Raw genomic sequence first — 67,156 nt, forward strand, 5'->3', positions numbered from 1 at the left:
TTTACGCACTACATGGGCTTGACAGAGCTAGGTCTTGGTCCAGTGGCAAGGATGACTGGAGACCAGCTCTGCTGCACGGACCGAGCGCGCACACATATCGCAGTGTGGGCTGGCACGTGCTGCCGCTGGGCCCTCGCCTCTTTTGGGCCCCAGACTCTCGCCTTTCCTGGGCCCCGGTCACTTCCTTCTCCAAACTCTTGCTCCTTCGCCCCTCCTGCCGTGCCTGCTGGCACTGCAATCAGCGACCTGACTTCGGAGCCGCCGCCCTCCTGCAGTGGTGTGCCGCCGCCGCTGCTCCCTTGATGGCCGGGCCGCCGCACGCTGCTCTCTCTAATGCAGCCTTTCAATCCCAATAAATTCGCTTCAGGTCACCAACGTGGCCTTTCAATGGCGGTGCGTTTACCCGGCATTCCCCGCGGGAGAGAATGTGCCGAGCCCAGACAACAGCGGCCCAGTGCGCAGGCGCGGGACGTGGCTGTGTTTGGAGCATGCGCGGTGCGTGTAATGGCGGAGTGGACACAGTGAACATCTGCTGCGCGAAAGAGCCCGTTTTCAGCGGGGCGGAGCGCAGTAATGGACCAGCGGGTAGCCGGGGAGGCTTCATAAACAACTGGTGTCCGCCGGAAGCCTGGAATAATAACCGGAATCTCGGCGTCTGCAGCCTCGAGGCTTTCTTCCAGTCACAGACCCAGGTTAGCGGTGGCCATCTTTGTACAGGAAGGTAAGTTCAGCCCTCCGCCATTTTGATTGTTAGCAGCAAAGCGCATGCGCAGCCATCTTTGTGCAGGAGCACCGTGAGGTGTGTCAGTGTTTGTTTCCAACCAGTCCGCCTGGATAAAACAACAGCTTAGTTATTTTATTGTCACTCTCGACACCTTGGATTTCTGACCATCTCTCCTAAAAGCACTGCTCAGTGCTAAGCTTACGATTTACGTCCCAAACAACTGTAACAGGAAAGCCCCAGAGCTGTTTTCTCCCAGTGTTAGAATCTCCATGTACAGTCCCAGGGTTAGAATCCCCATGTACAGTCCCAGGGTTAGAATCCCCATGTACAGTCCCAGGGTTATTATCTCATAAGAACATACTAACATAAGAAATAGGAGCAGGAGTGGGTCATTTGGCCCCTTGAGCCTGCTCTGCCATTCAATAAGATCATGTCTGATCTGATCATGGACTCAGCTCGCTCCACATAACCGTCTATTCCCTGATCGCTCAAATATCTGTCTATCTCTGCCTTAAATATAGTCAATGACCCATCTCTACAGCTCTCTGATGCAGAAAATTGCATAGATTGACAATGCTCCGAGTGAAGAAATTTCTCCTCATCTCAGTTTACCTGGGGTGCCCCTTATTCTGAGATTATGTCCCATAGAAACATAGAAAATAGGTGCAGGAGTAGGCCATTCAGCCCTTCTAGCCTGCACCGCCATTCAATTAGTTCATGGCTGAACATGCAACTTCAGCACTAACTTCCTGCTTTCTCGCCATACCCCTTGATCCCCCTAGTAGTAAGGACTTCATCTAGCTCCCTTTTGAATATATTTAGTGAATTGGCCTCAACTACTTTCTGTGGTAGAGAATTCCACAGGTTCACCACTCTCTGGGTGAAGAAGTTTCTCCTCATCTGGGTCCTAAATGGCTTACCCCTTATCCTTAGACTGTGACCCCTGGTTCTGGACTTCCCCAACATTGGGAACATTCTTCCTGAATCTAACCTGTCTAAACCCGTCAAAATTTTAAACGTTTCTATGAGGTCCCCTCTCATTCTTCTGAACTCCAGTGAATACAAGCCCAGTTGATCCAGTCTTTCTTGATAGGTCAGTCCCACCATCCTGGGAATCAGTCTGGTGAACCTTCGCTGCACTCCCTCAATAGCAAGAATGTCCTTCCTCAAGTTAGGAGACCAAAACTGTACACAATACTCCAGGTGTGGCCTCACCAAGACCCTGTACAACTGTAGCAACACCTCCCTGCCCCTGTACTCAAATCCCCTCGCTATGAAGGCCAATATGCCATTTGTTTTCTTAACCGCCTGCTGTACCTGCATGCCAACCTTCAATGACTGATGTACCATGTTTTAGTTTCCCCTATGCGTGGAAACATCCTTTCTGCTTCCACCTTGTCGAGCCCCCTCGTTATCTTATATGTTTCGATAAGGTCACCTGTCATTCTTCTGAACTCCAATTTGTGTAGGTCCAACTTACTCAATCTATCCTCATAAGACAACCCCCTCATCTCTGGAATCAACCTCTGAACAGCCTCCAATGCAAGTATATCCTTCCTGAAATACTGAGACCAAAATTACACGCAGTGCTCCAGGTGTGGCCTCACCAGTACCCTGTACAGTTGTAGCTTACATTTTTGCTTTTATACTTCCTGGTTCCTTGCTGTACCTGCATACTAATTTTTTGTGTTTCATGCACAAGGACCCCCAGATCCCTCTATACTGCGGCACTTTGCAATTTTTCTCAATTTAAATTATAATTTGTTTTATCCATTATTTTGACCAAAGTGGATAACCTCACCTTTTCTCACATTATACTACATCTGCCAAATTTTTGTCCACTCATTTAGCCTGTCTGTATTGCTTTCCAGATTTTTTGTGTGCTCACAATTTGCTTTGCCATCCATCTTTGTATCATCAGCAAACTTGGCTACGTTAAACTTGGTCCTTTAATCCAAGTCATTAATATAGATTGTAAATAGTTGAGCACCCAGCACCGATCCCAGTGGTATCCCACTAGTCACCATTTGCCATCCAGAAAATGACCCATTTATCCCGACTCTCTGCTTTCTGTTAGTTAACCAATCCTCTCTCCATGCTAATATACAGCCCCCAAACCAGTGAGCTTCTTTCTTGTGCAGTAGCCTCTTATGTGGCAACTTATCAAATGCCTTCTGGAAATCCAAATACACCACATCCAATAGTTCCCCCTGATCCACCCTGCTCATTACATCCTCACAGATCTCCAGCAAATTTGTCAAACATGATTTCCCTTTCATAAAGCCATGCTGACTCTGCTTGATTGAATCATGCTTTTCCAAATGTCCTGCTACTGCTTCCTTAATAATGGACTCCAGCATTTTCCCAACAGTTGTTAAGCTAACTGGTCTAGAATTTCCTGCTTTTTGTCTGCCTCCTTTTTTAAATAGAGGTGTTACATTTGCAGATTTCTAATCTGCTGGGACTGCCCCAGAATCCAGGGAACCAATGCATCCACTATCGCTGCAGCCACTTCTCTTAAGACCCTCGGGTCCAGGGGACTTGCCTGCCTTTAGTCCCATTATTTTACCGAGTACTACTTCATGAGGGATAGTGATTGTATTAACTTCCTCCCTCCCTATAGCCCTTGATTATCCACTTCGGTATTATACTCAAGTGACTGAGTGTTTTACTGTAATTAAACAAATCTCGGACTGTTTCTGTCAGAATGTAACTCCTGCACGGTCCCAGCAAACACTCCCACTCCCTCGTCCCTCCGATGTTTCTGCAGGATTGCTTTGTGAAGACAAGCTCATGGAGAGAAACACCCTGCATGGAATGAACCCAAATTGAACATCTCCAAGGGACAAGGCTCCCAGCTTTAATCATTCTCTGTCCTTCCCCGCCCCCCCTCCCCCAGGTTCTGTTCCTTTGCTCAGATTATGATAAATTGGGAAAAGTGTACTTTAATTTTTGCAGGCTGAATAAGTGCAGAGAGCTGCGCATAGAAACATAGAAAATAGGTGCAGGAGTAGGCCATTCGGCCCTTCGAGCCTTCACCATCATTCAATAAGATCATGGCTGATCATTTCTTCAGTACCCCTTTCCTGCTTTTTCTCCATACCCCTAGATCCCTTTAGCCGTAAGGGCCACATCTAACTCCCTCTTGAATATATCCAATGAACTGGCATCAACAACTCTCTGCGGCAGGGAACTCCACAGGTTAACAACTCTCTGAGTAAAGACATTTCTTCCCATCTCAGTCCTAAATGGCCTGCCCCTTATCCTAAGACTGTGTTCCCTGGTTCTGGACTTTCCCAACATCGGGAACATTCTACCCGCATCTAACCTGTCCAGTCCCGTCAGAATCTTATACATTTCTATGAAATCCCCTCTCATCCTTCTAAATTCCAGTGTGTAGAGGCTCAGTTGATCCAGTCTCTCCTCATATGACAGTCCAGCCATCCCTGGAATCAGTCTGGTGAACCTTTGTTGCATTCCCTCATTAGCAAGAACGTCCTTCCTCAGATTAGGAGACCAAAACTGAACACAATATTCCAGGTGAGGCCTCAGCAAGGCCCTATACAACTGCAGTTAGATCTCCCTGCTCCTATACTCAAATCCCCTAGCTATGAAGGCCAACATACCATTTGCCTTCTTCACCGCCTGCTGTACCTGTATGCCAACTTTCAATGACTGATGAACCATGACACCCAGGTCTCATTGCACCTCCCCTTTTCCTAATCTGTCACCATTCAGGTAATATTCTGCCTTCGTGTTTTTGCCACCAAAGTGGATAACCTCACATTTATCCACATTATACTGCATCTGCCATGAATTTGCCCACTCACCTAACCTGTCCAAGTCACCCTGCAGTCTCTTAGCGTCCCCCTCACAGCTCACACCGCCACCCAGTTTAGTGTCTTCTGCAAACTTGGAGATATTACACTCAATTCCTTCAACTAAATCATAAATGTATATTGTAAAGAGCTGGGGTCCCAGCACTGAGCCCTGCGGCACTCCACTACTCACTGCCTGCCATTCCAAAAAACACCCGTTTATCCCGACTCTCTGCTTCCTGTCTGCCAACCAGTTCTCTATCCACGTCAGTACATTACCCCCAATACCATGTGCTTTGATTTTGCACACCAATCTCTTGTGTGGGATCTTGTCAAAAGCCTTTTTGAAAGTCCAAATACACCACATCCACTGGTTCTCCCTTGTCCACTCTGCTAGTTACATCCTCAAAAAATTCCAGAAGATTTGTCAAGCATGATTTCCCTTTCATAAATCTGTCACTGGTTTCCAAATGCGCTGCTATTTCAGCCTTAAGGATTGATTCCAACATTTTCCCCATGACTGATGTCAGACTAACCGGTCTATAATTACCCGTTTTCTCTCTCCCTCCTTTTTTAAAAAGTGGTGTTACATTAGCTACCCTCCAGTCCATGGGAACTGATCCAGAGTCAATAGACTGTTGGAAAATGATAACCAATACATCCACTATTTCTAGGGCCACTTCCTTAAGTACTCTGGGATGCAGACTATCAGGCCCCGGGGATTTATCGGCCTTCAATCCCGTAAATTTCCCGAACACAATTTCCCGTCTAATAAGGATATCCTTCAGTTCCTCCTTCTCACTAGACCCTCGGTCCCCTAGTACATCCGGAAGGTTATTTGTGTCTTCCTTCGTGAAGACAGAACCTAAGTATTTGTTCAATTGGTCTGCCATTTCTTTGTTACCCATTATAAATTCACCTGAATCTGACTTCAAGGGACCTACTTTTGTCTTCACTAATGTTTTTCTCTTCACATATCTATAGAAGCTTTGGCAGTCAGTTTTTATGTTCCCGGCAAGCTTCCTCTCGTACTCTATTTTCCCCCTCTTAATTAAAGCCTTAGTCCTCCTCTGCTGAATTCTAAATTTCTCCCAGTCCTCAGGTTTGCTGCTTTTTCTGGCCAATTTATATGCTTCTTCCTTGGATTTAACACTATCCTTAATTTCCTTTATTACCCACGGTTGAGCCACCTTCCCCATTTTATTTTTACTCCAGACAGGGATGTACAATTGTTGAAGATCATCCATGTAATCTTTAAATGTTTGCCATTGCCTATCCATTGCCAATGCTTTAAGTATCATTTGCTAATCTATTCCAGCCAATTCACGCCTCATACCATTGAAGTTACCTTTCCTTAAGTTCAGGACCCTAGTTTCTGAATTAACTGTGTCACTCTCCATCTTAATAAAGAATTCATAGAAACATAGAAAATAGATGCAGGAGTAGGCCATTCGGTCCTTCTAGCCTGCACCATCATTCAATGAGTTCATGGCTGAACATGCAACTTCAGTACCCCCTTCCTGCTTTCTCGCCATACCCCTTGATCCCCCGAGTAGTAAGGACCTCATCGAACTCCCTTTTGAATATATTTAGTGAATTGGCCTCAACTACTTTCTGTGGTAGAGAATTCCACAGGTTCACCACTCTCTGGGTGAAGAAGTTTCTCCTCATCTCGGTCCTAAATGGCTTACCCCTTATCCTTAGACTGTGACCCCTGGTTCTGGACTTCCCCAACATTGGGAACATTCTTCCTGCATCTAACCTGTCCAAACCCGTCAAAATTTTAAACGTTTATTTTTGAGGTCCCCTCTCATTCTTCTGAACTCCAGTGAATACAAGCCCAGTTGATCCAGTCTTTCTTGATAGGTCAGTCCCACCATCCCGGGAATCAGTCTGGTGAATCTTCGCTGCACTCCCTCAATAGCAAGAATGTCCTTCCTCAAGTTAGGAGACCAAAACTGTACACAATACTCCAGGTGTGGCCTCACCAAGGCCCTGTACAACTGTAGCAACACCTCCCTGCCCCTGTACTCAAATCCCCTCGCTATGAAGGCCAACATACCATTTGCTTTCTTAACCGCCTGCTGTACCTGCATGCCATCATTCAATGACTGATGTACCATGACACCCAGGTCTCGTTGCACCTCCCTTTTCCTAATCTGTCACCATTCAGATAATAGTCTGTCTCTCTGTTTTTACCACCAAAGTGGATAACCTCACATTTATCCACATTATACTTCATCTGCCATGCATTTGCCCACTCACCTAACCTGTCCAAGTCACTCTGCAGCCTCATAGCATCCTCCTCGCAGCTCACACTGCCACCCAACTTAGTGTCATCCGCAAATTTGGAGATACTACATTTAATCCCCTCGTCTAAATCATTAATGTACAGTGTAAACAGCTGGGGCCCCAGCACAGAACCTTGCGGTACCCCACTAGTCACTGCCTGCCATTCTGAAAAGTACTCATTTACTCCTACTCTTTGCTTCCTGTCTGACAACCAGTTCTCAATCCACGTCAGCACACTACCCCCAATCCCATGTGCTTTAACTTTGCACATTAATCTCTTGTGTGGGACCTTGTCGAAAGCCTTCTGAAAGTCCAAATATACCACATCAACTGGTTCTCCCTTGTCCACTTTACTGGAAACATCCTCAAAAAATTCCAGAAGATTTGTCAAGCATGATTTCCCTTTCACAAATCCATGCTGTCTTGGACCTATCATGTCACCTCTTTCCAAATGCGCTGCTATGACATCCTTAATAATTGATTCCATCATTTTACCCACTACCAATGTCAGGCTGACCGGTCTATAATTCCCTGTTTTCTCTCTTCCCTCCTTTTTTAAAAAGTGGGGTTACATTGGCTACCCTCTATTCGATAGGAACTGATCCAGAGTCAATGGAATGTTGGAAAATGACTGTCAATGCATCCGCTATTTCCAAGGCCACCTCCTTTAGTACTCTGGGATGCAATCCATCAGGCCCTGGGGATTTATCGGCCTTCAATCCCATCAATTTCCCCTACACAATTTCCCGACTAATAAAGATTTCCCTCAGTTCCTCCTCCTTACTAGACCCTCTGACCCCTTTTATATCCGGAAGGTTGTTTGTGTCATCCTTAGTGAATACCGAACCAAAGTACTTGTTCAATTGGTCTGCCATTTCTTTGTTCCCCGTTATGACTTCCCCTGATTCTGACTGCAGGGGACCTACGTTTGTCTTTACTAACATTTTTCTCTTTACATACCTATGGAAACTTTTGCAATCCGCCTTAATGTTCCCTGCAAGCTTCTTCTCGTACTCCATTTTCCCTGCCCTAATCAAACTCTTTGTCCTCCTCTGCTGAGTTCTAAATTTCTCCCAGTCCCCGGGTTCGCTGCTATTTCTGACCAATTTGTATGCCACTTCCTTGGCTTTAATACTATCCCTGATTTCCCTTGATAGCCACGGTTGAGCCACCTTCCCTTTTTTATTTTTACGCCAGACAGGAATGTACAATTGTTGTAGTTCATCCATGCGGTCTCTAAATGTCTGCCATTGCCCATCCACAGTCAACCCCTTAAGTATCATTCGCCAATCTATCCTAGCCAATTCGCGCCTCATACCTTCAAAGTTAGCCTTCTTTAAGTTCTGGACCATGGTCTCTGAATTAACTGTTTCATTCTCCATCCTAATGCAGAATTCCACCATATTATGGTCACTCTTCCCCAAGGGGCCTCGCAAAATGAGATTGCTAATTAATCCTCTCTCATTACACAACACCCAGTCTAAGATGGCCTCCCCCCTAGTTGGCTCCTCGACATATTGGTCTAGAAAACCATCCCTTATGCACTCCAGGAAATCCTCCTCCACCGTATTGTTTCCAGTTTGGCTAGCCCAATCTATGTGCATATTAAAGTCACCCATTATAACTGCTGCACCTTTATTGCATGCACCCCTAATTTCCTGTTTGATACCCTCCCCAACATCACTACTACTGTTTGGAGGTCTGTACACAACTCCTACTAACGTTTTTTGCCCTTTGGTGTTCTGCAGCTCTACCCATATAGATTCCACATCATCCAAGCTAATGTCTTTCCTAACTATTGCATTAATCTTCTCTTTAACCAGCAATGCTACCCCACCTCCTTTTCCTTTTATTCGATCCTTCCTGAATGTTGAATACCCCTGGATGTTGAGTTCCCAGGCCTGATCATCCTGGAGCCACGTCTCCGTAATCCCAATCACATCATATTTGTTAACATCTATTTGCACAGTTAATTCATCCACCTTATTGCGGATACTCCTTGCATTAAGACACAAAGCCTTCAGGCTTGTTTTTTTAACACCCTTTGTCCTTTTTGAATTTTGCTGTACAGTGGCCCTTTTTGTTCTTTGCCTTGGGTTTCTCTGCCCTCCACTTTTCCTCATCTCCTTTCTGTGTTTTGCTTTTGCCTCCTTTTTGTTTCCCTCTGTCTCCCTGCATTGGTTCCCATCCCCCTGCCATATTAGTTTAACTCCTCCCCAACAGCACTCGCAAACACTCCCCCTAGGACATTGGTTCCGGTCCTGCCCAGGTGCAGACCGTACGGTTTGTACTGGTCCCACCTCCCCCAGAACCGATTCCAATGCCCCAGGAATTTGAATCCCTCCCTGCTGCACCACTGCTCAAGCCACGTATTCATCTGTGCTATCCTGCGATTCCTAATCTGACTAGCACGTGGCACTGGTAGCAATCCCGAGATTACTACTTTTGAGGTCCTACTTTTTAATTTAGCTCCTAGCTCCTTAAAAAGGTTTCGTAGGACCTCATCCCTTTTTTTACCTATGTCGTTGGTACCAATGTGCACCACGACAACTGGCTGTTCTCCCTCCCTTTTTAGAATGTCCTGCACCCGCTCCGAGACATCCTTGACCCTTGCACCAGGGAGGCAACATACCATCCTGGAGTCTCGGTTGTGGCCGCAGAAATGCCTATCTATTCCCCTCACAATTGAATCCCCTATCACTATCGCTCTCCCACTCTTTTTCCCGCCCTCCTGTGCAGCAGAGCCAGCCACGGTGCCATGAACTTGGCTGCTGCTGCCCTCCCCTGATGAGTCATCCCCCCCCAACAGCACTCAAAGTGGTGTATCTGTTTTGCAGGGGGATGACCACAGGGGAGCCCTGCACTACCTTCCTTGCACTACTCTTCCTGCTGGTCTTCCATTCCCTATCTGGCTGTGGACCCTTCTCCTGCGGTAAGACCAACTCACTACACGTGATACTCACGTCATTCTCAGCATCGTGGATGCTCCAGAGTGAATCCACCTTCAGCTCCAATTCCGCAGCGCGGACCATCAGGAGCTGAAGGCGGATACACTTCCCGCACAGGTAGTCGTCAGGGACACTGGAAGTGTCCCTGAGTTCCCACATGGTACAGGAGAAGCATAACACCCGACCGAGCTCCCCTGCCATGACTTAACCCTTAGATACACTTAAATTGGCAACAACAATGTTAAATGTTACTGACTGATATAAAAAAGAAAATGAAAAAGAAAAGCTACTCACCAATCACTTACCCCCTCGGCTGTGACGTCACCTTTCTGTTTCTTTCCACTTCATTTTTGCCTTCTCTCTGTTGCTGCACAAGTACGCCTTTTTTCGGCCTTTGCCGACCCCGGACTCACGCCTCAGCGACCACGAACTCCCGCTGCCTCTCGCGGCCTTTTTTCGGCCTTTGCCGACCCCGGACTCACGCCTCAGCGACCACGAACTCCCGCTGCCTCTCGCGGCCTTTTCTAGGCCTCTGCCGATCCCCGGACTCACGCCTCAGTGACCACGAACTCCCGCTGCTTCTCGTGACCTTTATAGGCCTCTGCTGATCCTCAGACTCACGCCTCAGCGACCACCTTGCCTTGGGTTTCTCTGCCCTCCACTTTTCCTCATCTCCTTTCTGTCTTTTGCTTTTGTCTCCTTTTTGTTTCCCTCTGTCTCCCTGCATTGGTTCCCATCCCCCTGTCATATTAGTTTAACTCCTCCCCAACAGCACTAGCAAACACTCCCCCGAGGACATTGGTTCCGGTCCTGCCCAGGTGCAGACCATCCGGTTTGTACTGGTCCCACCTCCCCCAGAACCGGTTCCAATGCTCCAGGAATTTGAATCCCTCCCTGCTGCACCATTTTTACACAACGAGTGGTTAGGATCTGGAATGCACTGCCTGAAGGGATGGTGGAGGCAGACTCAATCACTGCTTTCAAAAGGGAGTTGGATATGTATCTGAAGGAGAGAACATTTTAGGGCTACGGGGAAAAGGCAGGTGAGTGGGACTAGCTGAGGTACTCTTGCAGAGAGCCGGCAAGATTTCAACAGGCCGAATGGCCTCCTTCTGTGCTGTAACCATTCTCTGATTTTAACGACACCCAGCTCTACCTCACCACCACTTCTCTCGACCCCTCCACAGTCTCTACATTGTCAGACTGCTTGTACGACATCCAGTACCAGGTGAGCAGAAATTTTCTCCAATTAAATATTGGGAAGACTGAAGCCATTGTCTTTTGTCCCTGTCACAACCTCTGTTCCCTAGTCACTCACTCCATCTTTCTCTCTAGCATCTGTCCGAGGCTGAACCAGACTGTTCGCAAACGTGGTGTCATATTTGATCCTGAAATGAGCATCCGAGCACGTATTCCCACCTTAACCAAACCCGCCTATTTCCACCACGAGAACATTACTCGTCTCCGCCCCTGTCTCAGCTCATCTGCTGCAGAACCCCTCAAGCCTGCCTTTGTTACCTCTAGACTTGACTATTCTAACACACTCCTGGCTGCCCTCCCACGTTCTACCCTATGTAAACCCGAGGTCATCCAAAACTCGACAGCCCATGTCCTAACTCGCAGCAAGTCCCACTCACCCACCATCTGTGTGACCTACACTGGCTCCCTGTTATGCAACGGAACAATTTGAAAATTCTCAGACTTATTTACCAATCCCTCCCTGGCCTCTCCCTCCCTATCTCGATCATCTTATTCAGCCTCACATGCCGCACCTCCCCAAATATCTCATCTCCTCAAATTCTGCCCTCTTGAGGATCCCTAATTATAAACACTTCACCATCGGTGGTCCTGCCTTCTGTTGCCTCGGCCCCAAACTCTGAGACTCCCTCACTCTGCAGGTAGGAGGTTTAGAGGGTACATTTCTTCACCCAGAGGGTGATGGGGTCTGGAGCTCACTACCTGAAAGTTTTTGCCTCGAACACCCTTCAATAACATTTAAACAGGACCTGGATGTGACTGGAAGTGTGGTGACCCACAGGGCTCCGGACCCAGAGCTGGACAGTGGCATTAGGCTGAATAGCTCTGTGTCGGCCGGCGCGGACACGGGCTGAATGGCCTCCTTCTGTGCTGTAAATTTCTGTCATTCTAAATCTCTCCGCCTCGGTGTCAAATTATTCTCCATAACATCCTGAGAAGCGCCTGGGGATATTTTACTGTCAATCCAGGCTGGTGTTGTGAGGCGAAGACACGCCTGTTGCCCAGGTTACTGTTGTGAGGCGAAGACACGCCTGTTGCCCAGGGTTACTATTGTGAGGCGATGACGCGCCTGTTGCCCAGGTTACTGTTGTGAGGCGATGACGCGTCTATTGCCCAGGTTACTGTTGTGAGGCGATGACGCGTCTATTGCCCAGGTTACTGTTGTGAGGCGATGACGCGCCTGTTACCCAGGTTACTGTTGTGAGGCGATGACGCGCCTGTTACCCAGGTTACTGTTGTGAGGCGATGACGCGTCTGTTACCCAGGTTACTGTTGCGAGGCGATGACGCGACTGTTGCCAGGGTTACTGGGACCCTGAAGCCCCGCCCACTCACTGTTCCTGGCCATGGTGGCCGTGCATGCGCGGTGACCCCGCACTGTGCAAGATGGCGGCCAGTGACCCCGCTGACCCGGGCCTGTCACCGCGCGGCAAACCCGGGGCCTGTGGGCTCTGATTCTGAGCCCTACACCGGGTGTGTATGAATTCTCCCCCGGCCCACCCGCGGGTCCACATCATCTTACCGCCTCCCCGAAGCGTCCGGTCGACTGACGTCCACCTTCTCCGCCTGCGCATGCTCAGTGAGGGAGGTTCGGGATCAGCCCCGCCCACAGGGGGGTCACTAGCCCCGCCCCTCTCACACTCCGATTGGTTGGAGGACCAACTGCCTCTCGGTCCTCCAGTCCCTCCCCCGTTTTTCCTATTGGTCCGGAGCTGCCGTCAATCTCCGGGTCAGCGTGAGCTGAGCATGCACAGAGCGAGCACTGGAGACGCTCGGACGCTGAGACGAGCTCAGGCTGGAGCCGGACTCTGCACCGGGTGAGAATCAGCGGGGCGCCGGGGAGTCATCGATCAGCAAGTGGGCGGGGAGGCTTCAGAAACAACTGGAGTAGGCCGCAAGCCCCGAGTAATAGCCCGAAACTCCCGCCTTTGCAGCGACGGGTTTTTCTCCTGGTAACCAAGGAAATAAAGGAAAGTATCAAATCAAAGACCAATGTGTATAAGGTGGCCAAGGTTAGTGGGAAACTAGAGGATTGGGAAACTTTTAAGTAACAGCAAAGAATGACTAAAAAAGCAATAAAGAAAGGAAAGATAGATTCCGAAAGTAAACTTGCGCAAAACATAAAAACAGGTAGTAAAAGCTTTTACCGATATATAAAACGGAAAAGAGTGACTAAAGTAAATGTTGGTCCCTTAGAAGATGAGAAGGGGGATTTAATAATGGGAAATGTGGAAATGGCTGAGACTTTAAACAATTATTTTGCTTCGGTCTTCACAGTGGAAGACACAAAAACCATGGCAAAAATTGCTGGTCACGGGAATGTGGGAAGGGAGGACCTTGAGACAATCACTATCACTAGGGGGGTAGTGCTGGACAGGCTAATGGGACTCAAGGTAGACAAGTCCCCTGGTCCTGGTGAAATGCATCCCAGCGTATTAAAAGAGATGGCGGAAGTTATAGCAGATGCATTTGTTATAATCTACCAAAATTCTCTGGGCTCTGGGGAGGATTGGAGAGCAGCTAATGTAACGCCTCTGTTTAAAAAAGGGGTCGGACAAAAGGCAGGTAACTATAGGCCGGTTAGTTTAACATCTGTAGTGGGGAAAATGCTTGAAACTATCATTAAGGAAGAAATAGCGGGACATCTAGATAGGAATAGTGCAATCAAGCAGACGCAACATGGATTCATGAAGGGGAAATCATGTTTAACTAACTTACTGGAATTCTTTGAGGATATAACGAGCATGGTGGATAGAGGTGTACCGATGGATGTGGTGTATTTGGATTTCCAAAAGGCATTCGATAAGGTGCCACACAAAAGGTTACTGCAGAAGATAAAGGTACGCGGAGTCAGAGGAAATGTATTAGCATGGATAGAGAATTGGCTGGCGAACAGAAAGCAGAGAGTCGGGATAAATGGGTCCTTTTCGGGTTGGAAATCGGTGGTTAGTGGTGTGCCACAGGGATCGGTGCTGGGACCACAACTGTTTACAATATACATAGATGACCTAGAAGAGGGGACAGAGTGTAGTGCAACAAAATTTGCAGATGACACTAAGATTAGTGGGAAAGCGGGTTGTGTAGAGGACTCAGAGAGGCGTCAAGGAGATTTGGATAGGTTAAGCGAATGGGCTAAGGTTTGGCAGATGGAATACAATGTCGGAAAGTGTGAGGTCATCCACCTTGGGAAAAAAAACAGTAAAAGGGAATATTATTTGAATGGGGAGAAATTACAACATGCTGTGGTGCAGAGGGACCTGGGGGTCCTTGTGCATGAACTCTTTTAGAGTCTACCTACAAAACAGAAAACATTAAACCGTGCCACCCGACCTGGGTGACACACCAGACATTTACAAGGCCCTTTTTTTTCCTTTTTTTTTGGGCACTAAAATCACAATTTTCCCCAGTGCCCCCTATAAAAGTGAAGGGGGACACTAAAAGCACCGGCAATTAAAACAAATTAAACTTTAAAACGTAAAATCAAATTAAAATTTGGTTGCCGGGCGTGATGATGCACTCCAGTCCCTCCGGTGCCCACCTCTCGCGGAAGGCCGCGAGCGTACCGGTGGACACCGCGTGCTCCATCTCCAAGGACACCCTGGACCGGATGTAAGAGCAGAAGAGAGGCAGGCAGTCAGGTTGAACGACCCCCTCGACCGCCCGCTGCCTGGACCGGCTGATGGCACCCTTGGCCGTGCCCAGGAGCAGTCCTACGAGGAGGCCTTCGGACCTACCCGCTCCCCTCCGCACAGGGTGCCCAAAGATCAGGAGAGTGGGACTGAAGTGCAGCCAGAATTTCAGGAGCAGCCCCTTCAAATAATAAAAAAGGGGCTGCAACCTCGTGCATTCCATAAAAACATGGAACACGAACTCCTCCAGACCGCAGAAATTGCAGGCGGCCTGGGAGTCCGTGAACCGGCTTAAAAATTTGTTGCACGGCACTGCTCCGTGCACCACCCTCCAGGCCAAGTCCCCGATGAATAGTGGGAGGACCCCTGCGTAGAGTGCCCTCCATCGGGGACCCCCGCCTCCTCCGGACGGCAAGATGGTGCGCCATGGCGTGTCCGGACGGCCGGTGAGGATGGCAAAGTTGAGAGTGTGCAGGAGCAGCCCGTACAGGAAACCCCTCCGCGCGGAACTGAAAGGCACGGAGGGGATTTCCCCGAGGCGGCTCAAGTTGTGAGGCGCCGGCCCCCGAGGGAGGTTCCCGGGTTTGGCGCCGACGAGGAATAACGTCCGGACGGGGGTCAGTTCGGACGGGATCTCCCCACGTGCTTGAGCCTCCTCGATGCACCTAACGGAGTCAGGGCCCAGAGCTGTTTTTAGCGACTCGATGGCATCGGCCGCGTGGCGGACGTTGGCAGAATTTAGGCGCCGCGCCAGCGTGTCTGGCGCCATCCAGCCCGCTCCTCCGCCATCGAGCAGGTCCCTGACCCTGGTTACCTCACCAGCCACAGCCCTCTCTTCCGACCGCCACATAAAACCTCGGTCGTGGAGGTACGGATTCCCGAGCAGCGGCTCCTGCAGGACGGCCGCCACTCCAGCCGGCAGAGAGCTGCGCTTGGTGGAGACTTTGTTCCAGACCCTGATGAGTTCCTTATAAAAGACAGGCAGCTCCTGGAGGGTGGTCCTGACACCCCCCAAGTTCACAAACAGGAGCTGCGTGTCATAATTGAGGTCGCGCTGCTGGCGGAAGAAATACGTCGCCAGAGCACACCACCTAGGAGGGGGCTCGACGTAAAGGTATCTCTGCAGGGTCTGAAGACGGAAAGTCGCGAGCTGGGCGCTGACGCACACCAACAACTGACTGCCCTCCTCAAGCGGGAGACTCAAGACCGCAGCAGAGACCCAGTGCTTCCTGTTGTTCCAGAAGAAGTCCACCAGCTTCTTCTGTATCTTGGCGACAAACGCAGGGGGAGGGGTCAAAGTGACCAGCCGATACCACAACATTGTGGCCACCAGCTGGTTTATGACTAGCGCTCGACCCCTGTAGGACAGCACTCGGAGCAGTCCTGTCCAGCGCCCTAGGCGAGCGGCGACCTTGGCCTCCAGCTCCTGCCAGTTCGCTGGCCAGGCTCCCTCGTCGGGGCTAAGGTAGACTCCCAGATAGAGGAGATGGGTCGTGCTCCAGGCAAAAGGCCTGAGCTCCTCCGGCAGGGAGTCCACCCGCCACTGACCCACCAGGAGTCCGGAACATTTCTCCCAGTTGATCCTGGCGGAGGACGCGGCCGAGTAAATCTCCTGGCACTCACGCATCCTCCGCAGGTCAGCGGGATCCTCTACCGCGAGGAGCACGTCATCGGCGTAAGCCGAGAGGACGACCTCCACGCCCGGCCCTTGCAGAGCCAGTCCCGTCAACCTCGTCCGCAAGAGGCGCAGGAAAGGCTCCACGCAAACGGCGTATAACTGGCCGGACATGGGGCATCCCTGGCGCACCCCTCTCCTAAAGCGAAGGGGCGCCGTCAAGGACCCGTTAACCTTAATCAGACACTCCGCGGCGGCGTACAAAAGTCGGATCCGGGCGACGAAATGCGTCCCGAACCCGAAAGCGCGCAGAGTTCCGAGCAGATAGTCGTGATCCACCCTGTCGAACGCCTTCTCTTGGTCGAGGGATAGGAAGGCGACCGACAGACCAGCCTCCTGGGAACAATGGATGAGGTCCCGGACCAGATGGATGTTATCGTGGATTGTCCGGCCCGGGACCGTGTAGGACTGATCGGGGTGGATCATGTGGTCCAGCACGGCACCAAGGCGAGCAGACATCGCCCTGGCGAAGATTTTGTAGTCCGTGCTGAGGAGGGAGACCGGGCGCCAGTTCTTAAGTAGGCGGAGATCGCCCTTCTTAGGCAGCAGGACGATGACTGCCCTGCGCCAAGAGAGGGTCATCTCCCCGGTCGCCAGACATTCCCCCAGGACCCGCGCGTAGTCGCTCCCCAGGACGTCCCAGAACACCCTGTGGAACTCCACGGTCAGCCCGTCCAGCCCCGGGGATTTTCCCCTCGAGAGCCGGTCGAGAGCACCGGTTAGCTGCGCCAGGCTTAGCGGAGCTTCCAAATTTTCGGCGCCCTCCGGGCTGACCTTCGGCAGGTCATCCCACAAAACTCTACGCGCTTCCTCGCTGGACGGATCCGGAGAGAACAGAGCCCCGTAATATTCACGGGCCCTGTTGTTGACGCCCTCCGGATCCGAGACAAGAGAGCCGTCGTCAGCCAGCAGCGTCAAGAGCTGCTTACGGACACTCTGCCTTTTTTCCAGCGAGTAGAAGAAGGGGGAGCCGCGGTCCAGATCCCACAGGAACCGGATCCGCGACCTCACGAACGCGCCTCGGGACCCGACGAGCTGCAGGTCCTTCAGCGCGGCCTTCTTCGCTTCGTACACCGTCCGCAGGGCCGGGTCCTGGACGACTTGACCGAGACGGGCTTCCAGGTCGAGCATCTCTTTTTCTAGGCGCCCGACTCTGGCCGCCCGCCTCTTGGTCGACCCCCTCGCGTACTCTTGACAGAAGACGCGGACGTGAGCCTTGCCCACGTCCCACCATAGCCTCAAGGAGGGGAAGCCCCCCTGCTTCCTTCTCCAGTCGGACCAGAATCGACGGAACGAGTCCTGGAACCACACGTCCTCCAGCAGCCGGTTGTTAAAGTGCCAGTACGCGGACCCCGTCCTCGCGCAGAGCGAAGCGAGCTCCGCCCACACCAGGTGGTGGTCCGAACACGGCACCGGCCGCATGGAGGCCGCCGGGACGCAGGAAACGTACGCCCGAGACACGTAAAGGCGGTCGACTCTGGACCATCCTACTCCAGGCCTCACCCAAGTAAAGGCGCTGGAGTCGGGGTGGAGATTTCGCCAGACGTCCACCAAGTCGAAGGACCCGACCAGGTCCCTCAACTTCTCCATCGCCGTCATGCGCTGCGAGACACCGGAGCGGTCCCTCGCCTCGAGGGTGCAGTTAAAATCCCCCCCGAGGACAATGCAGTCGCCGACGTCGACGGAGCCAAGAAGAGCGGACACTTCTTCAAAGAAGCGCGTTTGCTGCGGGCCGGGCTGAGGGGCGTACACGTTCACGAGATGGAGCGGCACGTCCCCCAGGCGAACCGTTACGTGCAGCAAGCGACCTGGCACGGGCTCCTCGACCCCCAAGATCTCCGGCTGAAAATGCGGGCCCAGCAAGATGGCCACCCCACTAGAAATGGCGGTGAGGTGGCTCATGCGGACCTCTCCTTGCCATTCCAGGAGCCACGTGGCTTCATCTCCCGGAACGGTGTGGCTTTCTTGCAGGAAGCACACCGCATATTTCCCCTCCCGCAGGAGCGAAAAATTGTCAAATCTACGGCGTGCCCCTCTGCCGCCGTTGATGTTGAGGCTGGCTATGGTTATCTTCATGGCAAAAGCATAGTGCAACCTCTACCTTAACCTATTGTGTGGGAGGGAGCGGAGTCTTTTGTTGAACTCCGCTCCCTCCGCAGCCCAGCGAGGAGTTCCTCGAGCTCGCGCAGCTCAAGGTGTTGCTCCTTTGTCAAGGGCCCGCCCGTGGCCAAGGTTTTAGCGGCGGCGCGGATGGACCCCTTGATCAGCTCTGGCTCAGACCATTTTTCCAGGGCCAGTCGGGCTTGGTCGCAGCGACCCCGGCTCTGGGCCAAAAAGTCCCGGAGTTCCTTAGCAGGAATGAGGAGGGCCTCAGCGGCGGCCGCGAGCAGATCAACCGCCTCGCTGGCGGTGGTCTCTAGGTCTTCACCCGCGTCCCCCACCGAGTCCCCGTCCTCCTCCGGGAGGTGGCCGCCAGCAGCCGGCCCATCGACCGCACAAGGTACGGCAAATGACCCGGCCGCTCCAACCGGCCCTGGCACTGCCCCGATCCCACCCCCAGGATCGTCGGCAGAGGAGTCCCCACTGGGCTCTTTTAAAAATGGTGCTGGGTCGGGAAACGACAGCGGAAGGGGTTCCCCCTCCGCCCCAGGAACCGGGGAACAAGGAGAGACCCGGCCATAGGAAATCCCCAGGCTCCCCAAGTGCTCCAGCTCCAAAGTAAGGGGCGAGGGTGGGTGTTCCTCCCCCTCCCCGCTGCCACCCCCCGGCCCAGCATGTGCAGTTTCATAAAAAATCTTAATTTCGGTTTCTGCCGGGTCGAGCGACTCCCGGGAGAAGTTGGGTATTGGCTGGGCGGGCTCAGGTTCGGCCTTTTCGGCCCCGCCCGCCTCAGTCCCCGGGACGCCCGGCCCGGCGGCAATGCATTCCTCCGCGGTCCCCACGCCCCCCACGACAGGCAGATCTTCCACGCCATTCCCGGGAGGCAGAGGCTGGGCAGCCTCGACTGCCCCATCCTCCCCGGGGACAGATTCCTCTCGCCTACGGCGCTGCTTGGGGGCGCTGGTGGGGGACGCGGGACACGCGGCGGGCACCGACTCCTCCGCGGAGGGATGTTGTTCCCCCTCCGCCTCAACGGAGCGGCGCCTCCTTTTGTTGCTGGGGGTGCGCTGAGGCAGGGAGACCTCCATGTCTGCCGAGGCCTCCCGCTCCGCACCCCCCTTTTCCTTTTCTTGCCCGCGCCCGGGCCCCTCTGCGGTATTGGTCAAGGGCTCGGGCACGGGCTCAGGGCACCCCGCGCTCGCCGGTGACAGAGTTGGGCTGAGCGCGGTGGTCAAACTTTCTGGCGCACTGAGGGGACCTGCCTCTAGATGTTTCGCCTTGTTCCGCGCCTTCTTTCCGGTCGGACGCTCTCCCTCCTCCCCCCCGCCGGAGGCCCTGAAAACAAAGGCCCCGACGATGCCCGCGCACCTACGGCTCCCGGCACGCGGACGCAACTAGGGGGAGGGGTGGCGGCGGCGCCAGCCTTGGCCACCCTCGGTGGTTTGGCGGCCCTGGAGGCGGGGCAGTTCTTGCGAACATGCCCCACCTCCCTGCAGGCATGGCACCGCACGCCGTCCGACGTCCAGAAGACGCGGTAGGCAGTCCCCTCGTGCACCACATTAAAGTACCCTTCCGTCGTCTCCTCCCGCGCCAGCCGGACAAAGAGCTGGCGCCGGAAGGAGAACACGTGGCGCAGGCTGTTCTCCCTGAGGCCGAGCGGTATGGGCTTTAGCCCTGATCTTACCTCCCCCAGTTGGTGTAGGTGAGGGAGGAGGAGCTCAGCGGGAACAAAGGGCGGGACGTTCGACACGATGACCCTCTGCGCGGTGGCCTCGAGAGGATCCACCGGCAGGAACGTCCCGCCCACCGTGAGCCCCTTTTCGAGGGCCAGGGACACCGCCCGCTCCGACCCCAGGAAGAACACGGCCTTCCCAGACATCTTGGAGGCTGCGACAATGGCCGAGGGGCCGACTACCCCAGCCATCGCCCGCACGCACTCCTCGATGCTCATTGTGGGGTGAGTGTAGCTCTTGACCCCGTGTTTCCTGGTTATAAGTCTGAATGGTGGCAGGGCAGCGGCTGACGCAGGAGGTGCTGTGGAAGCGGTTGCCACCTGCGCATATGTCCTTGCTGGCCCTGCCACCGGCGTGGATGGGGTCGCCATCACGGGGTCCCTTTAAGTCACAGGCCTTAATGGTCTTGATTGGCCTCGTATATAGACTGAGCAGAGGAGCTCTTAACGAGGCACACCTCTCCCCTAGTTGGCAATTGGGGAGGGGTCTTGCTCCCTCTGCTCAGTTGTTTTATTTATTTTTTTTTAATTTTGAGGAAAGGGCTCTCAGAGAGAGAGGGGAGAGACAGAGAGAGAGAGATAGAGAAAAGGGGGTGTGGGAAAGAGGGAGGCTGCGAGGGCAGGTCTCCCCTCACAGCAATGGGTGGGTGCACTCCCCAGATGGCAAAAAACAAAACAAAGCACAGTCTTTGGGGTGGTCTTCGGGTGGGGGGAGAAGATGTCTTCACCTGGGGCAGCTAGAGCCAACCAGGCACACACTCCCAACGATGTTTAAAGGGTACTTAAAGAATCTTCAGCCTGGTAGCTCCAGCTATCCCAGGCTAGTCAATGGGGGGGGGGTGCTTCAATTGTGTGTGGGGCCTAGTTGTAAGCAAGGCCCCCACACACACTTCCACACACACACACCCCCTGCGATGTTCCGGCCCTCGAGTGGTCTTCTTTCCTCCCCCCACCAATACAACAAAGTCTTTTAGGGGGAATGCACCAAAACACACCCACCTTTGGTTGTTGAAATTTCTCCCTCCCTCCACACTGGATGGTGTTCTTTTTCCTCTCTCTCCAACTCTCTGTAGCAGTAATAAGATGGTTGAATTTGCAGCTCTCCTCCTCTCTCTCTAGATGGATTAGAATTGTAGAAAGCCCCTTCCCTCCTTCTCTTCCTGGGCTGTTCTCAGGGCTCTCCAGGCAGGAGCTAAGGTTGGTAGCTGCTCCTCTCTCAGCAGCACAGCTCCAACTGTGCAGGACACGCCTCCACTGCTCCACGATTGGTCCTTGTGCATGAATCCCAAAAGGTTAGTTTGCAGGTGCAGCAGGTAATCAGGAAGGCAAATGGAATGTTGGCCTTCATTGCGAGAGGGATAGAGTACAAAAGCAGGGAGGTCCTGCTGCAACTGTACAGGGTATTGGTGAGGCCGCACCTGGAGTACTGCGTGCAGTTTTGGTCACCTTACTTAAGGAAGGATATACTAGCTTTGGAAGGGGTACAGAGACGATTCACTAGGCTGATTCCGGAGATGAGGGGGTTACCTTATGATGATAGATTGAGTAGACTGGGTCTTTACTCCTTGGAGTTCAGAAGGATGAGGGGTGATCTTATAGAAACATTTAAAATCATGAAAGGGATAGACAAGATAGAGGCAGAGAGGTTGTTTCCATTGGTGGGGGAGACTAGAACTAGGGGGCACAGCCTCAAAATACGGAGGAGCCAATTTAAAACCGAGTTGAGAAAGAATTTCTTCTCCCAGGGGGTTGTGAATCTGTGGAATTCTCTGCCCAAGGAAGCAGTTGAGGCTAGCTCATTGAATGTATTCAAGTCACAGATAGATAGATTTTTAAGCAATAAGGGAATTAAGGGTTATGGGGAGAGGGCGGGTAAGTGGAGCTGAGTCCACGACCAGATCAGCCATGATCTTATTGGGTGGCGGAGCAGGCTCAAGGGGCTGGATGGCCTACTCCTGTTCCTAATTCTTATGTTCTAACAGGCCCGGATTCACCGCCATCTTTGTACAGGAAGGCGGGACGGTTCAGAGTGCTTCATGGCGTGACAGCGCATGCGCTGCCATATTGGCACGGGAACAGAGTGGGCAGGGTTTCAGTGTCTGTTCCCAACCGGGTCCCAGTGTCCGGGAGTGAAAGGTATTGAAACATAGAAAATAGGTGCAGGAGTAGGCCATTCGGCCCTTCGAGCCTGCACCACCATTCAAAACGATCATGGCTGATCATTCCCTCAGTAACCCTTTCCTGCTTTCTCTCCATACCCCTTGATCCCTTTAGCCGTAAGGGCCATATCTAACTCCCTCTTAAATATATCCAATGAACTGGCATCAACAACTCTCTGCGGCAGGGAATTCCACAGGTTCACAACTCTGAGTGAAGAAGTTTCTCCTCATCTCAGTCCTAAATGGCTTACCCCTTGTCCCCTAATTCTGGACATCCCCAATATCGTGAACAATCTACCCGCATCTAACCTGTCCCGTCCCGTCAGAATTTTAAATGTTTCTATGAGATCCCCTCTCATCCTTCTAAACTCCAATGTATAAAGGACCAATTGATCCAGTCTCTCCTCATATGTTAGTCCTGCCATCTCTGGACTCAGTCTGGTGAACCTTCGCTGCACTCCCTCAATAGCAAGAACGTCCTTCCTCAGATTAGGAGACCAAAACTGAACACAATATTCCAGGTGAGGTCTCACCAAGGCCCTGTACAACTGCAGTAAGACCTCCCTGCTCCTATACTCCAATCACCGAGCTATGAAGGCCAACATACCATTTGCCTTCTTTACCACCTGCTGTACCTGCATGCCAACTTTCAATGACTGATGAACCATGACTCCCAGGTTTTGTTGTATCTCCCCTTTTCCTAATCTGCCACCATTCAGATAATATTCTGTCTTCGCGTTTTTGCCCCCAAAGTGGATAACCTCACATTTATCCACATTATACTGTGTCTGCCATGCATTTGCCCACTCACCTAACCTGTCTAATTGACCCTGCAACCTCGGAGCATTCTCCTCACAGCTCACACTACCACCCAGCTTAGTGTCATCTGCAAACTTGGAGATATTACACTCAATTCCTTCATCCAAATCATTGATGTATATTGTAAGCAGCTGTGGTCCCAGCACTGAGTCCTGCGGCACTCCACTTGTTACTGCCTCATTTATTTTATTCTCACTCTTCCCACATCGTGTTTCTCACCATCTCTCCTGAAGGTGATGGTAAGTGCCCAGCTTACGGTTTATATCCCACACAATTCTAACAGAAGAGCTCCAGAGCTGGGCCTCCTTCTACAGTCCCAGGGTTAGAATCCCCATGTACAGTCCCAGGGTTAGAATCCCCATGTACAGTCCCTAGGTTAGAATCCCCATATATAGTCCCAGGGTTAGAATCCCCATGTACAGTCCCAGGGTTAGAATCCCCATGTACAGTCCCAGGGTTAGAATCCCCATGTACAGTCCCAGGTTTGGAACCCGGTGCACGGAAGTGGAATTTCAGCCTCGGTGTTACAAGTTTCATCGGTTACAGGCTGGAGAGAAGAATAATTCACTGATGGGACCTTTTAAATTTGTGTAGTCGGGTATTCAACTTCCTCGTAACACTAATCCTGCATATAAAGGAGGGGAGAGCTGTGTTTAAAGTGGAAAAATCGGTTAGAAATTTCCAATTGATAGTTTTTGACCAATATTGACTCCCACATGGTGGGGGAATTCTGTAACAAAGAAGGACCTGGGCGAGACTTGAAAAATTTCAACAAAGGATTCGGGGGACTCTTACATTTGGGTTCTTTATCTTGTTCACTCGAGGATTTTGATAACAGACTTCCTCCTGTGAATATAGAGCTGTATTATTGGGCCATGATCTGTTTACTTGTTCATCTTCTGTTAAATACATTTGCTGAGTGAATTTAAATTTAAAATCAGGTTTGCAGGCATGATGCTCTATTCACACATTGACAGTAAGGGATGCTGTGGGGTACTCGCTGAGCCCCTAACTGAAAGTAATTAATACACTGTGTTTTGGGTTAAATGATCCTGGGCATGTAAAGGAATATTGTCTAGAAACTAGAATTGTCGGTACTGATTTTCTATTCTGTACTTACAGTAAACTCCTTTTACAGGGTATTCGAAGGGGAGGATTTACAGACGGGAATCTCAAACCAAACAACATCAAGATCTGACAGAGTCACTTGATTCATCAGAACCTGAATATCATCGGCCTTTGACTGTGGAAGGAGAAATGTCTATCTGTTCCGTCTGTGGGAAAGGATTTCAAACATCAGTGTGACTGGAAAAGCACCGAGACACACACACCCGAGTGAGAGTGTTCCAGTGCACTGACTGTGGAAAGAGCTTTAACCAGTTACACAGCCTGAAAAAACATCGCACCATTCACAGCGGGGAGAAACCGTACACGTGTTGTGTGTGAACGAGCCTTCAATTGATTGTCCAACCTGGAGAGACACAAGGATACCGGCAGCACGGAGAAACCGTGGAAATGTGAGGACTGTGGGAAGGGATTCAGATTCCCATCCCGGCTGGAAACTCATCGGCGCAGTCACACTGGGGAGAAGCCGTTCATCTGCTCCATGTGTGGGAAGGGTTTCCGTGATTCATCCAACCTGCTGACACACAAACGAACTCACACTGGGGAGAGGCCGTTCACCTGCTCTGTGTGCGGGAAAGGATTCACTCAGAGATCCAACCTCCTGAAACACCAGCGAGTTCACACCGGGGAGAGGCCTTTCACCTGCTCCAAATGTGGAAAGGGATTCACTCAGTCATCTGGCCTCCTGACTCACCAGCGAGTTCACACTGGGGAGAGGCCGTTCACCTGCTCCGTGTGTGGAAAGGGGTTCACTCAGTCATCAGTCCTCCTGAATCACCAGCGAGTTCACACTGCAGAGAGGCCGTTCACCTGCTCAGTGTGTGGGAAGAGATTCACTCAGTCATCCGGCCTCCTGAAACACCAACGAGTTCACACTGGGGAGAGGCCGTTCATCTGCTCCGTGTGCAGGAAGGGTTTCAGTGATTCATCCTGCCTGCTGACACACAAACAAACTCACACTGGGGAGAGGCCGTTCATCTGCTCCGTGTGTGGGAAAGGATTCACTCAGAGATCCAACCTCCTGAAACACCAGCGAGTTCACACCGGGGAGAGGCCATTCACCTGCTCCGTGTGTGGAAAGGGATTCACTCAGTCATCTGACCTCCTGAATCACCAGCGAGTTCACACTGGGGAGAGGCCGTTCACCTGCTCCGTGTGTGGAAAGGGATTCACTCAGTCATCTGGCCTCCTGAAACACCAACGAGTTCACACTGCAGAGAGGCCGTTCACCTGCTCCGTGTGTGGGAAGAGATTCACTCGGAGATCCACCCTGCTGAAACATCAACGAGTTCACAATTGACGGCAGGGGCTGGATTCTGCTGTTAATCACAACTGGGACTGAACCATGTTCATTCTGGCAGTTGGAGTTTATTTCTGCTGAGATTAATAACCCTGTAACTGGGCTATAGTTTGATATTCTGTAAGTGTCAAATAAATCAGCTTTCTTTTAAACACCGTGTGCCTAGTCCTTGATATCTCAATGATAAGACAAGCTGATTGAGGACTTGTTATGAACTGGGTGGAATCTATCTGAGAATGGAGTTCCCACAACTTTTTAAAAGATGGATCTACACGATGTCCAAGTCTGACATTCGATTTCACCCGATGGGAAATATTCTGATAATCTGTTACTGTCACGGGACAAAGCAGCATTGTTACTTTAACATCAGTTTAATCAAACTCAATGGGCAATCCGATCTCCAAAGGGAAATGACTCCTTAAAGCTGATGATGTCGGCAGTTCTGTAGCTCATTTCTCACTGTGTTTGTTCTTTATTTGTTCATTCTCGGGATGTGGGCGAACTAGCCTGCATTTATTGACCATCCTTAATTGCCCCTTTAGAAGGTGATGGTGAGCCGCTGCCTTCTTGAACCGAGCACAGGAGTGATGGGCGAATGAGGTTATAGCAATAGGCCCTGACTTTCACACACTATCGGTGAGACCCAATCTTTATTTTGTTGCACGAGATACTGCCTGTGTGATCATCACACTAGATCCACATTGTGTTCAGCATTACACTAGAGTCTGCCTCTGTTATTATTGGATCAAACACTGTCTTGTTACTCTCACAGTGGGCCATGCATTTGCTGTTATTACTCTGGACCCTGTCTCCACTCTTACTGTATGAGACCCTGTCTCTGGAATTGTTACACTGGACCTGGCCTCTGCTATTATGTTTATATTTCTGTTTCCATTACACTGGACCCTGTCTCTGTTTATATTATACTGGACCCCGTCTCTGTTTATATGACACGAGACCTTGTCTCTCTTTATATTACACTAGAATCTGTCTCTGTTTATATTACACGGGACCCTGTCTCTGTCTATATTACACGGGACCCTGTCTCTGTTTATATTACACTGGACCCTGTCTCTGTTTATATTACACTGGACCCTGTCTCTGTTTATATTACACTGGACCCTGTCTCTGTTTATATTACACTGGACCCTGTCTCTGTTTATATTACACGGGATCCTGTCTCTGCTTATATTACACGAGACCCTGTCTCTGTTTATATTACACGACACCCTGTCTCTGTTTATATTACACGAGACCCTGTCCCTGTTTATATTACACTGGACCCTGTCTCTGTTTATATTACACAAGACCCTGTCTCTGTTTATATTACACTAGACCCTGTCTCTGTTTATATTACACTAGACCCTGTCCCTGTTTATATTACACGACACCCTGTCTCTGTTTATATTACACGACACCCTGTCTCTGTTTATATTACACAAGACCATGTCTCTGTTTATATTGCACGAGACTCTTGAGAATGTGAATAGAGGGATTCTGAATGTGTCAAGTGGTGAAGAGACTCATGGGAAGATAGCTGAAAGAAATGTCAAGCTGCAATAGTGCAATAGTTGCAGTGTCGACACAAAAACGGGTTACTCCGAGTTATGGTCAAACACGAGTTACGCGAAAAGCAAAGTCAGACATGAGTCAGACGAAAGACTGCTACAACAAGCCATAAAATAGGGAAGAATCCATAGCGAAAATATAAACAAGCTAACAATAGTGCTCGCCCTGATTAAGGGACTTGTCTGCCTGCCATTGGACGTATTCGGGGGGAGGTAGAAAGGGATTGGATGGACCAAGTGCTAATCAAATGTGTTATGTTCTGAAAATGTATAACTGTTGAGTTTTTGCATTGTATAGGGGCTTGTCCAGAGGAAGTTGAACAAGCTCTGATTGAGAGTGTTCCTTTGTCTTGACAAGTCCCGGCCAGAGAATCTTCAATAAAAGTCTTTTACAGAAAAGGCAACAAGGGTGTTCGAGTCAGTGTATTCGCTGAAACAGATTTAGGGAAAAAGAATCCGTGTTAACACTGTCTGCCAACCAGTTCTCAATCCACGTCAGCACACTACCCCCAATCCCATGTGCTTTAACTTTGCACATTAATCTCTTGTGTGGGACCTTGTCGAAAGCCTTTTGAAAGTCCAAATACACCACATCAACTGGTTCTCCCTTTTCCACTCTACTGGAAACATCCTCTCAAAATTCCAGAAGATTTGTCAAGCATGATTTCTCTTTCACAAATCCATGCTGACTTGGACCTATCATGTCACCTCTTTCCAAATGCGCTGCTATGACATCCTTAATAATTGATTACATTATTTTACCCACTACCGATGTCAGGCTATAATTCCATGTTTTCTCTCTCCCTCCTTTTTTAAACAGTGGGGTTACATTGGCTACCTTCCACTCCATAGGAACTGATCCAGAGTCTATGGAATGTTGGAAAATGACTGTCAATGCATCCGCTATTTCCAAGGCCATCTCCTTAAGTACTCTGGGATGCAGTCCATCAGGCCCTGGGGATTTATCGGCCTTCAATCCCATCAATATCCCCAACACAATTTCCCGACTAATAAGGATTTCCCTCAGTTCCTCCTTCTTACCAGACCCTCTGACCCCTTTTATATCCGGAAGGTTGTTTGTGTCCTCCTTCGTGAATACCGAACCAAAGTACTTGTTCAATTGGTCTGCCATTTCTTTGTTCCCCATTATGACTTCCCCTGATTCTGACTGCAGGGGACCTACGTTTGTCTTTACTAACCTTTTTCTCTTTACATATCTATAGAAGCTTTTGCAGTCCGTTTTAATGTTCCCTGCAAGCTTCCTCTCGTACTCTATTTTCCCTGCCCTAATCAAACCCTTTGTCCTCTGCTGAGTTCTAAATTTCTCCCAGTCCCTGGGTTCACTGCTATTTCTGGCCAATTTGTATGCCACTTCCTTGGCTTTAATACTATCCCTGATTTCCCTTGATAGCCACGGTTGAGCCACCTTCCCTTTTTTATTTTTACACCAGACAGGGATGTACAATTGTTATAGTTCATCCATGCGGTCTCTAAATGTCTGCCATTGCCCATCCACTGTCAACCCCTTGAGTATCTTTCGCCAATCTATCCTAGCCAATTCACGCCTCATACCTTCAAAGTTACCGTTCTTTAAGTTCTGGACCATGGTCTCTGAATTAACTGTTTCATTCTCCATCCTAATTTAGAATTCCGCCATATTATGGTCACTCTTCCCCAAGGGGCCTCGCACAACGAGATTGCTAATTAATCCTCTCTCATTACACAACACCCAGTCTAAGTTGGCCTCCCCCCTAGTTGGTTCCTCGACATATTGGTCGAGAAAACCATTCCTTGTGCACTCCAGGAAATCCTCCTCCACCATATTGCTTCCAGTTTGGTTAGCCCAATCTATATGCATATTAAAGTCACCCAAGATAACTGCTGCACCTTTATTGCATGCACCCCTAATTTCTTGTTTGATGCCCTCCCCAATGTCACCCACCACCGTGGAAAGCCTACATGCGATCTTTGCAACCCATGGCTTGCCGGACATCCTGGTTAGTGATAATGGCCCATGTTTCACAATCTACGAATTCCGAGAGTTTATGTTGGGCAAAGGCATCAATCACGTCAGGACTGCGCCGTTCAAGCCGGCCTCCAATGGCCAGGCGGAACGTGCGGTCCAAATCATTAAGCAAGGTATGCTCAAGATTCAAGGACCCTCCCTACAATGCCGCCTATCGCGTCTCCTGCTGGCCTATAGATCCCGACCGCACTCGTTCACGGGGGTTCCGCCCGCAGAGGCTACTAAAGAAATGGACACTCAAAACTCTGTTGTCCCTCATTCACCCAGTCCTGACCGACATAGTTGAGGGCAAGCACAAGTCACAAAACGAGTACCATGACCATAATGCGAGGGGGAGATTTATAGAAATAAATGATCTTGTATTCATCCTCAATCATGCCATGGGGTCCAAATGGCTTGACGGCACTGTAATTGACAAAGAGGGGAATAGGGTCATCGTGGTAAAACTCAACAATGGTCAGATATACCTTCAGTATCTGGACCAAGTAAAAAAAAGGTTCAGCATCGACACGGAGGAACCTGAAGAAGAGCATGAGATGGAGCTCACAACACCACCAGTGAACGAGCAACAAGAACAATCAGAAGAATGCACAGTCCCTGCGGTCAGCCCGGACAGGCCAGAATCACCACAAGTAACAGACACTCACATCAGTGTCCAACAACCAGAGCCCCAACTGCGACGCTCCACGAGGGAGTGTAGACCACCTGAAAGACTAAACCTATGATCCCCAATAAGACTTTGGGGGTGGGGGGAGAGGAGTGATGTCATGTGTGTAACCACAATGTAACACAACTGTATTACTGAAAACACTCAACCTAGATACACACCTTGACCATAAGGGGTGAACTTGTGGGAGATACTCCTTACCTGATCACACAGGTATAAAAAGGGAGGTCCCATGCAGGGTCACCTTCTTTGGAGTCCTGTGAATAAAGAGTTACGGTCACAGAGTGACCTTGTCCCCAGAAAGTGCCTCGTGTGGTTTCATACTGTAGAGTAAGGACTTCACAATAAGAATTAGGAGCAGGAGTATGCCATTCGGCCCCTCAAGCCTGAACTGCCATTCAATGAGATCATGGCTGATCTTCGACCTCAACTCTACTTTCCTGCATTATTCCCATATCCCTTGATTCCCTTTATATACAAAAATTTAACGTTCCACAGCTCTCTCGGATAGAGAATTCCAAAGATTCACCACCCTCTGAGTGAAGAGGTTTCTCCTTATCTCAGTCCTAAATGGCCAACCCCTTATTTTGAAACTGTGACCCATGGTTCTAGACTCCTCAGCCAGAGGCAACATCCTCCCTGCATCTACCCTGTCAAGCCCTGTAAGAATTTTGTATGTTTCAATGATATCACCTCTCATTCTTCTAAACTCTAGAGAATATAGGCCTAGTCTACTCAATCTCTCCTCATAGGACAATCCCCCCATCCTAGGAATTCAGTCTGGTGAACCTTCGTTGCCATCCTCAACGTCAAGTACATCCTTCCTTAGCTAAGCAGCCAAAACTGTACACAATACTCAGCTGCAGTCTCACCAAGGCCCTATATAATTGCAGTAAGACATCTTTACTCTTATCCTCAAATCCTCTTGTAATAAAGGCCAACAAATCATTTGCTTTCTTAATTGCTTGCTGTACCTGCAAATTAACGTTGTGATTCGTGTACAAGGACACCAAGGTCCCTCTGAACATTAACATTTCCCAATCTCTCATCATTTCAAGTAGCTGTTTCCAGTCCACTTTGGCTAAATCACAGCTCAACTGAGTAATATTGGCTTTTCCCCAATTGAGAACTTTTATTCCTGGTCTATCTTTGTCCTTTTCCATAACTACCCTAAATCTAACTGAATTAAAGCACCAATATGCTGTCCCACTGATAGCCCTTCTACCTGCCCAGCTTCAGTCACTAATACGAAGTCCAGGACTTCCCCCTCTCTTGTTGGGCTTGCTACATACTGGCTAAAAAGTTCTGCTGGTTGCTGACCCCTCTGTGAAGAGAAATGGGTCCTTCCTATCCACTCTATCTAGGCCCCTCATAATTTTATACACCTCATTAATGTCTTCCCTCAGCCTCCTGTTCCAAAGAAAACAAACTATTAAGAGGGTTGATGGGCTGGAGGAGGTTACAGAGATAGGGAGGGGTGAGGCCCTGGAGAGATTTGAACAAAAGGATTGAGTATTTTAAAGGCTGATGCCACCAGCCGTCTCACCCAGCACAGAATGTGACTCACTACCAACAGGAAGAATGTTACTACAAATGCATAATGAGGAGAAATCAATCTCTGTCCCTTTAGCGAACAGCGACATGGAAAGAGGGAAATGAATGACCTTTAAACACCTGGTCCACTTGGCACTGAAGTCTCTGAAACTCATAATAGGAACTCCATGGAAATAAAATACTGACAAATGTTAAACTGTTTTGTTGACAAAAGAAATCTCAATTTAACCTTAAAAAAATAAATAGTTTAACAGGGGTTCACAGACTCACCTGATTGGCCTACTCAGAATCCACCCCTCAAGCACCGCGATTGGTTGCAGAACACACTGCGCCCTGGGCCCTCCGGCCTCTGAGCTCTCTTCCTGTTGGTTCCCAGGACAATCAATCACCACTCACCAACATTACGCTGCCAGACGAAGTTGAGAGGCTCGGAGGAAGAAATAAAATAAGGCCGTGAATCTGAATTAAGAAATAAAATTAGAGAAGCATGATTAAATGAATGAGGAGGGGCAATATAAACTAAAGGGTACAATCCTAAAGGGGGTGCATGAACAGTGAGACCTGCGGGTATAGGGGCACAAATCACTGAAGGTGGCAGGACACGTTGAGAAAGCAGTTTAAAAAGCTTACAGGATTCTGGGCATCACAGAGTACAAAAGCAATGAGGTTATGATGAACCTTTGTAAAACCCTGGTTCGGCCTCAAATGGAGCATTGTGTCCAATTCTGGGCACCGCACATTTGGATGTGAAGCCTTCGAGAAGGTGCAGAAAAGATTTACAAAGATGATTCACGAGATGTGGGACTTCAGTTACGTGGATTGACTGGAGAAGCTGGTGTTGTTGTCCTTTTACGCAGCAAGTGGTTAGGATCTGGAATGCACGGCCTGAAAGGGAGTTGGAGGCAGACTCAATCACAGCTTTCAAAAGGGAATTGGATAAGTATCTGAAACAAAAACATTTGTAGGGCTGGGGGAAAGGGCGGGGCAGTGGGACTCGCTGGGAGCCGGCAAGGGCTCGAGGGGCCGAATGGCCTTCCGTGCTGTAACCATTCTCTGATTGTGTGAGCAGAACCACTCTGTTCCCTGACTCAATCTAAAGCCTTCCTGACTGTGAGCACCTGTTAAACCTGCCCTGCACCTTCACTGCTCCAAGGAGAACCACCCCAGATGCTGCAGCCATCATCTTATTGAATGGCGGCAGGCCCGAGGGGCCAAATGGCGACTCCTCTCCTATTTCTGATGTTCTCATGTGTTCATGTCACAGAGAAACATAGAAAATAGGTGCAGGAGTAGGCCATTCGGCCCTTTGAGCCTGCACCGCCATTCAGTAAGATCATGGCTGATCATTGACCTCAGTACCCCTTTCCTGCGGTCTCTCCATACCCCATGAACCCCTTTAGCTGTAAGGACCATGTCTCACTCCCTCTTCAATATATCCAACAAACTGGTCCCCATCCTGCACCTGATGGCCTCCCTGCAGTAAGATGGCCGCCGCGCATGCTCCTTGCCCTGCAGCGGCACCATGGTCAGCATTGTGACGTCAGGAAGCCCCGCCCCCCCCCCCCCCCCCCCCCGGACAGTAACCAAGGCCCGCCCACGCCGTGAGTCTGTGACGCAGGAAGGCTGGGCGCGCTGCCCGGGCCGCTCCTCCATCCACCGCGGCGTCCGCCGGTCATCTCCCACAAGAGGCTGCCCCCGCGCCTGCGCACAACTCCTCACCCGGGCCCCCGAGCTCAAAGGCCGCGAGCGGAGCCTCCCGCGCGCAGCACTCAGCCCGCAGCCAATGGCGGGGCGGCGCGGGGCACCAGCCCACCCAGCGCGCGCTGCTCCGCGCCAATCAGCGGCGGGGGGCGGGGCCGCGGCACCGATCAATCAATGGGCGAACAATGCAGGGCGCGCGGTGCTGATGGGAAAGTGTCTGTGACGACACAAAGACAAGATGCTGCAAGTGTCCGCGGCTCAGGCAGCAACAGGGAATGGTGGCTCACAACTGGAGAGTGTTGGCAAAGGGGGGAAGGCAGGAGAGATCAGAGAGACAACAGGGAGGGAGGGTCACAACTGGAGAGTGTTGGCAAAGGGGGGAAGGCAGGAGAGATCAGAGAGACAGCAGGGAGGGTGGGTCACAACTGGGGAGTGTTGGCAAAGGGGGGAAGGCAGGAGAGATCAGAGAGACAGCAGGGAGGGTGGGTCACAACTGGGGAGTGTTGGCAAAGGGGGGAAGGCAGGAGAGATCAGAGAGACAACAGGGAGGGAGGGTCACAACTGGAGAGTGTTGGCAAAGGGCAGATGGTGAAGGAGCACTGAAAGGGGGGAAGGCAGGAGAGATCAGAGAGACAACAGGGAGGGTGGCTCACAACTGGGGAGTGTTGGCAAAGGGGGGAAGGCAGGAGAGATCAGAGAGACAACAGGGAGGGTGGGCCCAATTCAAATGGGAATGGCAGGAGTTAGTTAGAAAAACATGAGTCAGGACCGGGTGTGAATGGTGGGACAAGGGGAGGGAGGGCGGAAGAACATGAGAAATAGGAGCAGGTGTGGGCCACGCGGCCCTCCGAGCATGCTCCCCATTCAATAAAATCGTGGACTCAGCTCCACTTCCCTGCCCACTCCCCATGACCCTTTACTCCCTTATCGCTCAAAAATCTGTCTATCTCTGCGTTAAATGTATTCAGTGACCCAGCCTGCACAGCTCTCTGGGGCAGAGAATTCCCGGATTCGCGATCCTTTGAGAGAAGAAATTCCTCGTCACAGTTTTAAATGGGCGGCCCCTTATTCTGAGTCTATGTCACCTAGATACAGAGAAAAGCTTGCTCCACACGATCCCATCAAAAACTGCCAGGGCAGGTACAGCACGGGTTAGACAGAAAGGTTTAGGCTGGGGGTTCCAGAACTTGGGGCCTGGGCAACAGAAGGCACAGCCACCAAAGCCACCAAGGGTCAAACAATTATAATCAGGGATGCTCAGGAAGACAGAATTAGAGGAGCACAGATATCTTGCAGGGGGTGGGGGGCAGGGGCTGTTGTAGAGCTGGAGGAGTTTATAGAACGAGGGAGGGGCGAGGCCACAGTGGGATTTGAAAATAATTGTTAGAATTTTGAAATCAAGGTGTTGCTTAACCAGAAGCCAATGTAGGTCAGCGAGCACAGGGATGATGGGTGAGCTGGACTTGGTGCGAGTTAGGACACGGGCAACCGAGTTTTGGATCAACTCTAGTTTATGTAGGATTGAATGTGGGAGGAGTGCATTGGAATAGACAAGTTCAGAAGTAACAAATGAGGGCTTCAGCAGTGGATGAGCTGAGGCAAGAACGGAGACAGGTGATGTTAGAGGTGGAAATAGGCAGTCTTAGTTATGCTGTGGCTATGTGGTCAAAAACTTATTTCAGGGTTAAGTAGGACACCAAGGTTGTGAACAGTCTGGTTCAGCCTCAGACAGAAGTTGGGGAGAGGGATGTCAGAAGTCAGTGGCTAGGGAACGGAGTTTGTGGCAATGACAATTACAAATATCAGAATATTTCACAGGTAAATGTGTGGATGAGTTTTTAAAATTAAATCGGTTCCAAAAACGGGTTAACTGATACAGAAATAACGGATTTCAAATCTTATGCAAGACAGTTCAATAAAGGGGCGGTTCAAAGGATTTCAGCTGAGTTTAAAGTGAGACACTGCAGTTAAGTCTACTACAACCACAAGTCATGTATTCAAACGGAACAAATTTGGGGTTTGATATGATAGAAGGTGAACTAGGTGAGAAGTGATATAAGTTAGATTAAGAAAAAGCCCTAAAATGGAACAGTTGGTAACAGAACATCAATCAATCTCCTCTGATCATGGAGAAATCAAATATTCGATACACTGTGTTTGAAACAAAGATAATTTATTCAACATTTATACACAATATTAATCTCCAGCTCAGGTATGGGGGTTATTAAAACCATCAGAAAGAAACAAGAGCTGCCAGAATGAACATGGTTCCGTGCCCAATGCAATCACAGTAAATCCCTGTTCTATTCACAAATGCAGCCTTTCTCCTCAGTCCATTTAAAACTGAGATGAGGAGGTATTTCTTCTCTCAGAGGGTTGTAAATCTGTGGAATTCTCTGCCTCAGAGAGCCTTGGAGGCCGGGACATTGAATATATTTAAGGTGGAGATAGACAGATTTTTGAGCGATAGGAAAGTACAGGGTTATGGATGTAATGTCTGTAAACTTGTAATGTTTGTAGCTCCACACTGTGGATGTGGACGTATTGTGTACTGCAACTGCATAGTTAATAATAAACAGAATCAGGCAGATTCCGGAGGCTTCTGAGAGACCTGCCTGCCATGTTAGGAGCTGTGTGTGCTGTGCTCTGTGAAGATATCACATTTGGCGATGAGATGGGATTTTTTCCGGATGATTTAAAGCTTAAATTTTGTTGGTAAAGGATTCAGCAAGTTGACAGAGAGCCTTTGGAAGTTTCTGTCTTTGGAAAAAGCTACAAAATTCGAGGTAAAATACAGCACACGGTGTGTGAACAGCTAGAGATTAAAATGGCAGGTGTAATCAGACATTTGGGGGAACGCTTTAAAGCGTATGTAGATCGGCTAGAAATGTATTTCACTGCAAATAACATAATCGAAGTTCCAGAAATGCAGTCCAGTCCGGGCTGTATTGGAATGTAAGAAAGGGATCTTCTTATCGGAGGCAGGTCCGATATTGTACGAAACCCTTGTAAATCTGCTTGTGCCTGACGAGCCAAAGGACACAACGCTTAAAGAGATTTTAACGAATTTGGAGCAGCACTATAACCCCAAACCGTTAGAAATTGCTGAAAGCTATCGTTTCGGGATTCGGAATCAAAAAGCTGATGAAAGTATCAGTGATTACATCGTAGCATTAAAAAAGCTATCGATGCACTGTAATTTTGGAAACTTTCAAAACCGAGCATTACAGGATCGTTTTGTTTGTGGGGTGAAAAATGATGCGATCAGAAGGAAGTTATTGACGATGGATGACTTGACTTTTGAGATTGCTTGTCAAACAGCGAGGTCGATGGGCCTGGCCGAACAACATTCCCGAGTATTAAATAATAATTACAGTCATCAGTCAACTGAGGTAAATCACCTGCAGGTTCAAAGTAAAAGACGGTGGGAGCCCAAAGTCTCAGAAACTGGAAATTCTAACAGAACATCGAAGTCGTGCTATAGCTGCCTGGGACAACACATTGCTCAAAGTTGTCCATACGTGAAGGCAGAGTGTTTCTTCTGCAGAAAGACTGGGCATCTTGTGAAGGCATGCCGACTGAAGGGTAAACCAGTTTTTAAAGCTATGAGTCCAGCGTTCAAAGCGATGAGTAGAAATCCCAAGATTCGGAAAGCATCAAAATCCACATAGATGTTTCGGGATTCAAGATACCAATGGAAATCCGTGAGTTTAGTACCGGAGTCGCTGTACCTCGACAAATTGCGTGATTTCCAACTGGAGAAATCCAAGATAGAGCTGCGAGGCTACTCAGGAGAAAAAATTCCTGTGGTAGGTCGTATCACCGTACCGGTGAAATATAAAGATCAATTTCAGAACATGCCTCTAATAGTAGTGAAAGGACACAAGTCTGCCTTACTTGGAAGAAATTGGTTGAGCTCACTGAAGCTGGATTGGAGTAAGATTTTCTGTCTGGAAGCGAGATTTTCATCAACTGATGAGGTTCTCAAGAAGTATCCGAAGGTATTCTGCGAAACGGGCAGTCCGATCCAAGGCTTCAAGGTTAGTGTCAGGGTACAGAAGGACGCTAGATCGGTTTACTACAAGCCACGTTCCGTACCATATGCACTCAAGGAGAAAGTTGAGCAAGAACTCAAAAGACTAGAGACTGAGAACATTACTTGTAAGATAGAAACATAGAAACATAGAAAATAGGTGCAGGAGCAGGCCATTCAGCCCTTCTAGCCTGCACCGCCATTCAATGAGTTCATGGCTGAACATGAAACTTCAGTACCCACTTCCTGCTTTCACGCCATACCCCTTGATCCCCCGAGTAGTAAGGACTTCATCTAACTCCCTTTTGAATATATTTAGTGAATTGGCCTCAACTACTTTCTGTGGTAGAGAATTCCACAGGTTCACCACTCTCTGGGTGAAGAAGTTTCTCCTTATCTCGGTCCTAAATGGCTTACCCCTTATCCTTAGACTGTGACCCCTGGTTCTGGACTTCCCTAACATTGGGAACATTCTTCCTGCATCCAACCTGTCCAAACCCGTCAGAATTTTAAACGTTTCTATGAGGTCCCCTCTCACTCTTCTGAACTCCAGTGAATACAAGCCCAGTTGATCCAGTCTTTCTTGATAGGTCAGTCCCACCATCCCGGGAATCAGTCTGGTGAATCTTCGCTGCACTCCCTCAATAGCAAGAATGTCCTTCCTCAAGTTAGGAGACCAAAACTGTACACAATACTCCAGGTGTGGCCTCACCAAGGCCCTGTACAACTGTAGCAACACCTCCCTGCCCCTGTACTCAAATCCCCTCGCTATGAAGGCCAACATGCCATTTGCTTTCTTAACCGCCTGCTGTACCTGCATGCCAACCTTCAATGACTGATGTACCATGACACCCAGGTCTCGTTGCACCTTCCCTTTTCCTAATCTGTCACCATTCAGATAATAGTCTGTCTCTCTGTTTTTACCACCAAAGTGGATAACCTCACATTTATCCACATTATACTTCATCTGCCACGCATTTGCCCACTCACCTAACCTATCCAAGTCACTCTGTAGCCTCATAGCATCCTCCTCGTAGCTCACACTGCCACCCAACTTAGTGTCATCCGCAAATTTGGAGATACTACATTTAATCCCCTCGTCTAAATCATTAATGTACAATGTAAACAGCTGGGGCCCCAGCACAGAACCCTGCGGTACCCCACTAGTCACTGCCTGCCATTCCGAAAAGTACCCATTTACTCCTACTCTTTGCTTCCTGTCTGACAACCAGTTCTCAATCCACGTCAGCACACTACCCCCAATCCCATGTGCTTTAACTTTGCACATTAATCTCCTGTGTGGGACCTTGTCGAAAGCCTTCTGAAAGTCCAAATATACCACATCAACTGGTTCTCCCTTGTCAACTCGACTGGAAACACCCTCAAAAAATTCCAGAAGATTTGTCAAGCATGATCTCCCTTTCACAAATCCATGCTGACTTGGACCTATCATGTCACCATTTTCCAAATGCGCTGCTATGACATCCTTAATAATTGATTCCATCATTTTACCCACTACCGATGTCAGGCTGACCGGTCTATAATTCCCTGTTTTCTCTCTCCCTCCTTTTTTAAAAAGTGGGGTTACATTGGCTACCTCCACTCGATAGGAACTGATCCAGAGTCAATGGAATGTTGGAAAATGACTGTCAATGCATCCGCTATTTCCAAGGCCACCTCCTTAAGTACTCTGGGATGCAGTCCATCAGGCCCTGGGGATTTATCGGCCTTCAATCCCATCAATTTCCCCAACACAATTTCCCGACTAATAAAGATTTCCCTCAGTTCCTCCTCCTTAATAGACCCTCTGACCCCTTTTATATCCGGAAGGTTGTTTGTGTCCTCCTTAGTGAATACTGAACCAAAGTACTTGTTCAATTGGTCTGCCATTTCTTTGTTCCCCGTTATGACTTCCCCTGATTCTGACTGCAGGGGACCTACGTTTGTCTTTACTAACCTTTTTCTCTTTACATACCTATAGAAACTTTTGCAATCCGCCTTAATGTTCCCTGCAAGCTTCTTCTCGTACTCCATTTTCCCTGCCCTAATCAAACCCTTTGTCCTCCTCTGCTGAGTTCTAAATTTCTCCCAGTCCCCGAGTTCGCTGCTATTTCTGGCCAATTTGTATGCCATTTCCTTGGCTTTAATACTATCCCTGATTTCCCTAGATAGCCACGGTTGAGCCACCTTCCCTTTTTTATTTTTACGCCAGACAGGAATGTACAATTGTTGTAATTCATCCATGCGGTCTCTAAATGTCTGCCATTGCCCATCCACAGTCAACCCCTTAAGTATCATTAGCCAATCTATCTTAGCCAATTCATGCCTCATACCTTCAAAGTTACCCTCCTTTAAGTTCTGGACCATGGTCTCTGATAGATCGATGTAATTGGGCTACACCCATTGTTGTTGTACCTAAGTCCGATGGTAAGGAAAGATTGTGTGGTGATTAGAAAGTAACCATAAGACAGGTTCTAGAGGGTAATGTCCCCAATACATTGCCGAATATAGAAGATTTGTTCACAACACTAACAGGTGGTCAGATCTTCTCAAAACTGGATCTTACGAATGCCTACTTACAGCTTGAACTAGATGAGGAGTCCAAGTCATGTTTGACTATAAATACTCATCTAGGCCTATATCAATTTAATAGGCTACCGTTTGGAGTGTCTTCCACCCCTGCCATATTCCAAGGGGTGATGAACCAGATTTTGCAAGGTATTGAAGGGGTAGTATGTTATTTGGATGACATACTCATTTCAGCACCAAATAGGCAAATTCATAATAACATATTAAATGAAGTTCTCAAACGGTTAAGAGAAGCACAGAGTATGAGTGTTTGCTTGTAAGTGAGTTATTTAAAAACTCAGTGGAGTACTTAGGGTACAGAGTAGACAAAGATGGTTTACATCCAACCATGGAAAAATTGGATGCAATTAGAAATGCACCCGCTCCCAGGAATGTCACTGAACTTCGTTCATTCTTGAGTCTTTTGAACTATTATGGGAAGTTACTACCAAATTTGGCTACAGTATTACATCCACTGAATGAACTTTTGAAAAAACAGGTCCATTGGAAGTGGTCAAAAGAATGCGATACAGCATTCAAGGAGTGTAAAAGCAAATTGGTAGAGAGCACCATGTTAGGTCACTATGACATATCTAAGGAGATTAAGCTAGCATGTGATGCCTCTCCGTATGGTGTTGGGGCAGTGATCTGTCATGTATCACGTAGTAGGGAGGAGAGACCAATTGCTTTTGCTTCACACACTCTCAGTGCCAGTGAGAGTAATTATGTGCAAATTGAAAGGGAAGCTTTGGCATTAATTTTTTGGGGTCAAGAAGTTTCACAAATACTTATATGGTCGTAAGTTTACCATCGTTACGGACCATAAGCCCCTAACCAAGCAATCCTCCATCCAAAGTCCCCAGTTCCAACATTAGCTGCAGCCCGAATGCAGAGATGGGCTTTGATTTTGTCAGCATATACATATGATATTGAATACAGATGATCAGCTGATCACAGTAATGCTGATGCAATGTCTAGATTGCCTTCCCCATCACAAGTTACACCCCATAGAAAATAGGTGCAGGAGTAGGCTATTCGGTCCTTCGAGCCTGCACCGCCATTCAATAAGATCATGGCTGATCATTCCCTCAGTATCCCTTTCCTGCTTTCTCTCCATACCCCTTGATCCCCTTAGCCGTAAGGGCCATATCTATAGGGAAGAAGTGTTTTATTTTTCATACATTGATGAACTGCCAGTCACAGCTGAAGAGATTGGTAGAGCAACCAAACGTGACCCAGTGATGTCAAAGGTGTATGAGTACATGGCAAATAGATGGCCAAACCAGGTAACAGACAAAGATATACATCCATTCTTCATTCATAGGAATGAATTATCAGTCGATAAAGATTGTATCATGTGGGGTGCAAGGGTGGTTATACCAAATAAATTCAGGTCCAAATTATTAGGAGACCTCCATGACCAGCACCTGGGAATGTGCTTGACCAAGAGTTTTGCACGCATTTATTTATGGTGGCCAGGTCTTAATAAAGATATAGAGTACATCGTGAGTCAGTGTACAACATGTCAATCGGTAAGCAAGCAACCATCACCAGTACCATTACACCCATGGAAATGGCCTCCAAGGGTGTGGCAAAGGCTACATATTGCTTTTGCAGAGTTAGAAGGACAACAATTGTTCATTGTGATTTATAGCCATTCAATGCGGGTTGAGGTGTTTCCAATGTGGAAAATAACAACAAGTAAAACATTGGACATTTTACGAAAATTATTTTCTTCATTTGGCCTCCCTGAAGAGATTGTTTTGGATAATGGACCACAATTTCGTTCAGAAGAATTTGAACAATTCACGAGTAAAAATGGTGTGAAGCATATCAAGGTTCCACCATACCATCCTGCTTCGAATGATGCAGCAGATTATAAATTGTAAAACATGCCCTCATAAAACAAATGTTAGATCCAAATCCAGGGAAAGGACAGTTGTCATTGGATCACAAATTGGCTAATTTTTTGATTACATATCGAAATACTCCTCATACAACTACTGGTAGAACACCAGCACAGTTGTTTCTCAAACGACAGCCACGAACCAGATTCTCATTGTTAAAACTAAATTTGGCACAGTCCCTAGAAGAGACACAATTAAGACAGAAAGAGAATCATGATAAAGGTAGAGTAAAAGAGAGAAGTGTGAAATTAAACCAGAAGGTGAGAGTGAAGAACCATCACCATAAATGGTTAAAGTGGTTACCAGGAAGAGTGGTGAAGATATGTGGTCCTCGCACATATTTGGTAAAGATGGTTGATAATGGACAAGTTAGGTTTGATCATATTGATCATATTTTACCTACAGACATGGAAGGAGTTGAAGGTGAGAATGATTCAATTATTTCTGACTCATCAGATAGTTTTGATACACCAGAAGTCTTGAGTCCAAGTCAGGAAAACAAAGAGCCTGAAGTTAGAGTGAGTTCAAATGAAAATCAAGGAAATTCCGTGGAGGAAAACGTTCCTCAGGATGAGCCTCGAATGAGTGTGAAATCGACACCATGTTTGGAAGGTTCTGTTCGAGAGCGAAGGTATCCTCTTCGAAACAGAAAACAAGTGGTAAAGTTAAATTTGTAAATATGGGGGAAAAAAGTAAGTTTATATCCTGTGTTATGTATAAACATGAAAGTTATATATGATGTTTGTTATAATAACTTCTTCATTAAGGAGGGAGAAGTGTAATGTCTGTAAGCTTGTAATGTTTGTAGCTCCACACTGTGGATGTGGACGTATTGTGTACTGCAACTGCATAGTTAATAATAAACAGAACCAGGCAGATTCTGGAGGCTTCCGAGAAAGCTGCCTGCCATGTTAGGAGCTGTTTGTGCTGTGCTCTGTGACGATATCACAATGGGGAGCGGACAGGGAAGTGAGCTGAGTCTATGATCAGACCAGCCATGATCTTATTGAATGGGGAGCAGGCTCGAGGGGCCGGGTGGCCCACTCCTGCTCCTATTTCTCATACCCAGCATGCCCCACGGTGGAGAAGGTGCCACACCCAGACTACAGGAGCTCAGTGCGCAGGCGCGGGCCCTGGCTGTGTTTAGAGCATGCACGGTGCGTGTCATGGCAGAGGCGACACGTTTCGGACAGACTCCACAGAGTTGTCATTTTAAGCGGAGCGGAGTGGAGTAATGTACCAGCGGGGAGCCGGGGAGGCTTTATGAACAACCGGTATCCACCGTTAGCCCGGAATAATAAGCAGAATATCGGAGGTTGCAGCTTTGAGGCTTTCTCCCGGTTACAGGCCCAGGCTAACGGTGGCCATCTTGGTGCAGGAAGGCAGTTTCAGCGCTCGGCTATCTTGATGTAGTGAGCAGCATACGCATGCGCAGCCATCTTGGTGCAGGAACGAAATGAATGATGTCAGTGTCTTCAGAATTGGACATAATGCTCCTTAAGCACTTTCAGGGGAGGAGAGGAACCAGTGAGTGTAAGAATGAGCCCAACCAGAATCACCATACTCAGGGGAGGAGGGTACTGCTTTAGGTACTGTTGAGGAGAATGACTCATCAGGGGAGGGCAGCAGCAGCCAAGTTCATGGCACTGTGCCTGGCTCTGCTGCACAGAAGGGTGGGAAAAAGAGTGGGAGAGCTATAGTGATAGGGGACTCTATTGTAAGGGGAATAGATAGGAGTTTCTGCGGCTGCAACCGAGACTCCAGGATGGTATGTTGCCTCCCTGGTGCAAGGGTCAAAGATATCTCGGAGCAGCTGCAGAGCATTCTGGAGAGGGAGGGTGAACAGCCAGTTGTCGTGGTACATGTAGGTACCAACGATATAGGTAAGAAGCGGGAAGAGGTCCTACAAGCTGAATTTAGGGAGCTAGGAGTTAAATTAAAAAGTAGGACCTCAAAGGTAGTAATCTCTTGATTGCTACCAGTGCCACGTGCTAATCAGAGTAGAGGGAGCAGGATGGTTAGAATAAATACGTGGCTTGAGCAGTGGTGCAAGATGGAAGGATTCAAATTCCTGGGACATTGGAACCAGTTCTGGGGGAAGTGGGACCTGTACAAAAGGGACGGTCTGCACTTGGGCAGGACTGGAACTGATGTCCTAGGGGTAACATTTGCTAATGCAGTTCGTGAGTGTTTAAACTAATATGGCAGGGGGATGGGAACCTATGCAGCGAGACAGGGCGAAGTAATATGGAGTCAGAAACAGATGGTAGAAAGGTAAAAAGCAGTAGTGGAAGGCCGAGTAAACAAAGGCAAGAAACAAAAAGGGCCACACTCCATCATAATTCTAAAAGGACAAAGGGTGTTAAAAAACAAGCCTGAAGGCTTTGTGTCTTAATGCAAGGAGTATCTGTAATAAGGTGGATGAATTAACTGTGCAAATAGATGTTAACAAATATGATGTGATTGGGATTACGGAGACGTGGCTCCAGGATGATCAGGGCTGGGAACTCAACATCCAAGGGTATTCAACATTCAGGAAGGATAGAATAAAAGGAAAATGAGGTGGGGTAGCATTACTGGTTAAAGAGGAGATTAATGCAATCGTTAGGAAGGACATTAGCTTGGATGATGTGGAATCTATATGGGTAGAGCTGCAGAACACCAAAGGGCAAAAAACGTTAGTGGGAGTTGTGTACAGACCTCCAAACAGTAGAAGTGATGTTGGGGAGGGCATCAAACAGGAAATTAGGGGTGCATGCAATAAAGGTGCAGCAGTTATAATGGGTGACTTTAATATGCATATAGATTGGACTAACCAAACTGAAAGCAATACGGTGGAGGAGGATTTCCTGGAGTGCATAAGGGATGGTTTCCTAGACCAATATGTCGAGGAACCAACTAGGGGGGAGGCCATCTTAGACTGGGTGTTGTGTAATGAGAGAGGATTAATTAGCAATCGCGTTGTGCGAGGCCCCTTGGGGAAGAGTGATCATAATATGGTGGAATTCTACATTCGGATGGAGAATGAAACAGTTAATTCAGAGACCATGGTCCAGAACTTAAAGAACGGTAACTTTGAAGGTATGAGGCGTGAATTAGCTAGGATAGATTGGCGAATCATACTTAAGGGGTTGACTGTGGGTGGGCATAGACAGACATTTAGAGACCACATGGATGAACTGCAACAATTGTACATCCCTGTCTGGCATAAAAATAAAAAAGGGAAGGTGGCTCAACCGTGCCTATCAAGAGAAATCAGGGATAGTATTAAAGCCAAGGAAGTGGCATACAAATTGGCCAGAAATAGCAGCGAACCTGGGGACTGGGAGAAATTTAGAACTCAGCAGAGGAGGACAAAGGGTTTGATTAGGGCAGGGAAAATGGAGTACGAGAGGAAGCTTGCAGGGAACATTAAGACAGATTGCAAAAGTTTCTACAGATATGTAAAGAGAAAAAGGTTAGTAAAGACAAACGTAGGTCCCCTGCAGTCAGAATCAGGGGAAGTCATAACGGGGATCAAAGAAATGGCAGACCAATTGAACAAGTACTTTGGTTTGGTATTCACGAAGGAGGACACAAACAACCTTCCGGAGATAAAAGGGGTCAGAGGGTCTAGTAAGGAGGAGGCACTGAGGGAAATCCTTATTAGTCGGGAAATTGTGTTGGGGAATTTGATGGGATTGAAGGCAGATAAATCCCCAGGGCCTGATGGACTGCATCCTAGAGTACTTAAGGAGATGGCCTTGGAAATAGCGGATGCATTGACAGTCATTTTCCAACATTCCATAGACTCTGGATCAGTTCCTATGGAGTGGAGGGCAGCCAATGTAACCCCACTTTTTAAAAAAGGAGGGAGAGAGAAAACAGGGAATTATAGACCGGTCAGCCTGACATCGGTAGTGGGTAAAATGATGGAATCAATTATTAAGGATGTCATAGCAGCGCATTTGGAAAGATGTGACATGATAGGTCCAAATCAGCATGGATTTGTGAAAGGGAAATCATGCTTGACAAATCTTCTGGAATTTTTTGAGGATGTTTCCAGTAGAGTGGACAAGGGAGAACCAGTTGATGTGGTATATTTGGACTTTCAGAAGGCTTTCGACAAGGTCCCACACAAGAGATTAATGTGCAAAGTTAAAGCACATGCGACTGGGGGTAGTGTGCTGACATGGATTGAGAACTGGTTGTCAGACAGGAAGCAAAGAGTAGGAGTAAATGCGTACTTTTCAGAATGGCAGGCAGTGACTAGTGGGGTACCGCAAGGTTCTGTGCTGGGGCCCCAGCTGTTTACATTGCACATTAATGATTTAGACGAGGGGATTAAATGTAGTATCTCCAGATTTGCGGATGACACTCAGTTGGCTGGCAGTGTGAGCTGCGAGGAGGATGCTATGAGGCTGCAGAGTGACTTGGATAGGTTAGGTGAGTGGGCAAATGCATGGCAGATGAAGTATAATGTGGATAACTGTGAGGTTATCCACTTTGGTGATGAAAACAGAGAGACAGACTATTATCTGAATGGTGACAAATTAGGAAAAGGGGAGGTGCAACGAGACCTGGTACATCAGTCATTGAAGGTTGGCATGCAGGTACAGCAGGCGGTTAAGAAAGCAAATGGCATGTTGGCCTTCATAGCGAGGGGATTTGAGTACAGGGACAGGGAGGTGCTGCTACAGTTGTACAGGGCCTTGGTGAGGCCACACCTGGAGTATTGTGCACAGTTTTGGTCTCCTAACTTGAGGAAGGACATTCTGCTATTGAGGGAGTGCAGCGAAGGTTCACCAGACTGATTTCCGGGATGGCGGGACTGACATATCAAGAAAGACTGGATCAACTGGGCTTATATTCACTGGAGTTCAGAAGAATTGAGAGGGGATCTCATAGAAACGTTTAAAATTCTGACGGGTTTAGACAGATTAGATGCAGGAAGCATGTTCCCAATGTTGAGGAAGTCCAGAACCAGGGGTCACAGTCTAAGGATAAGGGGTAAGCCATTTAGGACCGAGATGAGGAGAAACTTCTTCACCCAGAGAGTGGTGAAGTGAACCTGTGGAATTCTCTACCACAGAAAGTTGTTGAGGCCAATTCACTAAATATATTCAAAAAGGAGTTAGATGTAGTCCTTACTACTAGGGGGATCAAGGGGTACGGCGAGAAAGCAGGAATGGCGTACTGAAGTTGCATGTTCAGCCATGAGCGCATTGAATGGCGGTGCAGGCTCGAAGGGCCGAATGGCCAACTCCTGCACCTATTTTCTATGTTTCTATAGAACTGAACACAGCCAGAGTCAGCACCATCAGGGGAGAAGAGGGAGAGGAACCACTGAGTATAGAACTGAACCCAGACAGAGTCAGCACCTTCAGGGGAGGAGAGGGGAACAAGTGAGTGCAGAACTGAACCCAGACAGAGTCAGCACCTTCAGGGGAGGAGAACCAGTGAGTGTAGAACTGAACCCAGACACAGTCAGCACCTTCAGGGGAAGAGAACCAGTGAGTGTAGAACTGAACCCAGACAGAGTCAGCACCTTCAGGGGAGGAGAGGGAGGGGAACCAGTGAGTATAGAACTGAACCCAGTCAGAGTCAGCACCTTCAGGGGAGGAGAGGGAGGGGAACCAGTGAGTATAGAACTGAACGCAGCCAGAGTCAGCACCTTCAGTGGGGGAGCGGGGAACTAGTGAGTGGAACTAAATCCAGCTAAAATCAGCTCTTAATGGGAGGAGAGGGAGGGGAACATAAGAACATAAGAAATAGGAGCAGGAGTAGGCCATACGGCCCCTCTAATCTGCTCCGCCATTTAATACGATCATGGCTGATCCGATCATGGACTCGGGTCCACTTCCCTGCCCACTCCCCATAACCCATTAATTCCTTATCGGTTAAGAAACTGTCTATCTCTGTCTTAAATTTATTCAATGACCCAGCTTCCACAGCTCTCCGAGGAAGCGAATTCCACATATTTACAACGCTCTTGGAGAAGAAATTCCTCATCTCAGTTTTAAATGGGCGGCCCCTTATTCTAAGATTATGCCCTCTAGTTGTAGTCTCCCCCATCAGTGGAAACATCCTCTCTGCATTGACCTTGTCACACCCCCTCATAATCTTATACGTTTCGATAAGATCATCTCTCATTCTTCTGAATTCAAATGATTTGAGTCCCAACCTCCTCAACTTTTCCTCATAAGTCAACCCCCTCATCCCCAGAATCAACCGAGTGAACCTTCTCTGAACTGCCTTCAAAGCAAGTATATCCTTTCGTAAATATGGAAATCAAAACTGCACGCAGTATTCCAGGTGTGGCCTCACTAATACCCTGTATAATTGTAGCAAGACTTCCCTGCTTTTATACTCCATTCCCTTTGCAATAAAGGCCAAGATACCATTGGCCTTCCTGATCACTTGCTTATCTGCATACTAACCTTGTATATTTCATGCACAAGTACTCCCAGGTCCCGCTATACTGCAGCACTTTGCAATTTTTCGCCATTTAAATAATAACTTGCTCGTTGATTTTTTTTTCTGCCAAATTTATGCCCACTCACTTAGCCTGTCTATGTCCTTTTGCAGATTTTTTGTGTTCTCCTCATACATTGCTTTTCCTCCCATATTTGTATCATCAACAAATGTGGCTACGTTACACTCAATCCTTTCTGCCAAGTCGTTCATATAGATTGTAAATAGTTGGGGTCCCAGCACTGATCCCTGCAGCACCCCACTAGTTACTGATTGCCAACCCGAGAATGAACCATATATCCCGACTCTCTGTTTTCTGTGAGCATTGATAGAGGATTTGCTAACTAATATATTACCCCCAATCCCGTGATATTTTATCTTGTGTGATAACCTTTTATGTGGCACCTTGTCACTGCCTTCTGGAAGTCCAAATACACCACATCCACTGGTTCCCCTTTATCCACCATGTTTGTTACATCCTCAATGAATTCCAGCAAATTTGTCAAACATGACTTCCCCTTCATAAATCGATGGTGACTCTGCCTGACTGAATTATGCTTTTCCAAATGTCCTGCTACTGCTTCTTTAATAATGGACTCCAACATCTTCCCAACCACAGATGTTAGGCTAACTGGTCTATAGTTTCCTGCTTTTGTCTGCCTCCTTTTTTAAATAGAGGCATTAGATTTGCAGTTTTCCAATCTGCTGGGACCTCCCCAGAATCCAGGGAATTTTTGTAAATTACAAACAATGCTAATTCCCCTGTCTCATCCTCTAGGAGGAGTTCATAGGGGACGGGTCACTTGAGCAGTATGTAACTGAACCAACCAGCGGGCAGGCTATATTGGATCTGGTCCTGCGTAAAGAGACAGGATTAATAAATAATCTCCCAATAAAGGATCCCCTTGGAATGATTGAATTTCAAGTTCAGATGGAAGGTGAGAAAGTTGGATCTCTAACCAGCGTACTAAGCTTAAATAATGAAGACTACAAAGGTATGAGGGCTGAGTTGGCTAAAGTGGACTGGGAAAATAGATTAAAGTGTAGGACGATTGATGAACAGTGGTGTACATTTAAGGAGATATTTCACAACTCTCAAGAAAAATATATTCCAGTGAGGAGGAAAGGGCATAAGGGTAAAGATAGCCATCCATGGCTAATTAAAGAAATAAAGGTCGGTATCCAATTAAAAACAAGGGCAAACAAAGTGACCAAAACTAGTGGGAGGACAGAAGCTTGGGAAACATTCAAAAGCCAACAAAGAATGATTAAAAAAATGATTAACAAAGGGAAGATAGACTATGAAAGTAAACTAGCACAAAATATAAAAACAGATAGCAAGAGTTTCTATAGATATATAAAAAGGAAAAGAGTGGCTAAAGTAAATGTTGATCCCTTAGAGGACGAGACCGGGGAATTAGTAATGGGGAACATGGAGATGGCAGAAACTCTGAACAAATATTTTGTATCAGTCTTTACGGTAGAGGACACTAATAATATTCCAACAGTGGATAGTCAAAGGGCTATAGGGGGGAGGAACTTATCACAATCACAATAACTAAGGGGGTGGTACTCAGTAAGATAATGGGACTAAAGGCAGATAAATCCCCTGGATCTGATGACTTGCATCCTCGGGTCTTAAGAGAAGTAGCGGCAGGGATAGTGGATGCATTAGTTGTAATTTATCAAAATTCCCTGGATTCTGGGGAGGTCCCAGCAAATTGGAAAACTGTAAATGCAACGCCCCTATTTAAAAAAAAGGAGACAAAAAGCAGTAAACTAGAGACCAGTTAGCCTAATATCTTGGTTGGGAAGAGGTTGCAGTCCATTATTAAAGAAGCAGTAGCAGGCCATTTGGAAAAGCAAAATTCGGTCAGGCAGAGTCAGCATGGATTTATGAATGGCAAGTCACCTTTGCAAGATTAGTATGCAAGTACTACAAGTGATCAGGAAAGCCAATGAATCCTGGCCGTTATTGCAAAGGGGATGGAGTATAAAATCAGGGAAGTCTTGCTACAGTTGTACAGGGTATTGATGAAGCCACACCTGGAGTACTGCGTGCAGTTTTGGTTTCCATATTTACGAAAGGATATACTTGCTTTGGAGGCAGTTCAGAGAAGGTTCACTCGGTTGATTCTAGAGATGAGGATTTTGGCTTATGAGGAAAGGTTGAGTAGGTTGGGCCTCTACTCATTGGAATTCATAAGAATGAGAGGTGATCTTATCGAAACGTATAAGATTATAAGGGGGCTTGACAAGATCGATGCAGAGAGGATGTTTCCACTGATAGGGGAGACTAAAACCAGAGGGCATAATCTTAGAATAAGGGGACGGACATTTAAAGCTGAGATGCGGAGACATTTCTTCTCTCAGAGGGTTGTAAATCTGTGGAATTCGCTGCCTCAGAGAGCTGTGGAAGCTGGGTCATTGAATAAATTTAAGACAGAAATAGACAGTTTCTTAAACGATAAGGTATTAAGGTGTTATGGAGTGCGGGCAGTGAAGTGGACCTGAGTCCATGATCGGATCAGCCATGATTGTATTAAATGGTGGAGCAAGCTCGAGGAGCCGTATGGTCTACTCCTGTTCCTATTTCTTATATTATTATGTACTAGCAAACCCCCCCCCCCATGAGGATATTGGTCCCGGCGCTGTTGAGGTGCAATCTGTCCGGCCTATACAGGTCGCACCTTCCCCAGAAGCTGTCCCAATGCCTCAGGAAACTAAAGCTCTCCAGCCACGCATTCATCTGCTCTATCCTCCTATTTCTGTACTCACTAGCTCGGAGATTACTATCTTTGAGGTCCTGCTTTTTAATCTCTCTCCTAGCTCACTAAACTCTGCCTGCAGGACCTCATCCCTCTTCCTACCTATGTCATTGGTACCGATGTGGACCACAACCTCTGGCTGTTTACCATCTTCCCCCCCAGAGTGACATCCTTGACCCTGACACCAGGGCGGCTACATACCATCCCAGATTCACAGCTGCAGCCATAGAAACGCCTGTCTGCTCCCCTGACTATTGTATCCCCTACCACTATAGCTCTTCCATTCTTCTTCCTCCCCCCTATGCAGCTGAGCCACCCGTGCTGCCATGGTTTTGGCTCTGGCTGCACTCCCCAGAGCCACCATCGCCCTGACCAGTACTCAGAACAGAGTACTGGTTGGAGAGTGAGATGGACTCGGGACTCCTGCACTACCTGCCTAATCCCCATCATCTGTCCGTTGGTTACCCACTCCCTCTCTGCCTGCACACTCATAAGCTGCGGGGTGACCACCTCTAGAAACATGCTATCCACGTAGCTCTCAGTCTCATGGATGCACCGCAGTGACTCCAACCGCCGCTCAAGCTCCAAAACTCAGAGCTGGAGTTGGTGCAGCTGGAGACACCTCTTGCACACTTGGTCATCTCGGCTGGATGAAGCATCCAGGATTTCCCACATGCCACAGGATGTGCAATCCATGGGACTGAGCTGTCCTGCCATCCCTCGAGTTACACTCGCAACTATCAAATAGAACTAAACTCTAAACCTGAGAAAAACACACACAGCAACTACCCAGCAATCAACTGATTTAACTAACCTTTATTTAAAGAGGAAGTACTAACTTAACAGAGAAAAGAAAACCTTCAGGGGAGGAGAGGGAGGGGAACCAGTGAGTATAGAACTGAACCCAGTCAGAGTCAGCACCTTCAGGGGAGGAGAGGGAGGGGAACCAGTGAGTATAGAACTGAACGCAGCCAGAGTCAGCACCTTCAGTGGGGGAAGAGGGGAACTAGTGAGTGGAACTAAATCCAGCTAAAATCAGCTCTTAAGGGGAGGAGAGGGAGGGGAACATAAGAACATAAGAAATAGGAGCAGGAGTAGGCCATACGGCCCCTCTAATCTGCTCCGCCATTTAATACGATCATGGCTGATCCGATCATGGACTCGGGTCCACTTCCCTGCCCACTCTCCATAACCCATTAATTCCTTATCGGTTAAGAAACTGTCTATCTGTGTCTTAAATTTATTCAATGACCAAGCTTCCAGAGCTCTCTGAAGAAGCGAATTCCACAGATTTACAACGCTCTTAGAGAAGAAATTCCTCATCTCAGTTTTAAATGGGCGGCCCCTTATTCTAAGATTATGCCCTCTAGTTGTAGTCTCCCCTATCAGTGGAAACATCCTCTCTGCATTGACCTTGTCACACCCCCTCATAATCTTATACGTTTCGATAAGATCATCTCTCATTCTTCTGAATTCAAATGATTTGAGTCCCAACCTCCTCAACTTTTCCTCATAAGTCAACCCCCTCATCCCCAGAATCAACCGAGTGAACCTTCTCTGAACTGCCTTCAAAGCAAGTATATCCTTTCATAAATATGGAAATCAAAACTGCCTCACCAATAGCCTGTATAATTGTAGCAAGACTTCCCTGCTTTTATACTCCATTCCCTTTGTAATAAAGGCCAAGATACCATTGGCCTTCCTGATCACTTGCTGATCTGCATACTAACCTTGTATATTTCATGCACAAGTACTCCCAGGTCCCGCTGTACTGCAGCACTTTGCAATTTTTCGCCATTTAAATAATAACTTGCTCGTTGATTTTTTTTTCTGCCAAATTTATGCCCGCTCACTTAGCCTGTCTATGTCCTTTTGCAGATTTTTTGTGTTCTCCTCATACATTGCTTTTCCTCCCATATTTGTATCATCAAACAAACGTGGCTACGTTACACTCAGTCCTTTCTGCCAAGTCGTTCATATAGATTGTAAATAGTTGGGGTCCCAGCACTGATCCCTGCAGCACCCCACTAGTTACTGATTGCCAACCCGAGAATGAACCATATATCCCGACTCTCTGTTTTCTGTGAGCATGGATAGAGGATTTGCTAACTAATATATTACCCCCAATCCCGTGATATTTTATCTTGTGCGATAACCTTTTATGTGGCACCTTGTCACTGCCTTCTGGAAGTCCAAATACACCACATCCACTGGTTCCCCTTTATCCACCATGTTTGTTACATCCTCAATGAATTCCAGCAAATTTGTCAAACATGACTTCCCCTTCATAAATTGATGGTGACTCTGCCTGACTGAATTATGCTTTTCCAAATGTCCTGCTACTGCTTCTTTAATAATGGACTCCAACATCTTCCCAACCACAGATGTTAGGCTAACTGGTCTATAGTTTCCTGCTTTTGTCTGCCTCCTTTTTTAAATAGAGGCATTAGATTTGCAGTTTTCCAATCTGCTGGGACCTCCCCAGAATCCAGGGAATTTTTGTAAATTACAAACAATGCTAATTCCCCTGTCTCATCCTCTAGGAGGAGTTCATAGGGGACGGGTCACTTGAGCAGTATGTAACTGAACCAACCAGCGGGCAGGCTATATTGGATCTGGTCCTGCGTAAAGAGACAGGATTAATAAATAATCTCCCAATAAAGGATCCCCTTGGAATGATTGAATTTCAAATTCAGATGGAAGGTGAGAAAGTTGGATCTCTAACCAGCGTACTAAGCTTAAATAATGAAGACTACAAAGGTATGAGGGCTGAGTTGGCTAAAGTGGACTGGGAAAATAGATTAAAGTGTAGGACGATTGATGAACAGCGGTGTACATTTAAGGAGATATTTCACAACTCTCAAGAAAAATATATTCCAGTGAGGAGGAAAGGGCATAAGGGTAAAGGGAAGATAGACTATGAAAGTAAACTAGCACAAAATATAAAAACAGATAGCAAGAGTTTCTATAGATATATAAAAAGGAAAAGAGTGGCTAAAGTAAATGTTGATCCCTTAGAGGACGAGACCAGGGAATTAGTAATGGGGAACATGGAGATGGCAGAAACTCTGAACAAATATTTTGTATCAGTCTTTACGGTAGAGGACACTAATAATATTCCAACAGTGGATAGTCAAAGGGCTATAGGGGGGAGGAACTTATCACAATCACAATAACTAAGGGGGTGGTACTCAGTAAGATAATGGGACTAAAGGCAGATAAATCCCCTGGACCTGATGACTTGCATCCTCGGGTCTTAAGAGAAGTAGCGGCAGGGATAGTGGATGCATTAGTTGTAATTTATCAAAATTCCCTGGATTCTGGGGAGGTCCCAGCAAATTGGAAAACTGTAAATGTAACGCCCCTATTTAAAAAAAAGGAGACAAAAAGCAGTAAACTAGAGACCAGTTAGCCTAATATCTTGGTTGGGAAGAGGTTGCAGTCCATTATTAAAGAAGCAGTAGCAGGCCATTTGGAAAAGCAAAATTCGGTCAACAGAGTCAGCATGGATTTATGAATGGCAAGTCACCTTTGCAAGATTAGTATGCAAGTACTACAAGTGATCAGGAAAGCCAATGAATCCTGGCCTTTATTGCAAAGGGGATGGAGTATAAAATCAGGGAAGTCTTGCTACAGTTGTACAGGATATTGATGAAGCCACACCTGGAGTACTGCGTGCAGTTTTGGTTTCCATATTTACGAAAGGATATACTTGCTTTGGAGGCAGTTCAGAGAAGGTTCACGAGGTTGATTCCAGAGATGAGGATTTTGGCTTATGAGGAAAGGTTGAGTAGGTTGGGCCTCTACTCATTGGAATTCAGAAGAATGAGAGGTGATCTTATCGAAACGTATAAGATTATGAGGTGGCTTGACAAGATCGATGCAGAGAGGATGTTTCCACTGATAGGGGAGACTAAAACAAGAGGGCATAATCTTAGAATAAGGGGCCGGCCATTTAAAGCTGAGATGCGGAGACATTTCTTCTCTCAGAGGGTTGTAAATCTGTGGAATTCACTTCCTCAGAGAGCTGTGGAAGCTGGGACATTGAATAAATTTAAGACAGAAATAGACAGTTTCTTAAACGATAAGGTATTAAGGGGTTATGGAGTGCGGGCAGTGAAGCGGACCTGAGTCCATGATCGGATCAGCCATGATTGTATTAAATGGCGGAGCAAGCTCGAGGAGCCGTATGGTCTACTCCTGTTCCTATTTCTTATATTCTTATGTACTAGCAAACCCCCCCCATGAGGATATTGGACGGGAACCAGTGAGTGTGGAACTGAACCCAGCCAGAATTAGTGGAGAAGACAGTCTAGAAATGTGTGTTTGTTTGGATTTCAGCACAACAGGAAGGACAATGTGTGGGACATGTATTTATAGCTTTGGAAGAACAAGAGAGGAAAGAATGTTCCATGGAAACTAGATATGTCTATTCTGAATTTCTGTCTTGTACTTAAAGTGATGAGCTTTGTTATCTCCTTTTACAGCATATTAGAAGGGGAGATTTTCAGACAGGAAACACAAACCAAACATCACGTCAAGATCTGACGGAGTCAATTGATTCATCAGGACCTGAATATCATCGGCCTTTGAAAGTGGAAGGAGAAATGTTTGTCTGTTCTGTCTGTGAGAAAAGATTTCAAATATCAGTGTGACTGGAAAGGCATCGAGACACACACACCCGAGTGAGTGTTCCAGTGCACTGTCTGTGGAAAGAGCTTTAACCAGTTACACAGCCTGAAAACACATCGCACCATTCACAGCGGGGAGAAACTGTAAACGTGTTGTGTGTGTGGGCGAGGCTTCAACTGATCGTCCAACCTGGAGAGTCACAAGGATACCCGGACCATGAGAAACCGTGGGAATGTGGGGACTGTGGGAAGGGATTCAGATCACCGTCTGAGCTGGAAATTCATTGACGCAGTCACACTGGGGAGAGGCCGTTCACCTGCTCTGAGTGTGGGAAGAGATTCACTTGTTCATCCCACCTTGTAACTCACTAGCGAGTTCACACTGGGGAAAGGCCGTTCATCTGCTCTGAGTGTGGGAAAGGATTCACTTGTTCATCCAACCTGCTGAAACATCAGCGAGTTCACACTGGGGAGAGGCTGTTCAGCTGCTCAGAGTGTGGAAAGGGATTCACTCGGTCATCCCACCTGCTGACACACCAGCGAGTTCACAAGTGACTGCAGGGGTTGGAACCTGCTGTTATTGCTGCTGTTAATCACATCCCGACTGAACCATGTTCATTCTGACAGTTGGGGTATGTTTCTGCTGATGTTAAGAACCCTATAACTGGGCTGGACTTTAATATTCTGGATATATTGCTGATTGTGTTCCCGGGGCTGCAGTGTCCATTTAAGAAACGCTGTGTGTTATCTTTCCCCTTAATTCAGCGACTCTCAACAGAAATTTAGTTTGCAAAAAAATTATGAACTTTTACTTTAATCCCAAACTGATCTTTGGTACAAAATCTACAATAGTGTGTGAAAGTTTACACTGAATAAAATCTCCAATTAGAAAGAGCTTGCTGACAATTCTTACTGACTTGCACATTACACACAGTGGCCCCTCCATTATCCACCAGAAAGAAGGAGAATGGGAATTGGTGGGGAATCAGTGTCCCCAAATGTTGCCCCTCCCGTCTGGTGTAGCAATCCCCTCTGCACGGGAATGGAGACAAGTCCAGACCAAAACTGTGCAGTACTCCAGGTGTGATCTTACCAACGCCCCGTACAGTTGTAGCAGGACTTCCCTACTTTTATACTCCATCCCCCTGATTACTTGCTGTACCCGCATGCAAATTTTTTGAGTTTCATGTACAAGAACTCCCAGATCCCTCTGTACTACAGCATTTTGTAATAGTCCCCATTTAAGTAATAATTTACTTTTTTATTTTTCCTACCAAAGGAGATAACCTGACATTTTACCACATTGTAGTCCATCTGCCAGATTTTTGCCCACTCACTGAGCCTCTCTATATCCCTTTGTAGATTCTTTGCATCCTCCTCACAACTTACTTTCCCACCTATCTTTGTATCATCAGCAAATTTGGCTGCGTTACACTCGGTCCCTTCATCCAAGTCATTAATATAAATTATGAATAGTTGAGGCCCCAGCACTGATCCCTGCGGCATCCCCCAAGTTCCAGTTTGCCAACCGGAAAATGACCCATTTATCCTGACTCTGTTTTCTGTTAGTTAGCCAATCCTCTCTCCATTCTGATATATTGCCCCCTATCCTGTGAGCTCTTAGCTTGTGCTGTAACCTTTTATATGGCACCTTATCGAATCCTTTCTGGAAATGCAAATACACAACTTCAACTGGTTCTCCTTTAACGACTCTGCTCGTTACATCCTCAAATAACTGTACCAAATTTGTCAAACATGGTTTCCCTTTCATAAAACCATGCTGACTCTGCCTGACTGCAATATGATTTTCTAAATGTCCTGCTACTACTTCCTTAATGATGGACTCCAGTATTTTCCCAATGACTGATGGTAGACTAACTGGTCTATAGTTTCCTGCTCTCTGTCTCGCTCCTTTCTCCAATAGGAGTGTTACATTTACAGTTTTCCAGTCCGCTGGGACCTCTCCAGAATTCAGGGAATTTTGGTAGATTACAACCAATGCATCCACTATCTCAGCAGCCACTTCTTTTAAGACCCTAGGATGCATGTCATCAGGTCCAGGGGACTTGTCCATCTTTAATCCCATTAGTTTGATTAGTACTTTATCTCCAGTGATAGTGACTGTTTTAAGTGAACCCTCTGCAATAGCTCCTTGATTATCAACTGTTGGGATGTTTTTAGTGTCCTCTACCGTGAAGACCGACACAAAATATTTGTTCAAATCTCTGCCATTTCCGTGTTTCCCATTATTAATTCTCCAGTCTCATCCTCGAAGGGACCAACATTTACTTTAGCTGCTCATTTCCTTTTTATATACCTGCAGAAACTCTCTTTTTATATTTCTTGCTAGTTTACTCTCATCTGCTATATTCTCTGTCTTTGCCATTTTTTTAGTCGTCTTTTGCTGGTTTCTAAAAAATTCCCAATCCTCTCGCCTTCCACTGTCCTTCAACATTATATCAGACAGGAGGGGATTGATGTCAGTGACTGTGGGGTGGGTTTATATCAGACAGGAGGAGATTGGTGTCAGTGACTGTGGGGTGGGTTTATATCAGACAGGAGGAGATTGGGGTCAGTGACTGTGGGATGGGTTTATATCAGACAGGAGGAGATTGGTGTCAGTGACTGTGGGGTGGGTTTATATCAGACAGGAGGAGATTGGTGTCAGTGACTGTGGGGTGGGTTTATATCAGACAGGAGGGGATTGGTGTCAGTGACTGTGGGGTGGGTATATATCAGACAGGAGGAGATTGGTGTCAGTGACTGTGGGGCGGGTTTATATCAGACAGGAGGGGATTGGTGTCAGTGACTGTGAGGTGGGTTTATATCAGACAGGAGGGGATTGGTGTCAGTGACTGTGGGGTGGGTTTATATCAGACAGGAGATTGGTGTCAGTGACTGTGGGGTGGGTTTATATCAGACAGGAGGGGATTGGTGTCAGTGACTGTGGGGTGGGTTTATATCAGACAGGAGGAGGTTGGTGTCAGTGACTGTGGCGTGGGTTTATATCAGACAGGAGGAGATTGGTGTCAGTGACTGTGGGGTGGGTTTATATCAGACAGGAGGAGGTTGGTGTCAGTGACTGTGGGGTGGGTTTATATCAGACAGGAGGAGATTGGTGTCAGTGACTGTGGGGTGGGTTTATATCAGACAGGAGGAGATTGGTGTCAGTGAATGTGGGGTGGGTTTATATCAGACAGGAGGAGATTGGTGTCAGTGATTGTGGGGTGGGTTTATATCAGACAGGAGGAGATTGGTGTCAGTGACTGCGGGGTGGGTTTATATCAGACAGGAGGAGATTGGTGTCAGTGACTGTGGGGTGGGTTTATATCAGACAGGAGGAGATTGGTGTCAATGACTGTGGGCTTGGTTTATATCAGACAGGAGGGGATTGGTGTCAGTGACTGTGGGCTTGGTTTATATCAGATAGGAGGAGATTGGTGTCATGGAATCATAGCAATTTACAACACAGAACGAGGCCAGTAGGCCCATCATGTCTGTGTGGCAGAAAAAGAGCTATCCAGCATAATCCCACTTCCCTGCTCTTGGTCCGTAGTCCTGCAGGTTACGGCACTTCCGGTGTATATCCAAGTACTTTTGTAAATGCGATGAGGGTTTCTGCCTCTACTACTCTTTCAGGCAGTATGTTCCAGACTCCCACCTCCCTCTGGAGGTTATGCTGGAACTGTGTAAAACGCTAGTTGGGACACAGGTGGAGTATTTGCACAGTTCTGGTCAACACATCACCTTATTGGGCCAGCCCGGGCCCACCCTATTGGGTTATCACGGGCTCACCCTATGGGCCAGCCCGGGCCCACCCTATTGGGTCATCACGGGCCCACCGTATTGGGTCATCACGGGCCCACCCTATTGGGTCATCACGGGCTCACCCTATTGGGTCATCACGGGCTCACCCTATTGCGTCAGCACATAAGGACCAGTGTCTGGATTGAGTTTCCCAGCTGCAGATCCTCCCCTTCTAATACCCTGCACATAAATGGTGGTTACAAATGTTGTTACATTAAGTACAGGATAGAAATTCAAAACAGACAATTCTAGATTCTATCGAACATTCTGTCCCCTCCGAAGCTGTAAATTCCTTATTCTAGCCACTCTCCCTCCACCCTCACTGTCTAACTTTAACATTCCTTTCAGCGTTTGAGATTTATTATCTCCAAAAGGTGCTGAATCTGGCTGGGTGCAATTCCACAGACATTAGTTAACCTCGAGTGCCTCACAGTCAGTCGACTCAGTGAGTGCCAGCAGGATTTTCACTGTGGTAGGTATCACAGCCTCAAATCCTGTCCTCAAATGACATCCACACACTTCCCAGTTGAGGTCCCTGGATCGGTATGAAGAGCAGGGGCACTGGCTGATTTTTTACTTATATTTAGCCCAGTGGTACTGAGGACAATTATAATCCCTGAACTGCTGCCTTGGCTGAGATCAGCTCACAGCCCAGATCAAGGATCGAACTTGGGACCTTCCCAGTCAGTATTGCAGTGTTCTAAAATTTGGGGGGTTGGGGGAGGATGAGAACAGAATATTTTGAAACTAATTTTCCTCCACCTTCAAACGAAACCTTTGTCACACTGCACAATTCTGAACTCTTTCCAAATTATACAAGCAAGTTAAATGGATCATCAAAACAGTGAGACATTTTAGAAAGGCTCAAGTCACTGAAATAGACAGCTTTACAATCACTGCACAGTATAGAAGGGAGCGACTGTTAATGGGAGCTCTGTTAGTGAAGTCCTCCGACACCCCAAGATAAACTGGATTGTCTCTTTAACTATAAAGAGGCAGAGAAAGGGGAGTCCCTGTCCCTTTAAATATCTGCCCCATTCCCCCAGGCAGTGACCCAGCAAGCAACGCCAGATGGGCTAAAGAACATAGAATGTGGATCGTATCAGGTTCAGCAAAACAACTGAAAAGAGCACACAAGGTCTTTGCTATATAAATATATTATATATATATGTATATATAATGTGTGTGTAAAAAACACATCCTTCTTAATATTTGCTAGTCAATTCCACAGAGATAAATTATTATCTTCACCAATTATTTTCCCACATTTTATTTCCATTTTGTTTACAATGTAATTGCAGAGTGTTTGAAACCTGGGAGTCCCTGGCCGAAGACTGCCCTCGGTGGAGAAAGTGCATCCAGGATGGCTTTGAGCTCTTCGAATCTCAACGCCACGAGCATGAAGAGGTCAGGCGCAGAAAGGAGCGTGCGGCAAATCAGGTCCACGTCCCCCGAGGAATGTCTATCCCACCTGTGACAGGGTCTGTGGCTCTCGCATTGGACTGTTCAGCCGCCAAAGAATTCACTTTAGGAGTGGAAGCAAGTCTTCCTCGATTCCGAGGGACTGCCTATGATGATGATGATGTTGCTGAATACCTTTACCATTTATTGTTGATCCAGTGTCTTGTGTGCTCTTGTTTAGAAAGTGATGTCACACTGACCATTCCGATACCAAGGTGACCATGTCTGTCCGCAGTATTCAGTGGGAAAGGGGATTAAATCTCACCGAAGATAATGAGCAGCCCCCCATCAGACTCTGAGCTTTATTGTCCAGTCATCACATCACCATCACACAGAAGCTCTTGAGATTTACGTCCAGTGTGGATCATTGGTGTAAGTGATGGTCAAAATGAAATTGTAGGGGTGAAGGAGGGGTTGGAGTGTAGGGGTGAAGGAGGGGTTGGGGTGAGGAGTTCGAGAGTAGGGGTGAAGGAGGGGTTGGGAAGAGGGGTTGGAGAGTAGGGGTGAACGAGGGGTTGGGGTGAGGGGTTGGGGAGTTGGGGTGAAGGAGGGGTTGGGGTGAGGGGTTGGAGAGTAGGGGTGAAAGAGGGGTTGGGGTGAGGGGTTGGAGAGTAGGGGTGAAGGAGGGGTTGGGGTGAGGGGTTGGAGAGTAGGGGTGAAGGAGGGGTTGGGGTGAGGGGTTGGAGAGTAGGGGTGAAGGAGGGGTTGGGGTCAGGGGGGTTGGAGAGTCGGGGTGAAGGAGGGGTTGGGGTGAGGGGTTGGAGAGTAGGGGTGAAGGAGGGGTTGGGGTGAGGAGTTGGAGAGTAGGGGTGAAGGAGGGGTTGGGATGAGGGGTTGGGATGAGGGGTTGGAGAGTAGGGGTGAAGGAGGGGTTGGGGTGAGGTGTTGGAGAGTAGGGGTGAAGGAGGGGTTGGGGTGAGGAGTTGGAGAGTAGGGGTGAAGGAGGGGTTGGGGTGAGGGGTTGGAGAGTAGGGGTGAGGAGAGAATGGGGTGAGGGTTTGGAGAGTAGGGGTGAAGGAGGGGGTTGTGGTGAGGGGGTTGGAGAGTAGGGATGAAGGAGGGGTTGGGGTGAGGGGGGTTGGAGAGTAGGGGTGAAGGAGGGGTTGGGGTGAGGGGAGTTGGAGAGAAGTGGTGAAGGAGGGGTTGGAGAGTAGGGGTGAAGGAGGGGTTGGGGTGAGGGGTTGGAGAGTAGGGGTGAAGGAGGGGTTGGGGTGAGGAGTTGGAGAGTAGGGGTGAAGGAGGGGTGGGGTGAGGGGTTGGAGAGTGGGGTGAAGGAGGGGTTGGGGTGTGGGGTTGGAGAGTAGGGGTGAAGGAGGGGGTTGGGGTGAGGGGTTGGAGAGTAGGGGTGAAAGAGGGGTTGGGGTGAGGGGTTGGAGAGTAGGGGTAAAGGAGGGGTTGGGGTGAGGGTTTGGAGAGTAGGCGTGAAGGAGGGGTGGGGTGAGGGGAGTTGGAGATTAGGAGTGAAGGAGGGGTTGGAGAGTAGGGCTGAAGGAGGGGTTGGGGTGAGGAGTTGGAGAGTATGGGTGAAGGAGGGGTTGGGGTGATGGGGTTGCAGAGTAGGGGTGAAGGAGGGGTTGGGGTGAGGAGTTGGACAGTAGTGGTGAAGGAGGGGTTGGGGTGAGGGGTTGGAGAGTAGGGGTGAAGGAGGGGTTGGGGTGAGGGGGGTTGGAGATTAGGGGTGAAGGAGGGGTTGGGGTGAGGAGTTGGAGAGTAGGGGTGAAGGAGGGGTTGGCATGAGGGGTTGGAGAGTAGGGGTGAAGGAGGGGTTGGGGTGAGGAGTTGGAGAGTAGGGGTGAAGGAGGGGCTGGGGTGAGGAGTTGGAGAGTATGGGTGAAGGAGGGGTTGGGGTGAGGGGTTGGAGAGTAGGGGTGAAAGAGGGGTTGGGTGAGGGGTTGGAGAGTAGGGGTGAAGGAGGGGTTGGGGTGAGGGGTTGGAGAGTAGGCGTGAAGGAGGGGTTGGGTGAGGGGGGTTGGAGAGTAGGGGTGAAGGAGGGGTTGGGGTGAGGGGAGTTGGAGATTAGGAGTGAAGGAGGGGTTGGAGAGTAGGGGTGAAGGTGGGGTTGGGGTGAGGAGTTGGAGAGTATGGGTGAAGGAGGGGTTGGGGTGATGGGGTTGGAGAGTAGGGGTGAAGGAGGGGTTGGGGGAGGAGTTGGAGAGTAGGGGTGAAGGAGGGGTTGGGGTGATGGGGTTGGAGAGTAGGGGTGAAGAGGGGTTGGGGGGAGGAGTTGGAGAGTATGGGTGAAGGAGGGGTGGGGTGATGGGGTTGGAGAGTAGGGGTGAAGGAGGGGTTGGGGGGAGGAGTTGGAGAGTAGGGGTGAAGGAGGGGTTGGGAGAGGGGGGTTGGAGAGTAGGGATGAAGGAGGGGTTGGGGTGAGGGGGGTTGGAGAGTAGGGGTGAAGGAGGGGTTGGGGTGAGGGGAGTTGGAGAGAAGTGGTGAAGGAGGGGGTTGGGGTGAGGGGAGTTGGAGATTAGGAGTGAAGGAGGGGTTGGAGAGTAGGGGTGAAGGAGGGGTTGGGGTGAGGAGTTGGAGAGTAGGGGTGAAGGAGGGGTTGGGGTGAGGGGTTGGAGAGTGGGGTGAAGGTGGGGTTGGGGTGTGGGGTTGGAGAGTAGGGGTGAAGGAGGGGTTGGAGAGTAGGGGTGAAGGAGGGGTTGGAGAGTAGGGGTGAAGGAGGGGTTGGGGTGAGGGGTTGGAGAGTAGCGGTGAAGGAGGGGTTGGGGTGAGGGGTTGGAGCGTAGGGGTGAAGGAGGGGTTGGAGAGTAGGGGTGAAGGAGGGGTTGGGGTGAGGGGTTGGAGAGTAGGGTGAAAGAGGGGTTGGGGTGAGTGGTTGGAGAGTAGGGGTGAAGGAGGGGTTGGGGTGCGGGGTTGGAGAGCAGGGGTGAAGGAGGGGTTGGGGTGAGGGTTTGGAGAGTAGGGGTGAAGGAGGGGTTGGGGTCAGGGGGGTTGGAGTGTAGTGGTGAAGGAGGGGTTGGGGTGAGGGGAGTTGGAGATTAGGAGTGAAGGAGGGGTTGGGGGTGAGTGGTTGGAGAGTAGGGGTGAAAGAGGGGTTGGGGTGAGGAGTTGGACAGTAGGGGTGAAGGAGGGGTTGGGGTGAGGGGTTGGAGAGTAGGGGTGAAGGAGGGGTTGGGGTGAGGAGTTGGAGAGTATGGGCGAAGGAGGGGTTGGGGAAGGAGTTGGAGCGTCGGTGAAGGAGGGGTTGGGGTGAGGGGTTGGAGAGTAGGGGTGAAAGAGGGGTTGGGGTGAGGGGTTGGAGAGTAGGGGTGAAGAAGGGGTTGGAGTGAGGGGTTGGAGAGTAGGCGTGAAGGAGGTGTTGGGTGAGGGGGGTTGGAGAGTAGGCGTGAAGGAGGTGTTGGGTGAGGGGGGTTGGAGAGTAGGGGTGAAGGAGGGGTTGGGGTGAGGGGAGTTGGAGATTAGGAGTGAAGGAGGGGTTGGGGTGATGGGGTTGGAGAGTAGGGGTGAAGGAGGGGTTGGGGTTGAGGAGTTGTAGAGTATGGGTGAAGGAGGGGTTGGCGTGAGGAGTTGGAGAGTAGGGGTGAAGGAGGGGTTGGGGTGAGGAGTTGGAGAGGTAGGGGTGAAGGAGGAGTTGGGGAGAGGAGTTGGAGAGTAGGGGTGAAGAAGGGGTTGGGCTGATGGGGTTGGAGAGTAGGGTGAAGGAGGGGTTGGGGTGAGGAGTTGGAGAGTAGGGGTGAAGGAGTGGTTGGGGTGAGGAGTTGGAGAGTAGGGGTGAAGGAGGGGTTGGGGTGAGGAGTTGGAGAGTAGGGGTGAAGGAGGAGTTGGGGAGAGGAGTTGGAGAGTAGGGGTGAAGGAGGGGTTGGGGTGAGGGGGGTTGGAGAGTAGGGGTGAAGGAGGGGTTGGGGTGAGGAGTTGGAGAGTATGGGTGAAGGAGGGGTTGGGGTGAGGGGGGTGGAGAGTAGGGGTGAAGGAGGGGTTGGGGTGAGGAGTTGGAGAGTATGGGTGAAGGAGGGGTTGGAGTTGAGGAGTTGGAGAGTATGGGTGAAGGAGGGGTTGGGGTGAGGGGGGTTGGAGAGTAGGGGTGAAGGAGGGGTTGGGGTGAGGAGTTGGAGAGTATGGGTGATGGAGGGGTTGGGGTGAGAAGTTGGAGAGTAGGGGTGAAGGAGGGGTTGGGGTGAGGGGGGTTGGAGATTAGGGGTGAAGGAGGGTTTGGGGTGAGGAGTTGGAGAGTAGGGGTGAAGGAGGGGTTGGGGTGAGGGGTTGGAGAGTGGGGTGAAGGAGGGGTTGGGGTGTGGGGTTGGAGAGTAGGGGTGAAGGAGGGGTTGGGGTGAGGGGAGTTGGAGATTTGGAGTGAAGGAGGGGTTGGAGAGTAGGGCTGAAGGAGGGGTTGGGGTGAGGAGTTGGAGAGTATGGGTGAAGGAGGGGTTGGGGTGAGGAGTAGGGGTGAAGGAGGGGTTGGGGTGAGGAGTTGGAGAGTAGGGGTGAAGGAGGGGTTGGGGTGAGGAGTTGGAGAGTAGGGGTGAAGGAGGTGTTGGGGTGAGGAGTTGGAGAGTATGGGTGAAGGAGGGGTTGGGGTGAGGAGTTGGAGAGTAGGGGTGAAGGAGGGGTTGGGGTGATGGGGTTGGAGAGTAGGGGTGAAGGAGGGGTTGGGGTGAGGGGTTGGAGAGTAGGGGTGAAAGAGGGGTTCGGGTGAGGGGTTGGAGAGTAGGGGTGAAGGAGGGGTTGGGGTAAGGAGTTGGAGAGTAGGGTGAAGGAGGGGTTGGGGTGAGGGGTTGGAGAGTAGGGGTGAAGGAGGGGTTGGGGTGAGGGGTTGGAGAGTAGGCGTGAAGGAGGGGTTGGGTGAGGGGGGTTGGAGATTAGGAGTGAAGGAGGGGTTGGAGAGTAGGGGTGAAGGTGGGGTTGGGGTGAGGAGTTGGAGAGTATGGGTGAAGGAGGGGTTGGGGTGATGGGGTTGGAGAGTAGGGGTGAAGGAGGGATTGGGGTGAGGAGTAGGGGTGAAGGAGGGGTTCGGGTGAGGAGTTGGAGAGTAGGGTGAAGGGGAGGTTGGGGTGAGGAGTTGGAGAGTAGGGGTGAAGGGGAGGTTGGGGTGAGGAGTGGAGAGTAGGGGTGAAGGAGGGGTTGGGGTGAGAAGTTGGAGAGTAGGGGTGAAGGAGGGGTTGGGGTGAGGAGTTGGAGAGTAGCGGTGAAGGAGGGGTTGGGGTGAGCAGTTGGAGAGTAGGGGTGAAGGAGGGGTTGGGGTGAGGAGTTGGAGAGTAGGGGTGAAGGAGGGGTTGGGAAGAGGGGGGTTGGAGAGTAGGGATGAAGGAGGGGTTGGGGTGAGGGGGGTTGGAGAGTAGGGGTGAAGGAGGGGTTGGGGTGAGGGAGTTGGAGAGAAGTGGTGAAGGAGGGGTTGGGGTGAGGGGTTGGAGAGTACGGTGAAGGAGGGGTTGGGGTGAGGGGTTGGAGAGTAGGGGTGAAAGAGGGGTTGGGGTGAGGGGTTGGAGAGTAGCGGTGAAGGAGGGGTTGGGGTGAGGGGTTGGAGAGTAGGGGTGAAGGAGGGGTTGGGGTGAGGGGTTGGAGAGTATGGGTGAAAGAGGGGTTGGGGTGAGGGGTTGGAGAGCAGGGGTGAAGGAGGCGTTGGGGTGAGGGTTTGGAGAGTAGGGGTGAAGGAGGGGTTGGGGTCAGGGGGGTTGGAGTGTAGGGGTGAAGGAGGGGTTGGGGTGAGGGAGTTGGAGATTAGGAGTGAAGGAGGGGTTGGGGTAAGGAGTTGGAGAGTAGGGGTGAAGGAGGGGTTGGGGTGAGGAGTTGGAGAGTAGGGGCGAAGGAGGGGTTGGGATGAGCAGTTGGAGAGGTAGGGGTGAACGAGTGGTTGGGGTAAGGAGTTGGAGAGTAGGGGTGAAGGAGGGGTTGGGGTGAGGAGTTGGAGAGTGGGGGTGAAGGAGGGGCTGGGGTGAGGAGTTGAAGAGTAGGGGTGAAGGAGGGGTTGGGGGAAGGAGTTGGAGCGTAGGTGAAGGAGGGGTTGGGGTGAGGGGTTGGAGAGTAGGGGTGAAAGAGGGGTTGGGGTGAGGGGTTGGAGAGTAGGGGTGAAGGAGGGGTTGGGTGAGGGGTTGGAGAGTAGGGGTGAAGGAGGGGTTGGGGTGAGGGGTTGGAGAGTAGGCGTGAAGGCGGGGGTGGGGTGAGGGGTGTTGGAGATTAGGAGTGAAGGAGGGGGTTGGGGTGAGGGGGTGGAGAGTAGGGGTGAAGGAGGGGTTGGGGTGGGAGTTGGAGAGTAGGGGTGAAGGAGGGGTTGGGGTGAGGGGTTGGAGAGTAGGGGTGAAGGAGGGGTGGGAGTGAGGGGAGTGGAGAGTATGGGTGAAGGAGGGGTTGGGGTGAGGAGTTGGAGAGTAGGGGTGAAGGAGGGGTTGGGGTGAGGGGTGTTGGAGAGTAGGGGTGAAGGAGGGGTGGGGTGAGGAGGGGGGGTGAAGGAGGGGGTTGGGGTGAGGGGTTGGAGAGTAGGGGTGAAGGAGG

At 49.0% G+C, this 67,156-nt stretch overlaps 1 protein-coding gene across 3 annotated transcripts; it reads left to right on the forward strand.

Annotated features, from left to right (window-relative positions):
- Positions 1 to 501: 501 nt before the first annotated feature.
- LOC139243883 (histone-lysine N-methyltransferase PRDM9-like) lies at positions 502 to 26,719 on the forward strand. Of its 3 annotated transcripts, none has more exons than XM_070870898.1 (2): positions 502 to 721; positions 24,275 to 26,719. In XM_070870898.1, exon 2 carries the CDS (start codon positions 24,759 to 24,761, stop codon positions 25,575 to 25,577), a length of 819 nt encoding a protein of 272 aa, XP_070726999.1. In that variant the 5' UTR covers positions 502 to 721; positions 24,275 to 24,758; the 3' UTR covers positions 25,578 to 26,719. The 3 variants fall into 3 exon arrangements, with proteins under 3 accessions (XP_070726999.1, XP_070726997.1, XP_070726998.1); XM_070870896.1 differs by having other exon boundaries at positions 24,291 to 26,719; XM_070870897.1 differs by lacking the exon at positions 502 to 721 and adding an exon at positions 12,804 to 12,855 and having other exon boundaries at positions 24,291 to 26,719.
- Positions 26,720 to 67,156: the final 40,437 nt, after the last annotated feature.

The sequence above is a fragment of the Pristiophorus japonicus genome, unplaced genomic scaffold (genome assembly GCF_044704955.1).
Source record: "Pristiophorus japonicus isolate sPriJap1 unplaced genomic scaffold, sPriJap1.hap1 HAP1_SCAFFOLD_190, whole genome shotgun sequence".
NCBI lineage: Eukaryota > Metazoa > Chordata > Chondrichthyes > Pristiophoridae > Pristiophorus > Pristiophorus japonicus.

Excerpts from the sequence above, each read along its gene's own strand:
- LOC139243883 (XM_070870898.1), top strand. The coding sequence starts at position 24,759 with ATGTGTGGGAAGGGTTTCCGTGATTCATCCAACCTGCTGACACACAAA.